The sequence below is a fragment of the Erigeron canadensis genome, chromosome 8 (assembly GCF_010389155.1).
Source record: "Erigeron canadensis isolate Cc75 chromosome 8, C_canadensis_v1, whole genome shotgun sequence".
Taxonomy (NCBI): Eukaryota; Viridiplantae; Streptophyta; class Magnoliopsida; order Asterales; family Asteraceae; genus Erigeron; species Erigeron canadensis.
This window is the reverse complement of record NC_057768.1, coordinates 23059562-23129065: the sequence shown is the minus strand read 5'-3', so window position 1 is coordinate 23129065 and position 69504 is coordinate 23059562. Positions and strand designations below refer to the sequence as shown.

The window sequence follows — 69504 nt, the reverse complement described above, 5'->3', positions numbered from 1 at the left end:
TGTAATATTGTTATGACCGGCACTTACTATATGTGAATGTAGTGAAATGAAACACGTGTTTTATAATATATAAAAGGTAAGATTTTACGTAAAAAAAAGTGTTGATAGAGTATTAAGTTATCTAGGTGTTAGGGTATGTATTTTAACGAGTTGTTTATTTAATATAATTCAATGATGTGATCATAATGTAAAGGTTGGTATATAAATTTTACTAGTGTAATAATTACTTTTTTACTGAAATAAGTAACATGGATAGAGGATGATTTGTTAAGTTGATGCACATAATCATATGGATATTAATATAACGTTAAGATTAAGAGGTATAAACTTAGATTTGTTTTAAAACGACCTGACTTTATATACACAACATTTCTTATAACTTTTTAAGAAACTTATACTATTTTTATAACTATAACTATAAACCTATATGAAAGAAATGGTTTGTATATGGTTGATCTAAAGCTTTTTATATTTACACCAAGGGAATAGGTACGCAATAAACTTTGAAGGATTTTCATTTTACATAATGTATTAATCCTGTTTATATTTCTCAATTTCAATAACTTAGCTTATAATTATTATAAAGGTCAATATACCTTGATTACATGACATGTGTGATTAATTATCAAACTATGAGTTTAATGCGTGCATTTTATAATGAACTAAACTAAATATGTGATAGATATATGTAATTAAAAGCTAAGTTTTTTTATGAAATAAAAATCGTTAAAAAGGTGTTAGTATGGTAAAGAAAGAATACTATAGAGAACAAGAAAAGAGATGGAGAGAAGAGATTCATCTTTCATTAACATTAGGGGAATATATATACACTCATATGTATAGAGTAGGCTACAAGAAAATAGAGATATTAGGAAACTAAATCTCTTAATAAAATATTCACAATATAATTAACTAATATAATTATCTACAAACTTCCCCTTGGATGTTTTGTTGAACAATACACTTGAGTTGTTAACTCATTAAAAACCTTGTCAAGAAAACCCAGTGGGAGAAAACCATGACGAAGGGAAAAAGAGTGCAACACGCATTGTCTTCCCCTGATTACCACAACACTTGAAATCATTGAGTTGTCGTAATCCGATACCATGAATTAGCTTCTTGAACGATGAAGCTGGAAGTATCTTAGTAAACAAATATGCTTTTATTTATTCTCTTTAAGTCACAAGCTTCATTATCTTCATATAGAATTGTTGGAGTGTTGCTCCCTGAAGAAGATAAACAAAGATGTTGTATGACATTCCCATTTGAATGACTAACTATAGATTATGCCTCGTTAAAACCTTATTAGATAAAACCCAATGGGACAAAGATTTAATGAAGGAAAAAGAGTACATAATTTCTTAGATACGCTCAGAGATATTGCTCGTTAAAAACCTTACCAGGAAAAACCCAATGGGACAAAAACCATGACTAAGGGAAAAAGAGTGCAACGCGTATCTTCTCCCCCTCATGATCACATCACTTAAATTCGTTGGTTGGCACAAACCAATATAGCAAACCAATATCTTTGAATTTATCATAGTAAGTGTCTAGATCAATTCGATTATAGCATAAACAAACTTGCTATTTTCTCCACACGTGATCCACATATCATACATCGTATATTCCATTCAAGTACATACACGTACTACATAAGTTACGCTTTACCAATAACTTCAAGTGAAATGATGTATTATTTCATGACCAACATGGACTATCAATGCTTTAATGACACTTTTAAACCAATATTGTGATCATCATCTTTAGAAGTTGATGAGGTCCCTTCAACATCATATGACCTCATAGCCATAAGCGTCATGCATTCATAAAATATATTCGCATCTTATCCCGCTTCAATGTTACACATGCATTTTGTCTATATCCTTTAGACGTTGATTCAAGACAAACTTTGTCTTATATTTCACATTTATTAATTCAATCACCATCGGACACTCCTTTAGAGTTTCATTGATTTTTAAATCATCAAAGTTCATGAAACTTAAATTATACTCACATCCAGATTTTTTTATACAGTTTCATGATCATAATAAATTCTATGGCACTTTTTCAATAGCTATACACTTTAGGAATCATAACAATATGCCATGGTTTGATTAAATAATATTCTCGAGAAATTTTCGCATATGTTATAAGCATTTTAAATCACGAGGCATGCTTCATGCATTTTATGTCCTCATGGAATCTCAATATCAAACGAGCTCTATCATATATTGTTTAGACGCAAATCAAATATCTTGTCTTGCCAGGCTTTCAATAGATCAATAATTGCTTCCACCATATGACATTTCTTGCCCATAATCAATATAAGGTTTGTTCAACAATCTTTATGCCATACTTCAATTCAATATTTGAACATAGACCGATTTACATCATATAATTTATGCATTTTCAAGTGCTTGGACTTCATGTCCAAAATACTAGCGTCTTTTCATCATTGGCCAATCATCCATATTATATCATTTACGTGCATGCATGCTTTCAAGATCCTCACCATTATACATACTCTTAGCGCTATCATATTCAATTAGTCTCGACGTCGAATTAGTTTATTTTTGATTCCACAATTCTCTAGACATGTCACAATTCATTGAGATCTCATTATTTTCGGGTTCCCAGATTTTCTCAAAAACCTTCATGTCACAATTCTCTAGACATGTCACAATTCTTATGGGGTCTTTATACCTCGACTTTGACCATCTTAGTTTTATGCTTCTTTTCTATCGAGGCTTTTTAGCTGGAATTGACTTTTCTACCACTTTAAAATGTGCGTAGACTCATTAACAATTGGAGCATTAGCGGCTGATATATGTGATTCAATCACAATATCTTTCTGGTCAGTTAACATGCTGGCAATTACTAAATGTCCTGAATGAATTATCTCACAAACTTTAAGTTTATATTTATTGGTGTGAGGATCTTTGATAATCCATTATTACTCATTTCAGCTGCTTTCCATCTTTCCCTAATGTTGGAAAATCTCCCCCTAATGTTGGGAAATCTAAATCATATTAATGAGAAACATACGCCATAAACAAATATCTCAATGATGGCTTTATTTACTACGTACTCATCTTTCATGTTTAACTCATAACCAAAATAGGCATACTAGTGTCTAGTTAATCAGACATTTTTGAAGTGAATCAGAACATGAGAATATACACTTCCAAGGTACGACTATTTTCCTAACATTATTTCCAACATTTCTTTAAAGTCTCATCTTTGTGCATTGTGGTGGGGCAACTTAATCATATGTGCACATTCATAACTCTTACGAGACATATGTGTTTTCTGACCATAAACCAATTTCATTGGGGATGAAACACGATAATCTCTTGGCATGATGCGAAGACAAACTATTGCATGTTAAATAATAACATGGCCCCAAAAAACTACAAATCATCCATTTTGCTCTCAAATAATCTTTATAAAATGAATCATTATTGCTAATAATAGTCAAATATGGAACATGCTCCCAATCTTATAAGATGAGCAATTAATCATGCAAACTTCATGTTGCGACTTAAATAACCCATTTAGACGATGCATCGATTTAAAACACTAATCATTTTTGCATTAAACGGTAGATTGATATGAATCGTTTGATCCCATATACCGAATTGGTACCCACATAACCCCCAGCAGGGATAATGTCAAAGTAATTCAACCATTTAAATTCAATTATGTCTTTGACAAGATTCGAAGATAGAACGTACTATTACAACATATATTAACTATTATTTTATTTTATTGGGTATTTATTAACTTATTATATTACAAATGTAAATTGGTGATAAAAAAATAAAAAATGTAAATTAAAACTGAAATTGAAAGCAAAAGTCAATTTATGAAAATTGAGATTGGGATTGGTTAATAAAGATGATATTATTAAATCCTAATTTTATCAAATTGAGCTATGCGATTGGTTAATAAGTTATTTTTACTATAATAATAATAATAATAATAATAATAATAATAATAATAATGAACATAATTTTATCAAAATAAAAATATATATATAACAAATAACAATTATAAAATCCAAAACTTTTATGAAAAATAAATATACAACAAAATCTACAAGAAGTTTCCTTAGTTGTATTATTAAGAAAACTGTTATAACAACAAGACATGACAAGATATTGATAGACGAACAAGTTAAATGCTTTTGTCAATGCGTTATTTATTTTTCAATTAGAGGTTTATTATTTCATAATTATAATTACATTGTTTATATTTGAATTCCCTAATTATTCTTTCACAACTTTTTTTGGATGACATTTATATAATTTATTTTTAATATGTCATAAACAATCCGTGTATTCGATACGGGTCTAAATTTAGTATATGTGTAAATCTAAAAGATAATATTTTTAAAGAAAAACTATATTATGTACAACTGTTTAATGTAACACGTACCTGATTACAAAAAGGAAATAGCAAACAGTATGACTATGAATCAAAATAAATAAAATAAAATACATTACTTTAGTCACAAAATACATATGGTAACAAAAGTTACAAAAATAAATGTTTGTGAGTATTTTTCATTGTAGTTAGAGTACAAAAATGTAAGCATAAAATACAAATTTTGTAGCAAATAAAGTTTTTAAGCGGTAAATAATAATAAGTATAAGAGCACCTCGCCCTAATACGAATGTCCGAATTGGACTCGTCTTTAAAAGGCAATATGGTGCACACCTGTGTACCATATCGAGTTTGTATTGATACCAACCGTGATAGGGGTCCGAATTGGACTCGTCTTTAAAAGGCAATATGGTGGACACCTGTGTACCATATCGAGTCTGTATTGATACCAACCGTGATAGGGGCAAGGGTGCAGAGCCACTTTCGCTCTTTTCTAGCTAATCATATGTCGCCACGTGTTTTTGCCAATTTCTTGCCATTTTTTGCCAAAAAGAAGCCAAACCTAAGGGTGTAATATACCAATCGGCAATTTAGCATATATAAACAAATCATATAATTATAATAAAATAATTCATATATATATATATATATATTTGTGTGTGTGTGTGGTCTCCATCTCCACACCACACAACCTCACCCCAAGTTCGCTACCTATCACACAACTCAACCCCAAGTTCTCTACCTACCACACAACCCCATATCTCCATCTTCACACCCTACAACCTCAACCCAGGTTCTCTACCTACCACACAACCCCATATTCTTTTTTGAATATCAGTCGGAAAGAAGAAAAAGTGGAAGGAAGGAGAGCATACTGACAAAAATCTATATCTCTTGATCTATATAAACATATTCATATTTCCATCTATAAATAAATAGCCATTTTGGACGGAAAGAAGAAAAAGAGAAAGGAAAAAAAAAACTTGCCGGAAAAAATCGGTTTATATATATAAGCACGGTGGGTATATATATACACACGGACATGTATATATATATATACATATCTCACCTGGAAAAACAAGTCAAATGGGTCACCGAAAACAGAATCCTCGTCGAAAAAATGGGTCTCCGCAAAACAGAATTGTATGTGTGAGTAAACCTAAGGGTGTAGTATACCAATCGGCAATTTAGCATATATATAAACAAATCATATAAAAATAATAATAAAAAAATTCTTATAAATATATATATATATATATATATATATATATATATATAAGGGTGAGTTATTTTGAGAATCACTAAAAAAAAAGAACGTGAGAACCAATCTCAGCCCTCCATTCATCAAGATCAGGAAGGGCATGTTTGTCATTATTAAAAAAGTTGTCCAACACTCTCTTTCGCTCTCCTATTATTAAATCAAAAAATATCTAAATCATTAAAAAAAATTTATCTCACAAACCGTAGATCGTTAGACGAAAAAAAAACATGGGTAGTCTTGAAATTTCGTCCTCTTTCATTAGAGATGCAATTCGATATACTTTTGACGACTTTTTTAAAAAAAAATTTTCCATCACGTTCATCCTACACATGTGTAAGTACAACCTACACATGTGTAGGAAAGACCTAGAACTGGTGAGTTGTATAACCTACCCATGGGTAAGTACAACCTACACATGGGTAAGTTACTTATAAAGTTCAAAAATGATGAGGACGCATTGTCAAACCCTAAATACTAAACCCTAAAGCTTAATTTCTAATCCGAGGGGGAGGCTACTTTCTAAAAATCCAGGAAAATCTAAACCCTAAAAATCTAAAACGGATGAGGGTTCCCACTCTAGGGTTTAGGGTTTGAAGCCCGAGTGTTAGCCTATCGGCTAACCCTCGACCTTCAAACCCTAAACCCTAGAGCGGGTACACGTCACGCTTTAGGTTTTAGGGTTTGAAGTTGAGGGTTAGCCGGTTAACCCTACAACTTCAAACCCAAAACCCTAAAGCTTAATTGCTATTATGAGGGGGAAGCTACATTCTAAAAACCCTGGAAAATCTAAACCCTAAAAACCTAAAAAGGATGAGGGTTTGATATGTCATATTTTATACCCATTTCACACGATTTATATATTTAAGTTAGCATGTTTATTGAGTCGTTTTTGTATACAATCATTGCGTTGATGGTATTTGTTAGTGTTTCAGGTGACTGACAGGTATGTAAGCGTAAATTTGGAGAAAATGACTTTCTGGAGCCAAAACGAGTGCTAACGGATAAATTCCGGAGCGTTTGGATGAAGAAATCAGCTGGTCAACAAAAGTCAAAGGCCATTGCGCCCCAACTCCATGTTGCGCCGCAATAGAAATGTCAGAAAATTTAGTTGCGCCGCAATACCTCAAGTCTTCAGCAAGTACGTGTCAACAAAAGTCAAAGTCAACATGGAAGTCAAACCTCATTGCGCTGCAACTAGCTGTTGCGCCGCAATGGGTGTCGAATCCGTAACTTTTTGGAAACATATATATAGCGTGTTTTATCATTCCAAAACCCTAACTTTTACTTCCAGTCGACCTTAGAGCACTTTTTGAGGGTTTTTCTTGAATTCACCCATCTCGAAGGATTTCAAGTACGACCGGATCAATTTCGTTATTCGTTTTCAATTCCTTGTATTCGGTAACGATGAATTCTCTTTATTTGATTGGATATTCGTATTTTAATATGAGTGGCTAATCGCCTTTTCATCCATCTTGATGGAGGAGACAATATGTAAAGATTGCACTATTTTTATAATTCAAGTTGATTTAATTTAACGTTGTATCGTGATCTTAGTTTATTAATTCTTTATCATTTAATTATTGATTGCGGATAATTTTTGCACAATCCTAGTGGCAAATCGGGTTGGGTAGAAGTTATTTTGATCGCTTGGCTAGAAGTGATTGGTTCTATGACGGGTACGGTAGAAGGTAATTAATAATTAATAAGAATTAACGGGTTAATGGTTGGGTACAATCAATAGACATATTTGTTATCTGAAATGACCAAAACCATTGTTGAATTAGTAAAATTATAAAAAGGCGTCTCGAGGTACCGGTCTTAATAATGGAACTAGTTTAAACAAGAGAGTCAAATGAAGTTGTAAACTTGACGGGTACGGGGTTAGCGATCAATTTGAATCTCGGTTATTGAATCAACTAAATGGAATTAGAACTTCATCAAATGTGCAATCTTAACATGTTTTCGAGCGAAATCAAGATGGATGACCTTTAATTTATTGTTTTAAACAACAAAATCTGCTTTCGATTAATCCTGAGGGATTACTGACTTTTCTCACTAACTACTTGCAACGTGGCAATTCGGCCACAAAACCTCCCAATTTTACTTGAATCACTTAATTGTTACAATTACTTATAATAGTCCTTGTGAACGATCTCGGCTTACCAGCTTTTACTATACTGCATGCGATCAGGTACACTGCCTGGGAGTGTGTAATGGTCAGTATTTCGGTAAATCGTGTTTATAAATTTTATTACTAGATTTCACACATCAAGTTTTTGGCGCCACTGCCGGGGACTTAAATTAAGTAGTTGTTCGTTTTGTGATTCGATCCTTCCTTGCATTCATTTGTGAGGAAGTTATTTGTTTTTGATAGATAGATTTTATTTTTGAGTTAGTTTTGTTTTTGTTAGTTTCTGTTGCGGTTAACGGTATTTCTTGTGGTGCGTGTGCAGGTGGTTTGTTAGTTGATGAATACAAGAGCCTCTGGTAGACTTTTGCCTAGTCCTTAGTCTAAACCCGGGAAAGCCAGAAGACGCTTACTAAGATCAATCAACACAGAGCCCTCAAACGCCGACAAAATAGATTCAGGAACCGAAAACTGTGACCAACCGGACGTAGACTTTGATCAACACTACTCAAAGAAGGATTCAACGTCCGAAGTTCACTTAAGTACCAAATTCTCCGAAGGTGGTGGATTGTTCAAAACTGGTGATAGTTAAGAAGAAGAGGATAATCAGGATAAAACTCATAAACCAGATTCAACAGTAATTCCTCAAGCAAATCTTCGAGTAAATTAACCAGTTAGAGCAAGGAGAATGGGTAATCAAGAGCAACCGGTCAACCTCAACAACCGTCTTTACGGTGACCGAAGAAGAAATGTACCGACTAATAGGGGTACTCCAATTCGCCTTCCAACCACCGGGGTTAACTTTTCTCTCAAGGAAAGTCATTTGAAAAGTGTGGAGGAAGAGAAGTTTAACGGGGTGACCAACAATGATCCGTACGACCATCTAGAAAGGTTTGAGAAAATTTGTAGGTTTTATCATTATGGCGCAAATCAGGATGATAATGAGAAGCTCGAGCTTTTTCCACTCACTTTATGTGGAGAAGCTAAGGCATGGCTCAAGGAACAGCCAGACGATTTGTATACCACTTGGGATGAGCTTCGTGTTGGTTTTATTGATGAGTTCTATTCTGTAAGGAGTCAAAGACAGTTGGAAAATAAGATCCAGTCATTCACTCAAGATCCAGGGGAAGATGTAGTAGATGCTTGGAAACGGTATAAGGAAATGATCAGGAACTGTCTAAGAAACAATCTGAACACGGAAGCAGTAGTTGAAATTTTTTATGACGGTTTGCTTAAGAGAACTCGAAGGGAACTTGTCGGGGCATTCGGGGGTAGTTTGAAGAATGTGCCACCTGGTGAGGGGTACAAGATCCTCGATGACATGACTAAAGAGTTTTCTGGTCGTGAAGAACTTTTAAGTAGGAGAACTGCAAGCAAGACGGTTGCAAGGTGGGAAAGTGGTGAAGAATCTAGTGAGTTGCTGAAGTCAAAGCGCTTTCGAAGCAAATGAACGAGAGGTTTGACAGTCAAGATAACAGGTTCAAAAGCATTGAAAGAGATGTAAAGGTTTTAGCTGACGGATGTGATCATTGTGGAGAATTGCACTACACAGAAGACTGTCCAGATAATTCGGCACAGGAAGTTAGCTATGTTCAGAATCAGCAGGGAAATTTCAACCAGAATACCGGTTATCAAAACTGGCAATAAGGTACTTCATATCCCTCGTCTTCATTTAATATTGCTAACAATTCTGGTTTTAGTGGTAACAGGTTTAGCAGGTTCAGCGGTCAGCAGAATGCTAATGCTGAGTTGAGAGAAATCATGAAGTACTTGGTCGGTGCTCAGAAAGCAACCAATGAGAGAGTAGAAGAACAAAACAAGAAGATGGCTACTCAATGGGATGTTATGACTACTCGATTGGACGAGATTGCTAATAAGTTGGAGCAAAGTACAAAGAGCACACAGGCAACCTTCCAGGATATTGAAGCTAAGCTTGAAAGGCTAGGAAATCCTAATAGGCAACCCGGTACTTTACCGAGCAACACCCAGCCTATTCCTAAGCCTCAGCAGAGTAACCAGGGGTCTGGATCAAAGTATACTCCTCCTAATGCTCGAAATGAGCAAGTCAATGCAATCACAACAAGAGCAGGTAATACTTATGATTCTGCAAATCCCTTACCTAATGTTGTTACTCCTCTTGTGCAGGTTGATGATGAGATAGAGATGGAGCCGAACCCAACCATGAAGACACCGGCCGTTCCATCTACTGTTGTTGAGAAACCTACTGTTGAGACACCTTCGGTGAAGCCTTACCAACCAAAGGTGCCATTTCCTTAACGGTTGAAGAAAGCGAAGATCAAGGAAAACTTTAAGAAATTTGTTGATTTGATTCAAACTGTTAATATTACTGTTCCTCTAGTTGATCTTCTTGCAGGTATGCCTAATTATGCGAAGTTTCTCAAAGATCTCATAGTGGATAGAAAGAAGTTGGAAGAAGGGAAGACGACAGTCATAAGTGCTGAGTGTTCCGCCATAGTCAAGAATGAGATTCCCCCTAAGTTGGAAGATCCAGGAAGTTTTCTTATTTCTTGTCCTTTTGGAATTAAAATGTATAAGGCATTGGCCGATGTTGGGGCCAACATTAATTTAATGTCTTATTCGGTTTATAAGAAATTGTCTTTAGGTGAATTGACCCCGACCCGCATGAGCATTAGGCTTGCGGATAGATCATTCCAATATCCCATGGGGATAGCGGAGTATTTACAGATTAAGGTGGGTCATATGATTTTCCTGGTTGATTTTGTTATACTAGAAATGGAGGCGGATGTCAATGTGCCTCTAATCTTAGGCTGACCATTCCTTATGACCGCGGATGCTATCATCCGGGTTAAGGCCAAGGAAATTTCTTTAGGTGTCGGTGATGACCGAGTTGTTTTTAATGTTGATAGAGCTCTTAAACATCCTAACTCGTGTGATGAATCTTGTTTTAGGATAGATGTTATAGAAGAGGAGGATGCCTTGGAAAAGGAGCTTCTTGTAGTGAAGAAGAACAAGAAACGATTGATGAGATGATGCAAGAGATCATGGCGTTAAGCGTTGATGAAACTCCACCGGATGATGAATCATTTGAAGAGATCGAGGTTGATAGAAGCACACGGGTGCTTACTTCGGTTGAGAGCCCTCCCACCAATTTGGAGCTCAAACCGCTTCTGGATCATTGGGAGTATGCATACTTAGAAGGTACATCTTTCCTCCCTGTTGTCATTTCATATTCTTTGATGGAGGATGAAAAATCTTGGCTTTTTATTGTCTTAAAGGCCCATAAAAGGGCCTTTGCATGGAAAATTTCCGATATTTCGGGTATAAGTCCAGAATTTTGTAAGCACACAATAAATTTTGTTGATAATGTTAAACCTATTGTGCAAAGACAACGGAGATTAAACCCGAACATGAAAGATGTTGTGAAAAAGGAAGTTATTAAGTTGTTGGATGCGGGAATCATATTCCCCATCTCGGATAGTTCATGGGTGAGTCCGGTACATTGTGTACCGAAAAAGGGTGGGATGACTGTTGTTCTAAATGATAAAAAGGAATTAATTCTCACTAGAACTGTCACGGGTTGGAGGGTATGTATTGATTATCGGAAGCTAAATGATGCAACCCGCAAGGACCATTTCCTATTGCCCTTTATCGATCAAATGCTCGAACGACTCCCAGGAAATGAGTATTTTTGCTTTTTGGATGGATTTTTTGGGTACTTTCAAATACCCATTGACCTAAAAGATAAAGAGAAGACACCTTTACTTGCCCCTTTGGCACTTATGCCTATAGGAGGATGCCATTCGGTCTTTGTAATGCCCCGGGGACTTTCCAACGTTGTATAATTGCTATTTTTCAGGATACGATTGAAACATCCATGAAAGTTTTATGGATGATTTTTCCGTGTTTGGAAGTTCTTTTGAAAATTGTCTAGTGAGTCTTGATAAGATGTTGGAAAGGTGTGAACGGGCACACTTGCTCTTAAACTGGGAAAAGTGTTTTGGGACACAAAGTTTCTAAGGAAGGGTTAGAGGTTGATAAAGCTAAAATTGATGTAATAAGTAAATTGCCTCCACCCACAAATATGAAAACAATTAGAAGCTTTTTGGGTCATGCCGGTTTTTACCGTAGGTTCATAAAGGATTTTTCCAAAATTACCTGGCCTATGACCAAGTTATTAGAGAAGGATGTCCCATTTGTATTTGATAAAGAGTGTTTTGATGCATTCAACTTGTTAAAAGAAATTTTGACCAATGCACCTATTATGACTCCACCTAATTGGTCATTACCATTCGAGTTGATGTGTGATGTTAGCGACTTTGCTTTAGGGGCCGTTCTAGGCCAAAGGGAGGATAAACATTTCCGCCCCATTTCCTATGCTAGCAAGACCTTGAATCCAGCCCAACAGAACTATACTGTTACTGAAAAAGAGTTGTTGGCTGTTGTTTATGCTTTTGACAAATTTCAACCCTACTTGGTCCTTAACAAAACCATTGTTTATACAGGTCACTCTGCCCTAAGGTACTTGTTCTCAAAACAAGATGCCAAGCCCCGTCTTATTCGTTAGGTCTTGCTTTTGCAAGAATTATACATTGAGATAAAAGACAAAAAGGGGGCCAAAAATGTGGCAGCTGATCATCTAAGTAGGCTCGAAAACCCTCACCGTGAGGAGTTACAAGAGCATGAGATTAATGATGATTTTCCTGATGAGTTTTTGATGAATCTTAAAACAGGACCTTGGTATGCCGATATTGCAAACTATCTTGGTGCAGGTGTGATTCCCGAAGATATGTCAAAGCAAGAAAATAGGAAACTTTTTACCGAGGCTAAGTATTATTTTTGGGAAAATCCATTTTTGTTTAAAATTTGTGCAGATGGAATGATAAGGAGGAGTGTGTTGGAAGACGAATCCCGACAAATTCTAGATGCTTGTCACCACGGGCCATCCGGTTGATATTATGGACCGTCTGTCACCGGTAAGAAAGTGTATGATGCTGGTTTCTATTGGCCAACTATTTTAAGGGAAGCCCAAACTTTGGTAGAAGTTTGTGATGTGTGTCAAAGACAAGGTAACATTTCCAAACGTGATGAAATGCCTCAGAACTTTATTCAAGTATGTGAAGTTTTTGATGTTTGGGGCATAGACTTTATGGGACCTTTTCTGCCGTCACATAGGAACTTGTATATCCTTGTTGCTGTTGATTATGTTTCAAAGTGGGCCGAGGCTAAAGCCTTGCCAAAGAATGATGCACGTGTTGTCATTCACTTCTTAAAACAACTTTTCTGTAGGTTTGGAATGCCTAAGGCCTTAATCAGTGACCACGAAAGTCATTTCGCGAATCACCAACTCGCTAAGGTGCTAAAGAGGTACGGTGTCAATCACCGGTTTTCGACCTCATACTACCCACAAACGAGTGACCAAGTTGAAAATACCAATCGGGCATTGAAAAGAATTCTTGAGAAAACCATAGGAGATAACCCGAAGTCTTGGTCCACCAAGCTTGACGATGCTCTATGGGCATTTAGGACCGCCTACAAGACACCAATTGGGACTACCCCATTCCGGTTGCTTTATGGCAAGACTTGTCATCTTCCTATAGAAATTGAGCATAAGGCCTATTGGACACTCAAGAATTGGAATATGGATATGGTTGAAGCCGGTGAGTTAAGATCTATGCAATTGAATGAATTAGATGAACTTAGGTTGTATGCTTATGATAACTCTTTGCTTTATAAGGAACAAACTAAAGTGTGGCATGATCGTAGGCTTAGAAAGATGGATTTTTAAAGCCGGTGATAAAGTCTTGTTGTTCCTTTCCAAGTACAAGTTTAAGCAACCCATGTTAACATCTAGGTGGGTCAGCCCCTTTGTGATCAAACATGTTTATCCGTCTGGTTATGTTGAATTGTTAAAATCGGATGGAACTTCTTTTATTATTAATGGTCACAGGTTGAAGCTGTATCATCGAGAGGAGGAGAATGTGGGAGTCGTTATAGACGAGCTTCCATTTTTCGAAATGAAGCAATGAAGAAAGGCTACGAGTCTAGCTAAAGACTCGTAAATAAATTAAGCGCTTCGTGGGAAGCAACCCGTGTTTCTTGTTTTGGGTCATTGCGCCGCAACAAGTCATTGCGCCGCAACCCAGTCAAAACCGGGTCAATGTTTTTAAAATCAAAAAGGGGATCAGGTGCCCTTAACTTTTTCCGCAGACAAAAATTGAAAACCCCTTCTCTTTCTTCTTCTTTCTCTCCCGATCGAACCACCCACCAACAACCCAATATCCCTTTTTTCTTTAAGTTCTAATCTTTATCATCATCAAATTCACCATGACTAGACAAGGAAAGGTATGTATCTTCTTGTTAATCTCTCATTATTTCAACTAGGTGGGTTTGTTTCCGTTTAGTTCGAATTTGCTGGAGTTCGTGTTTGAGTTCTTCTTAAAGATTCGAATTCGTGGTTATGTGAGGATGAACAAGGAGGGATGGATTAATTAATGTAGAATCAATTTCTGAGAGGCTTTTATTGTCCGTCGCAATACAATTCTAGAGGCTGGTCGACTTTTATTATCCGTCGCAATACAATTCTAGAGGTTGGTCGTGATAAAGAGAAGGCTTCATCAAGGTCGTGATGACGTCATCACGAAGTCGCTAGTTCGTGAGAAAGAGCTTAAACCCAAGAACGAGATTGAAGTCCAGCCCATTTAGCAGCCTATATATAGAACACCTAGGTCTAGGGTTTCGATTGATGATTTTAGTTGCAACAGATTTCATCCAACGGATCGGTGTAGAGATCTATACACCGTATCCACCATGTAATTCATTATTATTGTCGTCTCCTTGATTGTAATCCGTAATCATTGAGATGTTTTCAATACGGATTTATCATTGTATTGTAATCGAGATGACTGATTAATAAAGGAATTCGTTTTATATCTCTTGTTCTTGGTTCAATTCGTGATTATATGTTAATAATTTTACAGAAACCTCAAAGACAAATCTAAGTGGATTCTGCACACTTAGATGTTGTTAGATCGTGATTTAATCGGTCCAAACCGCACTTTCAATTAATTGGAAGTTTGATTTGATTTGATTCATGAATAAGGGATTTTATTAATTAGGGTTTAATTAAGTATTGGTATATAATCTGTAGTATAAATCCTAAGTTAATAAATTAATATCGTGATTGAGTTTTGTGGGTTTTGCTTATTCGTCCCTGCTGCTGTTCGACTTGCCCAAAACACAGACCTCATTGCGCCACAACACTCTGTTGCGCCGCAATGAATGAAGTAGAGAAACAAGTTGCGCCGCAACAGTGTGGTTGCGCCGCAACAAGACTTGAATCGGAATTGCTTTGTCTTCCTTTTATATATGCATGTTTATATCAGGGGTTGATTGTTTTAATGTTTCCTTGTATGTGTCGGAACCCGCTACTTCCAGCCGTGCGGGATGAGGTAGTTCTCGCGCCTCGCCAGCTACTGCACCTGCTTGAGGAGCTGTTACTGATCCCAATGAAGGTCTCACACCTAAGGCTCTTGCCATGGGCACTCCTTCTCATGCTTGGTTGACTTTTTCTCGAGTTGGAGCTGCTAAGAAAATTGAATATACCAACAGGTTGGCCACTCTTTACCGAAAAGATAATGTTGAACCAAGGTATATGAAGCGTAGTATGTTGGAAATCCTTGAAATTCTTGATGATATTCGTAATTATTTGCGTGTTATGGGTACTTCTAATGATCCTGATGGAAATGTGATTGATAAGGAGTTTACTATTTGGCGTGATGTGTTCAAGAATAGGGAATTTATTTGTAAGGAGTGGTGCTTGGAATTTCACTCCACTATTGCGATGGCGAATATTGAGAATGTTAAGAATTTGTTTGCCGAGAGGTGCATTACCTTTCGTTGTGGAGGGGTTTATAGGAACGTCACTATTCCCGAGTTTGGTTTGGCTACTGGTATGTATACTCAGGAGATATTAGAGGATCCGGCTTTTGAACAGCTATTGTCTAATTCTGTTAGGAATAGCTCTGGATTTCATATAGACACCGGGAATGAGAGGGCTTATTATTCTCGTATTTCAGGGAAAGTGTGGAAAGGAGCTTGTGCGGCTAGTACCATTCAGTCGCCTATCCTTCGGATATTCCATAAGATGTTAGTTCACTTTTTTGTTCAGCGGACTAACCATTCAGACAAATTATACATGGATGACTTATGGTTGTTGAGATTATTTGATGAGGGAAATGTTTATAGAAAAGCTTGTGCTCCTTATGTGTTAGCGAGGCATATGGGTTTGAAAGATGCTCGTGATAGTGGGTTGGTATGTGGACATTTCATTACTAGGATTGTGAAATATTTTGGAGTTGGTGAAGAAGGAGTTAGCTTGAATTGTAAGGCTATGAAACCTTTTGTTTGGAATAATTTGAAGCGGTGGAAGTTGATTAAGCCCATGAAGAAGGATGGTATTCCACAATTGCTTGATTTTGGTGCAGACGATTTTGATGATGAAGAGGAGGACGCTGCTGGTGACGATGATGAGGAGATGGCCGATGCACCTGAACAGCAGCCCGAGCCTGTACGACGCCCTAAGTGTCGTGCCACTTCTGATGCGGGGGCATCTTCTTCTTCTACAGCCCCCGCAGGCTCATTTGATCTATCTCCTCTGACTACTTTAGTTAATCAGATGTTATCCTCCCAGCAGCAGTTTCAGGAGAACGTGGCTGGTTTTCAGACTCGCATGGACGATTTCAGACATCAGGTGGGTAGTGACTTGACTATGGTAGGCTCTGGTTTGGGGAGAGCGGTATATGATTCGCGGCGTTATCAGCCGATGTAGGAGGCACAGTTGACGGGACATGATTTCCGCCCACCCATCGATCTTCTAGCATATCGTCCACCCTCTATGTTCATCCCTCACTAGAGAGTTGGCGGAGGTTTCTATTTTCCTCCTGAGCATCAGTTTGAGGCGCCCCTTCATCATGATCCAGGTGCATTAGGACCGGATATAGCGGTCCATTTTGGTATTTATACAGGTACTTATGCAGGTATCGATGTCAACGAGGCGGGTGCTACAGAGCCTACATATGCTGAGCAGGTTGTTGGATCGTTCTTTGATTATGGTAACATTCCTGGTTACCAACCTTATCCACCTCATCCTCCACCACAGTGATCCGATTGCAGGTTGAAGATTGGAAGCCGTCTGTTAGCTTTATTTGATGGCTTGTATTATTGTTTGAACATTTCATTTTCCGTACTTTCTAATTTTCTTAGTTGGTTTGTATCCACCCTTCGGGTAATGTGACATCGTATTTTATTTCCATTTCCATTGCATAATTAGGGTAGGATGATGGCATGCTTAACGATATTATGATTATTATGTTGGCTTTGTTGTGTGTTCATGTGTGATAGCAAGGTTGTCATATGCATATGCTGGCAGTAAGTTCAGCGCTCATACTCTTGTTGGCATCATTCACGCATGGAACACTGCTTATACTTGGCAGGTTTTTCTTGTTCTTGATTTTCTTTTTGTTTACTTTCCCCTATTTCCCTTAGTTTGCCTTAGTTTCTTGGACATTGTCCAACTTAAGTGTGTGTGTGTGGGGGGGGGGGGGGGGGTAAATAGGGAAAAGTCGGGTATTTTTGAAGATTTTGCATGCTTGTCCTTGTAGTTAATTGCTTTTGTCACTTAATTATAGATACTAATGAGCAATGTAACTACACCCTTGGTACAAAATTTTAATTTATGGAATGTGTTTTGACTGATTAACGTGGCAATCCCTTCTGGATTATTAACATTGCTAGCATGCTTAAAGCACCAAAACACCAAATTGTGAGATTATTAATTCATTGCTAGATATAATAGGTGTACGGTTTTGGGAACTATTAGCCTTGTAAATTTGTCCCTCTCTTAGGCTTTTGGATTTATCCGGAAGTAAGGGTGAGTTATTTTGAGAACCATTAAAAAAGAACGCGAGAGCCAATCTCAGCCCTCCGTTCATCAAGATCAAGAAGGGTATGATTGTCATTATGAAAAAGTCAACATCTCTCTTTTTCTCTCTCTTCTTATTAAATTAATAAAAAAATCTAATTCATTAAAAACCTTTTATTTCATAAACCGTACATCGTTATACGAAAAAAAAGCATGGGTAGTTTTGAAATTTCGTCCTCTTTCATTAGAGATGCAATTCGATATACTTTTGAAGACTTTTTAAATTTTGTTTTTTTTCCCCATCTCGTTCGTCCTACACATGTGTAGGTTCATCCTACACATGTGTAGGGATAAATAAAAACCACTAAAAGGTTCATCTACACATGTGTAGATTCATCCTACACATACACATGTTAGGTTGAACAAAAATTATGATTCGGAACGGGCTTCGCCCTTAAGGATATTCATAAACCAAAGCTAGTAGGTCATAGGGTGATAGGTCATAGAGGGTGATCCCTTAGCCGCTATGGTTCCGCCATGGATTGACGGGCACTGCCCTTGGCTACCATGGCTCCGCCATGGATTGAGGGGCTCCACCCTTAACCTTCATTGTTTTGTACATATGTTCATTCATCTTACACATGTGTAGGACAAATGGAAAACACTTAAAGGTTCATCTTACACATATGTAAACATCAAAGAATAATAATTTACACATGTGTAAACATCAAAGAATAATAATTTACACATGTGTAAGATGAACGTGATGAAAAAAAAAACAAAACATAAAAAGTCGTCAAAAGTATGTCGAATTGCATCTCTAACGAAAGAGGACGAAATTCTAAGACTACCCATGCTCTTCTTTTCGTTTAACGATTTACGGTTTATGAGATAAAAGTTTTTTAGTGAATTAGATAAAATTATATTAATTTAATAAAGTAAGAGAGAGAAAAAATAAAGAGAGTGACACAAATACCTCTCTAGTGTTGGGAGGGGTTTTTTGTTTTTAATCTAGTCCATCCATTTTTTTTTATCCAATGATGGATAGGGGTTCTTGAGTTCTTTTTTTTAAGGGTTCTTAAATAATTCATCCTCTGGTTCGAATATATTTAGCTTTGAGTCTGAAAGGCATGGTTTACTCATATTAATTTTCATGATTTTGGATTAATACGGGTTTTCCTCCCATTCGATTGAGGATTGGTGTAGGGATGCTCTAGCGTGACCCCGTTAAAACAACATAGTCTAAACTTTCAGATTAAAGTTGAAATTCGTTGTTCTAAAAAAATCATTTTTAAATAATCAAGATCATTCATGCAACTCATTAAACTTTTACTTTTTATTCTTTTTTCTTTTTTTTCATAATTTTTATCTTTCTTCTTTTTTGCTAATCATTCTACCTAAATTATACTATAAAATGTAAAATTAATCTACGTGGTTTGTTTTCTTCATAATTTCCACAAATACCATTAAAGTTGACAAAAATCATCTATGTGGTTTGATATTGATATTTCTCAGCCCGTTATAATCTTGTCGTTAACCCCTTCACGTACAAAAGCAATTTTATCTCTTCATTCATCTTATTCCTTGAGTCTTTCATGTTTCTCTTTCTCCAACCCAAAATCTTTCCATCTTAATTAAGCACAAATTTAAATATTTGTATATTAAACTTTCAAAAAATTCATACAAACACACACATCCTTAATCTAACAAATTTAAGGTATTCATTTTGTCATATATCTATAAACCACTATAAAGTATATTAGTTTTTTATTTTTAAAAATTAAACACTTTTTCAGTATTCCCATAATACCTTTTAAGTATATTTTTTTCTTCCTAAAATATCTCTATTTAACATAAAAGAGATATGCTTACACTTTCTGGATACAAATGTTCAAAGACTCTTAGATATTACCTCCTTCTTGGCATATCGAAGGCAATTGGAAAATATCTGTTCTCAGGTCGGACCATCTATTTCAACACCTTCCATTTTGGTCATTTTTATTGATAATTAAATATTCCCACTCTTAATGTGGTCTAATACCTTGTAGCTCACATGAGGTCGAGCTCTTGGATTGGCATTCAAAAGCCGAAAAGTGTTACGATGGAGCTTAAAACCACTACATATAAATCTGCATATAATTTTGTAAACAAAGTGTCTATATTAGTGAATTATAATTCGTCTTTCACAACAATCTCCTTTTTGGCCCATTTATGTCATCATAAAAGATGGTAACCTTATTAACAAAATAATGAGTGAATTTCTCTATTCAGATCCAACCCGAACTTTCATTATTTAAAACTGACAACAAAGATAACAACTAGCCGAAAACACATACCACGTTGTAAATTATTGCCACGTTGTAAATTATTGCCTTATCATGGTGAATCTTCAGATGATGATGTTGATGTGAATTCAAGGGCGAATTTTGTATACCCAGGAGGGAATGATGCAGGCCTAAGCCCAAACATTGATAATCAGATCATTTGTACTTAGAAAGTCAAGACAAAAGAGACCCTCACTAAAATGGTCATAACTTGAGCTACAGGGCTCCATTTTGGGCGTATGACCAGTCAAAACGACCGCAGAAATGAGACGCATCAGGCTGCAAACTAGTCGACCTTCGAGCCCCGAAACGGCCTTTTTCTATGAGTTTTGGACCATTTTATATGTTTTTTCGGTTTTTTCAGATTTTCTTTTTGTTATAACTTTTGGCCCACTTATGTTTTGAGGCCCATTCGAAATTTGCAGCTCTCTTTATATATATCAGAACATGGGAAAATAATCAGTTCATCATAAATCAAAAATTCATTTTCCCTGCACATGTATGTGTTTGTGTGAAAATCCCTAATTTTCGGTATTCTTTTAGAATCAACGAATTTTAGAAGAATTGTTTCTGGGCATTCTTCGAATCAATAGAATCAATTACCTATCCATAATTTCCGTCTGCATCAATAGTCATTTCAAAACACACATCCAAACACCTCTTTAAGATACTCCTAGATAGAAAATGTATAATGGGTGGATCTTGGTAAACTTGACACTATATCCGCAAGATAAGATCAGCCAACTTTGTAAAGGAGTGTAGATACATCTTGACTACATATTTTAGTTTATTCAACCTTGAAAGTATTGAAATACACATCTATCTGGTAAGAATGTAAGTTAATAAGAACTAAAATTGAAAGAAAAAGAAGAAAAGCCAATCAAAAGGCAAACCGGAGTTGGAGATGATATAATACTCTTCTTTACATTTGGTCTCTTTATTGAAACCCTTCACAATTCACACTACCACTTCCATGTAGTATTAAGGAAGAAATCCTATCAAGAGAAATAATTTATATGCATTATAGGGATGTAGATTAGTCTAAATAACAACCATATACTCTTAAATTTGTAAAGGCGATTATAAATCACTTTCTGCAAACAACCTCTGTCTCGTCTAAATAACAACCATATACTCTTAAATTTGTTAATTAGGTGGCCGGTAGTGGGGCAATTCCCACTAGGCGAAACTGGACACACAATTGACTGTAGACCTGCGACCAATCGATAAAGCGTTAACTAAAAGATGGTACAAAGGTGGCATCAGGACGGTAAATGGGTTCCAGCTGAAGTGGCCAGTTCTTAGCATAGAGCAAACCAAAAACACCTTTTTTTTACTTCTTTATTCAAAAGATTTGCAAGTGTTACGCATTTCGAATGGTCTTGGAGCAACTTTCAAACCTATTCAGCGCTTTCTTTATTCTTATTCTATTAATTTTCTTAATTTGACCCATTAGAGAGAGTTTGACCAAATCCATTTATTTGTGAGTAAACGGGCAGGAACCTCACCTCTATATTTTATGATTAAAGACTAGCATGTTCATTTCTAAATGGTCAAATTCACTTTCTTAAGAAACAGTTGTACACTAATATTATACTTTCATGCTGAAGAAAGAATAATAATACAAATTTCTGTATATAAACCGTCATGGGAGCAGATGTGTATGGCATGACGGTGTCATAGTCTATATGCAATAGACCTTTGTGCATTGCCCTCCTTCGTTTATATGATTGTATGCAAGTATATTCACTAAGCATTCGCTTACGTTTAAGATGTTTACCCTTTTTATAGGCGGTTCTGGAAGAAGGAACTAAGATTGTGGATTGAAGCTTGACCTAAGAGGTTACTTTTGGAGATTGAAGGTATTGCCATTATTGGATGAAGGTATTTTGTAGACACCTAGTTAACCCACCTCTTTATGGCTCTTGACATTCTTGATATTTTGGTAATCTTGTTTCTTGGTAAATTCTATAATTATTGTCATGGTTGGTCCTTATGATCTTAAAAGTAAACATGGTCGTTTTTGTTTAGATTGTTAACTTGGGTAAACGACCCATTTGGGTGTGTTTAAGTTTGGGAATTTTGCAAGTCAAGAAAAGTGTCAAAATGATGATTTTGCTGTCAGGTGAAAAGTTGCACCTCAACTATTCATAGGTTCAGCGCAACTTTGGTCTTGTCCAGTTTTTTGGCCTCTTAGGTTCGCCGCAACTTTGAAGGGATTCACCGCAACTTTTTCCAGTTCAGCACAAAAACCCGAATTTTCAAACGACCGTAACTTTTAAACCGTAACTCCGTTTTTAACATTCAAGTTATCCACGGAAATGTGTTAGAGTCTACTTTCTAATGGTAAGGTTCTTTAAAGATGAAATAAAACTAAGTTATCCAGAAGTTGGTTCAAAGTGAAGTGGTCAAGTCCCGAAAAAAAATAGTCTTATTTTTCTTAAATCGAGTCGTGTCGTTTCAGCTAATATAAAGTAAAGAAAGATACATGCGATTAGTTTAGGTGAAAGTGTAGCCTAAGCTAATATAATAAAGAAGTCTCGAGCATATGTAAAGTCTTGTGTTAAGCTTAACCCATGCTAGTTCTTCGGAGCTAGTGTGCATGTGGTCACGTGGTGTGGGAATCTAGATACCTCCCCATGGCATAGTTATGTTTGAGTGTATCCGGGTGGAGTAACTAACCACTACACGCGCAAAGGTTAAACAGTATACTCAGTTGAATTAACTTTGTTTTTCGTTAACGACAACGATGGACCACCATAAGGTTTACCCATCGAGTCGGGTATGAGGACTCCATGTAAGGTCTTATGGCCGCCTACGCACAACCCCACATCCCTAAGCATGTGTGGCTTATGTCACATAGTCTACGTCTAGGCAAAAGAAAAGTAAAGAAATAAGAAAGTAAAGAAAAGAAAAGAAAAGAAAGGCGAAAAGTAAAGCTTTATGAGGTTAGGCACAATTAGGACTACGATGGATCCTAATGTGATAATTTATGCATGTTACTATAATGATGATGATATGCTATTGCTAATGTATGTTGTGAAAGACACCATAGTAATGTGGTGATCTTAAAGTGTTGTTAATATAATGTGATATTAACAACTATGAAATGTTTTTGTTAATATAAAATGAATTGACAATGTTTTCATAAACTAATGTTATCTTACTTAGCTTTTCAAGCTAACACTTGCTCTTTTGAAAAACGTTGTTCCCTCAGGTTAAGCAGGTTGAGCTAGTAAAAGACTTAGCTTGGTGAGACGGGTAGTTGCTATGAAGAAGACATCATTGGTCTCACATAACAATTACAAGTGGTATCAGAGACATATTTTAAGTGCGCCAAGAGGGATCATGGATATAAGTGACATCATTGGTTCACTTAAACTATCTCTGTGGGTTTTTTCTTTTATCTGTTTTTCATATATAGTGTATATAACTATATATGTGTGTGTGTTTGTGTGTATGTGTGTGTGTGGGTGGGTGGGGGGGGGGAGTAGGGGGTAATTACAAGGAAGAAGACATCATTTTTAGAAGTTAACACTTTTAATCCCTATCATTCATTGTTTTACATAATTTCAGTTTAGTAACTAATTTATCATTTAAATTTAAAGTTTACAAAAGCTTTATTTAAAATAAAAATAAGTTTAATTAATTATTTGGATAAATACAAAATATAATAAATAAAAGTTGTAGAAGAGGTGGATGAGATTAAAGAAAAACTGATATGCTAGTATGAATGAGGTATGAATGAGTTGTCTATTACGATACGCCTAAGTTTCCATATGCATTATTTTCTTATTAGTGACAACTGAGGAGACTTTTTTTTTTTTTAAATAAACTTTATAATTAAGAACTTAATTATTCAGTCAAATTTTATGTTTTTTTATTTAAAAAATAAAAATGACTGTCGGACATTTTTATGCATTCAAAAACTTAATATACTCGACATTTAATTTTAATGATTAATAATGGCATTTTTTGCTATTCAAAACTTTCTAAGTAAACAACTATAAAGGGTCCATAAATCCATAAATGGTCAATTAGATACTCCTTTATCCAAATAACCTAAGCAAGAAAAATATTATTCCTTTTACCATATTTATGCACTTTTCATACTTGGAATTAATGTCTTCGTGACATATATGTGAGGGAATTGTAGAAAAAATTTGAGAAGAACAAAGCACTGCTTTAATATCATTTGGTGATCCCGAATCACCTGTCTAACTCAACGAATTAAGCAATGTCGATTTATAAACATTTGGAAGTTTTAAAAATTCAATTCTTATTATTGGATCAATGTATCTTCTTTTGGTAGCTATGCAACATCTATTTATGTGAGCATGAAGAACATGTATTCCTTTACCATTTATGACGATAAGGGTAAATAGTGTCTATGTTAGTTTGTCAAAAATTTGCATGGCCACACGCCCACACCACCAATCAATAATACCATGCGTTTTTGCCAAAACATACCAATTTAGATCTATTTGTAGAGGTGATTAGGTGATGTATTTTCACATATCAAAAATTGACATTGCATCCATGTTTCAAAACTTGTATCATACAAGTCTGTTAATGCATGTCACTCCATACCAATTCTCTCTCCATTGGTTAATATACCAAATTTTGGTACCAAAAGCAAGAGGTTGACATTGAGGCATCACAGGTTTTACCTAAGGTCAATATCTCGTTGTCTAGGATACATACAAGGCTTCATCATTATACGATGAGGTTTCCCTAAGTCGAATACCGATTGAATGTTCGGAAAAAAAAAAGGTTGACATGCATACCAAATTTCGATATCACCCTCACGGCCTCACCGATGCAACCCCTTACCATGATGAATATTGAGGATTATAGTTTTTAATCAATATTGTGCTGTCAAGCAGTCATAATAATTTTTTTTAGAAAAACGCATTTCAAACAGCACTCCAATTAGTATACTATACTCAACGAGTCAACGTCTTACACTTTTAAGTGTTGTCAATCATACAATCTGATATTGTAGAATTCTAGTATATTTGAATTCTGTAATAGGCAAAAGAAGTGCACGAGTTAAGATATCTTGTCAACACGCATTATAATACCTAGGTACCCAGAGTCTTCTCTTCGAGTTGACAATACCGATAGAAAATGTTCAACAAAACTATCATCAAATGCAATTTTCAAAAGTAACACAATAATCAAACCAAAGCGTAATCCCTAATAATACAACAAATACATTAAAGGTTTCTTTTATACACGAAATAGAAACAATAACAATGTTCAAGAATCAAATTAAAGACCCACGACATCCAAAAATGGCCAACATATATAGTTTGAATAATTAACATTCATAATTTATAATTATAAACATGTGCAAGAACGTTTCACGAGGACAACAACTGAACAACTTCACACAAGATATACCAAGCAAAACAATCCCACACGAGCGACAAGTAATCGCCCATATTCGCAATCGGAAATGGAATTGAAGCAGATTTATTTCAAGCAACTGCTCAGATTTTGATCTACTTTCAGCTCCAAATCAAGAATTTGAGTTATCAAATGTAACCCAAGCCACCTTTGTTATTCCAGTCCACGCCTTATATACAACTAGGAAGTGTAACCCCATGGCAAACAAATGCCAATACAACGTATATAATCACCAGGATAAGCAAGATGAGAGCAACCCTGCAATATGGAGCCGGAACTGTAAGTTGGTAACCAGAAATGAACCATCTTCCATGTCACAAAAAAAAAAAAAAAAAACTTCAAAGCAACTTGATGTTTTAAAGCAAAACATCCAAGCAAAAGGATTAAAGTTAAAATTTATATACCCTATCTATCTACAACGCTTTTAAAACCTGGCACCCGTAGCTTATGGGTCAATTTCGAATACATATTGCCTGCATATACTCTTAAGGTGGCAAATTTCAACTTAAATTAGGGGTTTATCTTATCTCCAACATGTCAAATAGACAAAAGTTAGAAGTTAATATGGTCAATAGTCATACTAAGTGTATTCAAAAGCTTCCAAACTCTTTAATCAAGTTATATAAAGAACATTAACTAATTACCACATCAATGATATAATAGTCATTGTAAAAATAATAAATAGTTCACAAATTTATTGAATAAAATCCAAAAAGGGACATAAACAGTTGAGTGGCCAATCGAACCTGACCAGGTCCTTTTACCTTGGCGGTCCCAACAAGCAGCAACACTTGTAACATTTCTATAGCCAGTTGTATAAATCAGAAGCATTATTCACTCCTATCAATGGCTGTAATCCTAGATATAAGAAAACTATAGTCTGATACTATGAAAAAAAGGTCACTATTATGTGCCTTAAAAGCCTACCTATTAAAGAAGTATGAAGATTAGAGCAGGCTACTATCCAATAGAAATTAAGGTACAGGCAATCCTGCCCTGGAAAGTGATGGACATGGTGTGATGGAGTCATCACAATGAAGTCCATCACTCTGACCTCAATGAGACGTTCAGTAAGATGTAAAGGTTCACCAGGTAATCAGGCATGGAGCAAAGCACACTGAATATGTGTGTTTTGTTTTTTTTTCTTTTTCTTTAAACTATTAAATATCAATAGGATCCATTATGGGTAAAAACAGATTCAGTGTGATGACAATGTGATGTTAATGTAGCGACCATGTGTCCAGCGTGATGGAGACACCACTTTGCTCTAAGAGTCTACGGGTCTCATTTGGTATGAAATACAAGACTTTAGCGGTATAATGTGAAATTAAGATGTAACTGCAGAATTACAAGGACGGGACATTAGGTTTAAAAATCAAACTTATAGAAATAGAAAGGCATTGTTTAGAAGATATTACGTGAGCTTGACATTTCTCCACCAAACTGTACTTCTGTATCGGCGAGTTTGCTTTCTGAAGCGCAGCGTATTTGTTTGCATATTGGCAGTTTTATCTACAAGCAACTCCAACCGATCACCTCTCTCTAATACCTTGTCAATATTCTCAATCATCACAGTGCGTACCTGTTTGTCATGCCAAAACCGCTCATTATGATCCAAGATACACATCAGTAATGAATGTGCAGATTAACAAACAAGATTTAAAGCTAAAAAATATATCATAAATTTTAAAAATGCAGCACTGACAGCACTGTAGAGATGAACATCGATTCATTATTCAAAAAGGGGCATTTTGTACGGGTCAAAATGGATTGGGCCAGTTCAGGTTGACCACAAAGGCACAAACAACTGTTGACTTCCAGTCCTTTTATGTATTATAACTGATGTGTTGATTATGATCACAAAAACAAATTAATTGCAATACTTATCTAAGTATTTGCACAAAACAATGTAAGAGGTTGCATTCTAGCTCATTTGACCCATACATCCTGTCATCCTCGGCTAAGTAACTTTCACTTAGCCTGTTTAAAATATAACACAAACTGACCCATTCATAGCAAACTGAGTCCAAATTACCAACTACGCCTCACTAAAAAACTAGCATAGCCATACCAAATAATCTTAAGTTATTAAAAAAATGCCATGTACCAAAGTGTGAAACTCACCTGACCCATTTCACCTTTTAATCGGTTAATCCTATCAGCATTAGGATCGTTAGAGTAATACTCCATTTGTTGGCTAAGAACCCTGGAAAACTCATCATTCATACCATAAGCTTGGGCAGATAAAACCGCTCGCCCGTAAGTCCTCACAAATCTCTGATGAATATCTTCAAGAAAAGCAAACGGAATTCGCCCTACACACATAAAAAGCTCCAAACTTTATCAACAAAATTACCATAATTTAACAAAATAATCATACCCCACATCCCAAAAACCACTAAATCAGATACTAATATACAGTAATACATACAAATAATCAATAAAAAAAAAAAAAAACACTCCAAGAATTGAACAGGGATCACTCTCCATTTACAGCTATATAGAAATGGATATATAAAAGATATAATTATATAATATGGTATTGTGAAATATATAAAGAGAAGCTTACTTCCGGCAACATCATCAGCCATACAAAGAACAGTGAGACCATCAGTACGTTTAACATGAAAAATATAACGATCTTGAGAATAAGAAACATTCATGTCATTATTTCCTGGGATTTTGTCAAGAATTTGTCTGGAAATTGTGGTGGCGTTGGTTTGGGTGCTGCTGAATTCCGCCAAGACAACAGATCCCCTGGCAACAAGCGTGTAAAGGATTGTCATTTTATTATGAGAGGACAAGATTCGAAATTGGTCAGATGGATGTTTTGTAAGGTGAGTATGTACAGATCAAATATCAACAGGAATGAAATGAGGGAGAGATCCAAGGCCAGCAAGAACAGGCCTAGGGTTTCATAATTTTATATGTCAACTCTCTTTTAAAATGGGGATAATCAACTAACTATCACACAATGGCTATGTTACATTTACATAGAATTAATGGATAAAAAAAATTAGTATTTTAGATAATTTAATTCTTTGATTAAGATTTTAAAACAAAGTTATTTTTTAATTATATATATTATAGATATAAATAAAATAAATATATAATTTGTATTTAGTTGTATGTATATGAATTTCTTTTGTGTATATTTCCCTTTGCCTAGGATATGTAGTCTTCTCCCATACCTCCAATACAAAATCAATATATAACATAGACATTTTATCATAGTTCACTATATTCATAGAACGTTATCTCTTTTAAATAGAAAAAAAAAAGATTATAATTTATTATTTCTAAAGATTTAAGAGAAGAAAAATTCAAACTATATAAATTTATAGTATTAATTTTTAACACTATGTTTGAATACGATATCAAAAAAACTTTACCGTATAACAATGAAGTCTTTCACATATCCAATACAACGAGATGTTGATCATGGGGCATTACAAGTATTCATATACAAAAATCCCAAGATTTTTTATCCATTAGGATCAAACTCAAGACCTTAGTAAAAATTGTGGGCATCTTTGACCATCTAGGCTAACCATAATTAAAGAACCAAAAATATAATTTACTTTATATTAATGTTGAAAAGACGATAACGGTCTCAAGTGTTTGTGACGTAGGGGCCGGGAAGGGGAGGTGTCAACTTGAGAGACGAATCTCTTTTTTTTTTACTTAAATCTTGTTATTATCTATACTAGTTAATCCGGGATTTTGTCAAGAATTTGTCTGGAAATTGTGATCGCATTAGTTTGGGTATTGCTGAATTCCGTCAATACAACAGATCCCCTGACAACAAGTGTGTAAAGAATTGCCATGTTTAAGAATTGACAAAATTCAAATTTGGTGAGATGGATGGATGTTTTGTAAGGTGAGTGTATACAGATCAAATATCGAGATGAAATGGAATGAGGGAGAGATCTAAAGCCAACAGGAAAGAGGTCGGTTTCATAATAATTTTATGTTAACTCTCTTTTTTTTTTAAAAGAAAAGATTAATAACAAAAAAAAAAGAAAGAAAGAGAGAAAAAACAAGTTAATAAAATGTATAATTTTTTATTTCTAAAGATTTTTTTCAAAGATGTAGGGGTGTTTAGTACGAGAGAATCAAAAGGAATAGAAATGTAACCGAGAATGAAAATAGTGGAAACGAGAATGAGTTTTTGAAAATAGAATTGATTTCGTCGTTTGGTACAAATAGAGAATGAATATAAAAGAAACACAAAATTTTAATTAACAATCAATATTAACACATATAATATCATAAAAAAAAAAGAGTTAAATGAATAACATTTTACAAACATTTTTTATACTAACTCGTATGGCATATGATATGGACTTCCATGTCATAAAACAAACATACATTAATTAACCTTAGTTAAATGATTTATCTCTTGACCTAATATTATACTGATTAACTTCCTTACTTAATATTAGAATTGTTCCTCCTCATCCTAGGTACAATGGAATGGAAAGGGTGGAAATAGAATGAGAAACACTTCTCGTGTTTGGTTGTAATGGAGAATGAGAAAAAAGAATCGAGAATAGGGAATCGATTCCATTCCCTCAATTCTCTATGAAATGTAGAGAATTGATGGGAATGGAAATTTATTTTTTTTTGTTTTAGTGATGTTATATGTATTAAATTTGATTATTATTTAAAATTTAGTATTTTTTATATATTCATTCTCTGCTTGTACCAAATGACGGAATCGATTCTCTTTCCAAATACTCATTATCTTTCCCACTATATTCATTCTCCATTACATTTCCATTCTCTTTGATTCACTCCTACCAAACACCCCCTTAAGTTCTTAATCCACCTCCATTCAATCGTCACCCCCATATATAGCTCTAGCTTAACAAAGTGAAATTCTTATTTTCAATAATGATGATTGGACAAATTAATTTTCTTTTTCAAATCTGTGTTGTTCATTTTCATCTCAAACTACCTCTCTTCAATCGTCTTCCTTTCTTTCTTTTTCATTATATGAGCAAAAAATTCCATTCACAATCTTTACAAATTGTAGAGAATGGAAACCATTCTCACTTTTCCATTCTTGATTTCATTTTCCGCTGTAACCAAATAAGGGAAGTGTTTTCAATAATGAATTCTTAATCCACCTCCATTCAATCGGCATCCCTATTTATAGCTCTAACTTAACAAAGTGAAATTCTTATTTTCAATAATGATGGTTGGAGAGATTAATTTTCTTTTTCAAATATATGTTGTTCCTTTTCATCTCAGTCTACCTCCCTTCAATCGTCTTCCTTTCTTTCTTTTTCATTATATGAGCAAAAAATTCCATTCACAATCTTTACAAATTGTAGAAAATGGAAACCATTCTCACTTTTCCATTCTTGATTTCATTTTCCGGTGTAACCAAACAAGGGAATGAGAAACACTTCCCTTTCTTCCTTTTCCATTTTATCGTACCATACACCCCTTAAGGAAGAAGAATTAAAACTACATAATTTTATAGTTATTATTTTCAAACATTTAATCGGGATATGAAATTAAAAAACCTTTACTGTATAATGGTGAAATTTTATATGACAACTAGATGCTGACGGAGTGTTACCCTAAAAAAACTTCACCGTATAATACATTTTTAAATCTAGAATTCATCATTATACCGTTCTCTAACTTATCAGTTTAACTAAAAAGTTCATACTATCTTCAACTTATTAGTTTATCAATGATTTTTGACAAGTTACTATTATAATAATAACAATGGTTGCGGCTATGAATAATGAAGCATGCTGGTAGGTACTGTGCGGTTACCTCTTAGTCTACTTATTTTCCTTTTAATTAAAGCAAGCTTTGCGCAACTGTCTGCCAACTTGTTTATTTTTTTAATTAGATAAAATATATGTATTGTGCATGGGTTGGATCAGTAGTTGAAACTCATGCCTCTAGAAACAGAGGTCATGGGTTCGATCCTCATGCCCAGCAAGGCTGGAGGTCCTTTTCTACCTATGGTAGAACCTGGAAGCAGCCTCTTTACCTTTGGTAGGGGTAAGGCTGTCTACATATCAACCTCCCCCATACACCGTCGAAAACGGTATTGGGACCCAAAACCCGTGGAAGACGGCATTGGGAGTTATTTTACTTTACTTTATATGTATTGTGCAGCTATTTGCCACTTTACTTATTTTTTTTAATTAAATAAAACATATGGATTTAATATTAGACGGGTGTCCGCACGATGCAGAGGTGATTGTGGTAGGGACAAAAGTTTGGCGAAGGCGACAGTTGTGGCGGCAATGTGCGGCGGTGACGGTAGTGGTGAATATAAATTAATTGATGGAAAAAAGCTTAATATGGTTCTTTAAGGGTTGTAGGATCTATGTTATAATTTATTTCATTAAGGTTATTATAGGTAGATAGGTGAAAATGTTAAAATTAATGAATAAAGAATAAGGGTAATATGGTCATTTTAAAATCTTAATTATTTAAATAGGGAGGGGTGGTTTGCTTTATAAAGTATTATAGATAACAAACTTTTATACGGTTTTTAGGGACGTTTTGGATTTTGTCTATCTTTATTTTTGATTTGACTCATCCAAATTTATCATAATGTTTTGTTTTTTTAAATTCTTTTAAACTAAACAACTAGCTTATCATCCCGAGTAGTACCCGGACATATCATGGGTATTTAGGTGACGAACATAAAAAATATGTATCCAAAAATACAATTACTTATACATCTTTATAAATGTTGACGATAAAAATAAAGAACCATAGAACCGTTGTCATGCTAAAACTGGAAATTCTAAAGTAGGTAATTAACACTCAAGCTAAAATGTTTTTACGTAGGACAAAAACGTAAAAGTGTTGATCAAATAGATAGTAATTATACATCTTACTCGTACTTCTTTTACTATATGATAATACGAATGTCTAACTATCATTATTGAACTTTTACTAATAAGTAATAATAGCAAAACATAATTAAGAAAAAAACTAACTTAAGTAACGTAACACGTGTTTTTCGAAATCAAATTTAAATTGCAATAAATGATAATGATCAAGTTAAAAAGAGAATGAAAATAAAAATAATGAGATATTATTCTGTAAAATTGATATATGATTAGATCTTCGAAAATATGTTATCTCTACTCCTTAATAAAGCAAATCCCCTCCCCTCTATTAAATATTTCTGTCTTTAAAATACCTTATTTGCGCTTGGACTTTTTTGTTTTTTTTCTTTACGCAACTACCCAAAATCCCTAATAAGGCAGACCGACTTCCCCACTATTGCTGCCGCATTGCGCGGGTACCATGCTCGTTTTACATTAAGTTTGTTTATTTTTGAAAAACTTTTTAATTATGGATTAAAAATCAAAATTTCATATGATGTTATAAATACATTCATATAAAAGAGTTAATTGATAAGAAAAAAAGCCAAGATATGTCAAGTAAAGTTTTTATTAAAAATAATGATGTAATCAAAATCTTGCTTTATTTATATAATAAATAAATGTATTTAATATGACAATGTAAGCAAGGATATTATATTGTTTTTTTATGATTATTTTACATTTCATTTTTTACGTCACAACCCGATTCATTTTTTTTACATATAATACCCTTAATAAAACTATTGAAAACATATATTTTCCAAATCCTAATATATTACAATACCTCGTTTTATATCAATTACTTTTATATTAATAGCCACGACACTATCGTCAGCACCGCTGTCATCACCGTCGCATCGCACAAACATGTGACTAGTTTAGATAGATGCATACACACGTATAGCTTTCTTTGTTAACATATATATGGGTCGTTAATATTTAATATCATCTAATTGTGTGGATTGTATTAAATCTATCTCCAAAATGCGTATTGAATTAGGAAACCATTGGGGTGTGTTTTGGTTGTAGGAAAGAGAATGAGGGCTTGTTTGGTTGACATATTTTGAAGGAATTTGATGGAATTGAAATGTAAGTTCCATTCCATTTCATGTTTGGTTGTAAAAAAATGAAAGAATTTAATTCCTATGGAATGTAAGGGGTGTTTGGTCCATGGATTTCCCATGAATTTCTAGGAATTGGAATTTAAATTTCATTCCTTTCCTATGTTTGGTTGGAAAGAAGAATGGAATTTGATCTAAAAAAATTTCCCCAAATTCTTTAAAACACGGAATGTTAAATTCCTTCAATATTTAGATGGAATCTATAAACTTTCCATCGGAATTCATATCTATGACAAAAAATACCCAACAAAAAAAAAAACCCTACCCTTTTATTTTCTTATCAGACTTTTTCTCCATGGCTGTTGTTGCTACTGCTCTAGATCTTCATCTAAAAGATCATTCTTCCTCATAATTGTTCTTCAAGATCTTCAACAAAAATACACATCTACTATTTTTCGGTTTCTCTCAAAAAGGTATCTCCTTTTTTTTTCTTTTTATCTTTAAAAATCGTCATTAAAAATACTTCTTTATTCTATCTTCTTTCTTCTCTTGCAAAACAGTTATCTATGTTCTTGAAATTGACTTTTTTAACCATTTAATTATAATACAATTTCTAAATTAGGGTTTATTAGTGATTATGTGTTATGCTAGTACCATCAACTATGTATATATATAACTGATAAAGTGGTATGTGAAATAAGTTCTTGGTTTTCAAGTGTAATATATGAAATTTTTTTAGACAGGATATGGCTCGGCTTAGTTTAACAGTCCGAAAACGTAAACAAAGAAGACAAACATTGATTTTAGCTTGGTGGAACAAAGTGAATATAATTATTTGTTGGTTTATTGTATGCCTTTACATGTTGCTTAACTCATACCAAAGTGATAAACCACGTATTTGATACACTTTGTCAAAAATAAGTCGACGTTCAATTTTGAATAGATATGTTTATGAGAGCGATACTTTAGCAATAACAAATACTAGGATGACCCGGAGGTGTTTTGACAAGTTGTGTGTCATGCTTGTAACTTTCGGTGGTTTGAAAGAGAGTAGAAATATGGATATAGAAGAGCAGGTTACTATTTTTCTTCATATGATAGCTCATAATATTAAGAATCGTACCATGATAACCAACTTTCATCGTTCGGGAGAAACAATTAATAGAACTTTTTCTCGAGTTTGCAATGCGGTTATCACATTGCAGTCACGTTTGCTCAAGAAACCCGAACCTGTTCCCGAGAACTCTACCGACAATAGATGGAAATGGTTCAAGGTATATGTGTTCACCATATTAACTGTTTTTATGTTAGTAACTTCACATGTATAATAAGTTGTTTATTTTTTTGCTTTTAGAATTGTTTAGGGGCTTTAGATGGAACATACATACAATGTCTAGTATCACTTGGGGAGAGGCCTAGATATAAAACAAGAAACGGAGATATCGCCACAAACGTGTTAGGCGTGTGTTCACAAGATATGCAATTTATCTTTGTATTACCGGGTTTGGAAGGTTCTGCAACTGATAGTAGAATGTTACGAGATGCTCTTGATCGACCTCATGGATTAAAAGTTGCAAGACCCGGTTACTATTTGGTCGATGTTGGATATACAAATGGAGAGGTTTTTTGGCCCCTTATAGAGGACAAAGATATCATTTAAATGATTGGCGTGATGGACGCCAGCCGACTACACCAAAAGAATTCTATAACATGAAACATTCCTCCGCAAGAAATGTAATAGAAAGATGTTTTGGTCTTTTGAAGGGAAGGTGAAAATTTCAAAGGACAACTCATTTTATCCTATTGATACAAAGATTAGGATCATGATGACATGTTGTCTCCTCCACAATTATATAAGACAAGAAATAGAAGATGATTTGCAAGAAATGGAAGATGATGTTGATGAGAGAAACGGAGATGGAGATGGAGTTGGATATGAGAAGAGGATAACATAGGTTCTGTTGAAACTTCAAATGAGTGGACAACGTTAGAAATAATCTAGCAAATACTATTTTTGAGTCTTGGAATGCTAGTCATATTTGAACCTTTTAGTGTTGCTCTTGTCATTAGTTTTATCTGAACCTTGTGTCCTTGCTATTATTATGTATTCTAAACACATTTTATGATGTTTTACTGTTGTTGTTATTGTCTATTTGTTGTTATATTATTGTTGTCGGTGTCGGGGTTGCTGCTTTAACTGACAATCCTTTAGCATAGTTTATAGGTTTGTTTATAGTGTAGTTTAAGGTCTGTATTTAGTACAGTCTTAGCTGAATTTGTTGTAGTTTATCCATCTCTTTTTAGTGCAGATTTAGGAATGTTTCGACCTGATTCTGTTGCAGTTTTCAGGGTTGTTTTTTTAGTGCAGTAAAAAGGTTGTTTTTGTTGCTGTTTCTAGTGCAGTTTTTGCTGATTTTACTGCAGTTTATCCAACTGTTTTTAGTGCATTTTGTTACAGTTTTTATGGTTGTTTTTAGTGCAGTTTCTGTTTTTTGTTGTTTTTAGTGCAATTTTTGCTTATTTTTCTGCAATTTATCCTGCTGTTTTTAGTGCATTTTGATGACTGTTTGGACCTGATTCTGTTGCAGATTTAGGGTTGTTTTTAGTGCAACTTAAGGGCTGCTTTTTTTGCTGTTTTTAGTGCAGTTTTTGCTGATATTTTTGCAATTTATCTAGCTGTTTTTAGTGCACTTTAAGGTATGTTTTTTGCTGTTTTTAGTTCAGTTTTGTGTGACCTGGTTTTGCTTTTTGGTGGGATTGTTTTTGCCATTTAATACAAGAATGACGAGTCAAAATAGAAACTATCGGAGATGGACAATAGAAAAAGATGCAAAGCTGGTGGAAGCTTTACTAACCATGGTAAACACACGAGGATATAAAGTTGATAATGGATTTAGATCCGGGTATTTAACTCATCTTGAAGCAGCCTTGAAAGTATCACTTCCTGAATCGGGTCTTTTTCACATTGAATCAAGAATAAAAACAATGAAAAAAGATTGGCAAGCCGTCTTTGATATGTTGAATAGTACAAGTAGATTTGGTTATGATAAGGAAAACAATTGTGTGACCACAACATCTCCAGGAGTATGAGATGCTTACCTTGAGGTAGTACTACTTTTTTTTTTTTTACAAATGATTTCCTTTTTTGATGTATATAATTTATTGTTACACTGTGATAAAGTCATAAATCAGTAGCAAAATGGAAAAATAAAAAGCTTCCACACTATGAATATTTGTGTGTAGTTTTTGGAAAAGATCGAGCTCAAGGAAATAGAGCATAGGTTGCCACCGAGATGGAAGAGCAAATGAATATTGAAGAACAACAGGAAGACTCACATGATAGTTTTGATGAAGCAATGGAAGGCAGCCACACGACACATACCACTACAAGTGTTCAAGTTGAAGAAGTTTCAAGTGTTCGTAGTAAGAAAAGGAAGAGCACAAGTCAAACAAGTTCTTTGGTTGAAAGTTTCAATGATGCGGTAATGTATTTTGGTGAACGTCTTAAAGAATCCTCGGCTGAATTGAGTGAAGCTATAAAACTTGAAGTTGATCTAAATAAGAAAACCATTATGCTACCTTCGGCACTTGAAAAAATGACTTCTCTTTCTCAACTTGAAAGGTTTAAGGCAATTTGGAAAATGAGAAGTGATCCTGATAGCGTGCTTACTTTTTGGGATTTGAAAGAAAAAGAAAGGGAAAATTGAGTGTTGTTTATGATGTCGGAAAATTAAGGGAAGGATTAAGGTAGTTGTATGTAGCTTATGTTGAAGTCATGTGTATGTATTTTGAATCTTTTGTTGTACGTTAAATCGTTACTTTTGGGGACTTGTAATATGTCATTTTTTAGAAACAAGTTCTATGTATGGTTTGAAAAAACTTACTATGTTATGTGGTTTAATTATATATTACGTGTAAAAAAAGCTAGTTAATGTATATAGTTAATAGATACTAGAGATTTTATAATTTATTTATAAAATAACTATATAAAACTTACGGCCTATGCTAAGAAAAGAAATATAAAAAATTGATCTAAAGGATAAATTTGTCATTAAACATAAATTACATTTAAATTTCTTTAACAAATTTGCAAACCAAACATTGGAAAGGAATTTGAATTCCATTGAATTCTGCCAACTAAACACAATACAAATTTTAAAATTTTCAGATTCCAATTCCTTTAAATTCCAATTTCATTGACAGATTCTAATTCCATCAAAAACATTCTGTGAACCAAACTGCCCCTAAAGATTCCTTCATTCATATGAATCAAATTCTTTTGGTGGGTGTGATGGAATTTAATTCCATTGAGAGTTGAATCTACAAAATACCATAATATCCATACAATTATCATCTTCTTCAAACCTTCTCCATATAACCACTCCAGCTTCTGGTACCACTACCACCCACTCCAGCCGGAAACAACCACCTTCTACCATCGGCAGGAAACAACCAACGCCTACCACCAGCCGGAAACAACCACCGTAATTCACCCGCCGGAAACAACCCACCAGTCACAATCGGGAAAAAGCCCAACCACCCACAACCAGAAACAAACCGTGACCATCCATAGCCAGATACAACCACCACCCATGCCTACCGGAAACGAACCATCACAACCACCCACAACAGAATACTTCCCTTTTTGTATTATATATATATATATATATATATATATATATATTTGTGTGTCTATATATTTATATGATTTGATGGATAGATTGTAATTATAACAAAATTAATAGTAATAATAATAAGGTGTAGTTGAAAAAATGTTGATGACGGCGGTGGGTTTGAAGTAATGGGAGATGTGGGAGGTTGGTGAACAAATGAATAATGTGGGAGATGTGGCCTATGGGTGGTTTAAAAGAATTGACCGACTTTTTTTCTTTTTAAAGGGTTATATAGTTAATTTAGTAACATAAAGGTTATTTGTGTCATTGACTAGCATATGTGATGATTTATTCCTTTTGCATTTTACCAACCAAACATATTATTTGAATTAAATTCCATTCCATTCCATCAAATTCCATTCTTTCCAAAAATACTCCGCGAACCAAACGCGACATGAAGGTAGGACTTTTAACTCACTAGAGCCGTATGATAATCATATTTGACTGTCAAAATTGATATCAAAGTTAAAAAAAGTGACAATATTCCAAACTTGTTCAAATGGTTTCCTGCAATTCAATTACCGAAATAAATCAACTACCTGTCTAAGTGCACTAGCGGAGACCGGAGGTAGTTTACTAACTCTTTTAGATAGAAACACCTATTAGCGTACACCTTTGTTTCAGGGTGGGGCTGTTCTTCCTCCTGTTAATCTGGCCATTTCCAAACTTGGGTTTACAAAATAATTCAATTCTCATTTCGTATTTACTATTTAGCATACTGATATTTAAAATGGTTCATATCAATAAACCAAACACCCCTCTAATGTATGGTTTAGTGAAAACAAAGTATTTATTTAGACTTTGGATTGTTTCAAAATATATATTTTAAGTTTTTAGCTAACATTCAAACTTTATGTTTACTCACGGGAATGTTTACATGTGGCCATGTGGGTGATGGGTATCATATAGTTTCATAAACATCAATGGATACTTGCAATTTTGTAAAGAAAGACCGATGCATGTGCTTGGCGGGTTATACGTATGAGCGTATACTCATCACTCGCATATGCTATTTTTGATGATTTTTTGGTTAATCTCCATGAAAATGTAAGGCCATCATATAGGTTTCATAAATTGATCATGATCACTATATCCAATCAACTTTGTCTTCAAACTCTTGTTTATAAAATACGCACATGTTATATGTATTTAATTTCAAATGATGGTAGAGGTGGTGGAGCTAAAACTTTTAATTGCTTTGGGTCCGACAACAATAAATATTTGACCATGTTTCAATTATGAGAAACTATGTCTATATCAGTGTGAATCGTGAATTTTTGTTCTTCTATCTTATATAGTTAAGTTATATATTATTACATATTTTAATTTTAGTGAGCTTGTGTTTTCTTAACATAAACTCATTATGATATAACACGGTTCAACAACTTGAATTGATTAGAAACTTTTTAAAATAACTAAACAAGAAAGATACTAATTTTAATAATTAACCAAATATGTTGCTTAGTTGTGACTATTATTATCATAAAGACGTTATGTTTTTACAATTTAATCTAAACATTATAAAATATGCCATTTAGAAAACCAAAATAAATGAATTATAAATACTGTAGTATTTAATGCATAACTTTGTAATATGCTACTTCTTTTAATTTTGATTTTGAAGTATCTTACTTTTTAAATTATGATCCTAATCCCCATATATTTATGCTATATATTTTATTAATAAATAAATTCAATTGAATAAGAATATACAAAAAACATGATCATAGTTTTAGGTGATTCAATCGGTACTTGAAAGTCTCCCTTCGTATTTATTTTCTTTGTATAAGGCTCTGATAAGTGTTCTTTCAAAGATTGAACTCATTCGTAGATTTTTTTTGGGGAGGCTCTTTAAAAGATAGAAAAATACATTGGGTTGCATTGGATAGAATTATATCCCCTATAGATGCGGTAGGCCTTGGGTTAGATTGTTTACGAAGTAAAATTCTTGCTCTTTTGTCCAAGTGGTGGTGGCGATTTTGTATAGAACAAAACAGTTTGTGGTGTCGCGTAGTCATGGCTATTAACTTATCCTCTCGAAATTGTTCCCCTATTCATGTCTGAAAGTCTTTGGAGGAAGCTTGGAAATCTATTTTCGAATGAAGCTCCCACATGTCCCGTTTTGATTGTGCACTTGAGTGTATGTTGACAGGTACAGGTGATGAAAAAAAAATTCCGATTCTAGATTAATAAATGGATTGATGACATGCCACTATATTTATCTTACCTGGATCTATTCTAATTAGAGAACAAAAAAGTTGTTTAGTAAAAGATTGATACACCGGCGAAGGCGCATTCTCACAATGGGTTTGGCATTGGACCCGTCCCCCCTCTTCCACAACCGAGTTATATCAACTTTAGGATTTGTTATTCAGGATTCGAACTATCAAGCTTTCAAATGTTAATGATCCATTGAATGGGCTTTAAACTCATTGCTAGGCTTCTCTATCAAATCAATGGCCTTTCGACTTCATCAAGCACCATATGGACCGAAGTGTTGGATATTTCCCTAAAGCAAATAGGCACCTTTAAAAGCCAACTTTCAAGTAGAAACATCTTCGTTTCTTCCCCTTAAGTTTCCTTTGTAGCCTCCAAAATAAAACCACCGAACACCTCTTTATCTACTCCACTTTATGCCGTTATGGAGTAACATCCATATATGATGTCACATTGCTTCTTTGAAACCACAAACTCTCAAAGATCTCCTAGATTTTCACAATTTCTGCTTTATAAACCGATCCTATCAAAAAATTGACCAGCTCATCATTCTCGCATACATATGAGGTGAGTTGGAAAAATAGGAATGAATGTATCCAACAAACAACCTTTTACCCGGTTTGCTTTTTAAAGAGGCAAAAGAAATAGTTTTCTTTCGTTATCCTACAGACCGTTTTCCTGAAAAATCACATGGTCCTAACTCCTAAGGGAGTAGTTTCAATTTCTAATTTTCTTTATGTAACTCTTGAACATTGTATGTTTCTTTAGCTTCTTTCTAGAGCTCTTATCAATAAAAATACAATTTTAATGTCAAAAAAGAAAAAAGTCATGAAATTATCAAAATGGGGTGAGCAAAAACCGAACCGAACCAAAAATATATATTTTTACTTTATTTTATATTTATATCATTTTATTATTAATTTTTGATAAATATGTTATTATATTTGCATTTTAGGTGTATATAATAATATCATTTATATGTTTTAAGTGAAAATACAAAACAAAATTAATTTGTTTTAATAATTGTATAATTAAACAACGCGTAAAAGATGTAAATAATTATATATAAAATTTGTTTGAAGTTTGTACAACTCACTTTTATGGATTTGTTGTCATTACTGTTGTGTTATTGTTACTTATTGTTTTAAAAACTTGTTGAAATTAATTAAGGTGTAATTATAGGGTATAAACTTATAATCTTTTGAAACTCAATTTGACCCAAACCACAAGCAGTTAAAAACCGACTAAAACCGAAAAAACGAACCGAAATAAACCAAAACCGAAAAACCGAAACCGAAAAAACCGAAACTCAATGGTTTTAGTTTTCAAAAACCGAATTATAACGGTTCGGTTTCGGTTTTAGTCAAAAACCGAACCAAACCGAACCGTACTCACCCCTATAAGATATAGATAAATTAACAAAGAATGATTGTTGTTGAAAAAAAAAACACAATAGATGATAGGATATTAAACCTGATGTTGTCATTTATTTAATTTTATTTTTTTTAATTGAGATTGAAATAAGATCAAGTAGTCAAAATAAGAACACAGGGAAAACACTTAAGAAGTTCATTTTAATACATTATAAGTCCATAAAAAACTAAGAAAGTGTTAAGTAATTATCATTATGTAAGTGTTTAACAACACATTGACACGTATATGAATGGGAAGTAAACTGAAAAGTACGTTGGGCAGAATGGTCTGATGACGGTGGTCACAGTCAATTTACCCACATATTGAATGCCACATACAAGTTAATACACATAAAGGGATTAACAAAATCACTTTGAACAGGAAGTGAACTGAAAAGTACGATGGGCGGAACGGTCCGATGACGTTTGTTACAGTAAAGTTACCCACATATTGAATGCCAAATACAAATAACACATAGAGGGATTAACAAAAGCACAATATACAAATTAATACACATAGAGGGATTAACAAAATCACTTTGAACAGGAAGTGAACTGAAAAGTACGATGAGCGGAACGGTTCGATGACGTTGCTACAGTATAGTTACCCATATATCGGATGACATATACAAATTAATACACATAGAGGGATTAACAAAAGCACCACATACAAATTAATTCACATAGAAGGATTAACAAAATCACTTTGACATGGTTTAATTAGATATTAGTTAGTGATAAAAAAAAAACTTGATCATTATAGTAAATTATTTGATAGGTGTTTATATATTTGAATATAAATCTTTAAATTTGAGCCTTTAAAAATAACCTATCAATTATATCAATTAATTTTACATCACTTAACTATAAGGGGGGTGGGAGTGGATACCCCAACCCCAATCTTCCCCAAATTTTCACATCACCATTTTCCAATAAAAACCTTCCACCTCAAACTTCCCCAATTCACCCCAAATCATCCCAAAATGGTGGCGCCACTCACCCCAACCCCAATTTCCACATCATCTTTTTTATTTCCATTTATTTTTACTTAACAAAATCACAAATTATATTAAAATTAAAAAACATACCCTTTTATTATATTAAAAAAAGAAACATTACATAATACTTAAAAAAAAAATAAACATTACATAATACTTAAAAAAAAAAAAACATACCATAATACTTAAAAAAAAAGAAACATTACATAATACTAAAAAAAAAACTAATCATCGAGATACGCCAAATCTTGAGCCCATACGTGCTCCGTAAGATCATATCGAAGGCGATGGTGAACTTCTTCGTCTATCAACTCCGCATACACACTTTCATCGAACACCGGTTGCACTGGCGGGTCCATTATATGGACCAGTGAGATTGCCCTCTCGTCCCTCTTAATGATCATGTTGTGTAAGATAATGCATGTATGAACATACTTTCCAATTTTGTCTTTCGTTTGAGGTCGAAGAGGTCGTTGAAGAATTTTCCATTTACCTTTGAGGACACCAAAAGCTCACTCGACATCTTTTCTCGCCGCCTCTTGCAATTTCTTGAATCTTTTTTCCTTAGGGTCGGTTGGATACGGGTATGCTTTAACAAGTGTTGACCACTTGTTGTAGATCCCATCACTAAGATAGTAGCCACGTTTATAATCTCGGCCATTCACGCCGAATGAAGAATCCGGAGCCGTTCCATTACGCGTTGTGACATACAAATCGGATTGGTTCAACACGTTGATGTCGTTGTTCGACCCCGGGACACCGAAAAAAGCATGCCAAATCCACAAATCTTGTGACGCGGTGATTTCAAGCATAATAGTTGGACCGTTGTGGTCACCCCTCGTGTATTGCCCTCTCAAACGTCTAGGACATGCCGACCACTCGACATATGTGCAATCGATGCTACCAAGCATCCCAGGCATATGATGTCGAAGCTCGTGGGCTTCGAAGATGCGTGCAACGTCGTGTGACGCTCTCAGCTATACAACCGAATGATGGCGTCACAAAAATAATCAAGGGTCTCACGTGCGGTTCTGGCTGCCATGCACAAGTACTCGTCATACTCGTCTCGTGCGTTACCCGTCGCGAGTTGCCTAACGGCGGATGTGCATTTCTGTATCGCCGTAAAACTTTTTCTTTTTCTTGCATCGTAACGTTCTTGGAAATACGGGAAGTTTGCTTCAATGTCGCGCACGATATCTAAAAACATGGTCTTGTCCATTCGAAACTTCTTTCGAAAGTAATCGTCTTCGTATTTTGGTTGTTGAATGAACCAATCGTTCAAAAGAGTGGCAAGACCAATTTCCTGACGCCGATCCGTATACCGTCGAGTTTGAGGAGCACTAGAACTTGCCGTATCTTCAAGAAAGTGTAACGCGTTAAGAAAGAATTCCATAAAGCTATCGTTTGATTCGTCGGGAGAGTCGCTCGAATTATCCAAAAGACCGAAAGCCATATTTTTTGGTGTTGGGTGTAAGAAATTAGTGATGAAAAGGTTGGGGTGTTTGAATTTTATAAAAATGTAGTGAAAATGAGAGTAGTTGTGTGTTGTTTTGGGAAGAAAAGAGTATATATATATAGAGAAAGAGGTAAAAGACAAAAAAAAAAAAAACCAACGGCTCTCTACCCCGCTCCCCTCGCCACGTGTCCAGCCACCATTCGTCCGTTTCCTGCGCGCGGGCCCCACAACCGTTTCTCTCTCCTCGGTCTCACTACCCCGTTTTCGACCCTTTCTTCCCCACCCCGACCCCCTGGCGGCGGTGTTCCCACGCGAGGCCGGGCTTCACCGTTCACCACCCACTTCCACTCCCACCCCTCTAACACACTTGACTATAACACTTAACATCACCACTATTCTCTCACCACTACTGATCTTTCTAGTCATCTTGTCTTGAATAATACGACATTTTCATTTACATGATTTTTCGTGCACTTAAAATTGGAAAAAGAAACGTGTTTTGTATGAAAACTCAAATTAAAAAATATATAAAATATATGTATGGATACATTGTGGCAGAAATAATAAAACATAGTCCTTTGTTTGTATTAATTAATGTAGTGGGACTGCCATTCAATCAAGACTTTCTTTTCATCCCCAACTAACCCTTTAAATCAAAAAATCCAATACAAGTAAAAGAAGAACATTGATCTCGTTTGTTTCTTTCTTTCCTTCACAATTAAGCAAAATCATATATATACATATTTCCCCTCAACTCAAATTCCCAATCAATGAAATGAATTGAAAGAAAGAATTGAATCCCAATTGGCCGAGAATTGAAATCGTTGAATACAGACAAATATATCTATATCTATATCTATATACACACACACTTGTAACAAGAAGTCATTCCACCTGTCAACTCATAGTAGCAGTATCACTTTGCTTTGATCTCATCAAAATTCCAAAACCCTAATAAATATACTTCACTTATTTTTATAATAATAATAATAATAATAATCTTCGATACATACAATTTTTATAATAAAATTTGATCTGATCGGAGGAACTCGAAAGCGAAATGGAAGGACGACGGAGAAGTCCACCGAAACATCGACACGATGGGACTTCCCCGTTACCTTTAGGGATGGATTGGAGCCCTTCCCCTAAAAAATGGGTAAATTTTTTTTTTTTTTTTTGTAAGTAGAGTTTAATTGAATGCAAATTAGGAAAATTGTATGGTTAAATACTTTAATGGGGTATTGTAAGTGGCAGAGAGCCACGATCCACTGAAATTCAGTTCTGTGTCGCTCAGATTTGTAAAAATGAAAAAAAGGGGTCATTCAGGGTAGTTATGGTAGAAAATGCGGCCTGCGGATTGTTTTGTTTTGATGAAATTTTTGTGATGACTGAATATAGATTATATTGTGCTTTCTTTATGGTAGAGCTAGGTGAATGTATATATATTGTAATGAGTATTGTTTGTGATTTATTACAGAGCATGCTACTAATTTTTTATGCATTTATTGTGCTACTTAGATACGAATTAAAGATACGATCTTTTTTCCATTATGACTAATGACAATGCTATTCATTTAGACCATGATATGCTCTCGTTAAATGTAACCGTGAAATTAGAAAACTGACCGAAAATAAATCTATTCAATCATCTACGGCATTGATTTGTGCGAATTTTCTGATGCTTTATAAGAATCCAGCTTCTTTTTATAATTTGTTGCGAATATCGTTTCTATCCAGCTTCATTTTATATTTTTGGCAAATATCGTTTCTATAACTCTTTTTGAGAGTATAGAAGGATAAGATTTGCTATTGTTAGTTCTAGTAGATAGACGGCCTTCATCCTTTATATACATTATCCTTCATATGTAGTCTGTATATTGTGAACCCCCCCCCCCCCCCCCCCCCCCCACACACACACTCATTGCTGGATTCTCTAGTTTTTTCTTCCGAAACATATGCCAACCGACTCTGAAGTCTTAATTTCAAAGCACAATGTTCTTAACATTACTCGTTAACAAATCTTCCTTCGAGTCTTTTATGCAGTTTACTAGGTACTACGCTTTGTTAAAGTTGATCTTAGAATCTTAGATAGGGATTATTTCTAAGTTTTAATTACCGTTTAATATATAAAAGTGATCTATATAATTTGAGTTGACATTATACACATTTTAATGTTAATATGTTACCGCAGCTCTTTCTAAAGCTATATGTTGTCAACTCATCTGTTTAAAGTGGTAGTCTTTCATAACATATAAATATACTTTGTTTTCACTTTTTCTATGTTACAGATAATTGAAGTTCTTATATCAATTTCTGTCATGTGCAGAATGGGCGGGACACAGTTTGGCCACATGATCCTCGCACAGGATGGAGTTACTGCATCACAATTCCAGCCTGGGTTGTCCTTCCGAAATCAAGAGACTCAGACCCTGTTGTGGTACACGATAATATCTCTCAATTGTTTATTTTCAAACAAGTATTTTATGTATGCTTCTGTACATGAACTGTCGATAGTTGCCTTTTACTCTGAAGCTCTAAAATCGTGTGACTTGGTCAATAGGGAATAGAGACGATTCTAGGGAATCACGTTAACTTGGTGATTGTCAAGGTTGTGTAAAGATTGTTTTTAGTCTCTGTTTCAATCAAGAAAAAGTTGAGGAAAATAGCTTTTGCTGAATAGGTCAACTATAGGGCTGAATGAGAGTAAATTTGAGCATAGGTTTAACCGGGATGTGAGATTAGTGACTAGAATGAACGTACATGCTATTTTAAAGGGGTTAATTACCCATTGCAAAGGGTCGAGATTTTTGGAATTACAAATTTTGTACGACTGGTTTGCCTTTCAATGATGTTCCTAAACCATCTTCTCTTGACATACTAAAATAAATTGATATCACATCAATTTTAATGGTGATGACAAAATGGGCTGTTTGGGAGGTTGTGTAGCGGGTTAAAATGGGTGTTGGTCAAAACAAATTGACACAGCCTGGGTATCTGCCAACGCTGCATTGATCATAGCGAACCCCACCCACGGTTAATCAGAAATAAAATAAGAACTCTTCATGGGTCAGGTTGTTTTTGAGTTTCATGAATTAATATGTGAACATGAACTCTGTTAAAAAATTGTCTGGGAACGGAAGCACTTCGTTTAATTCATTAAAGACTACCTATATATATATATATATATATATTGATATCTGGTACTACTTTATCAGCAAAATGAATGGATGTATCTAATTTCACTATGCCATCTATGGCCAAAAAAATTGGTGGATGATGAGAATGCCCTGTAATTATAAAGCAAAACACCTCTAATCTGTGACATGTTGATACCTCATTGAAGATATATTTGTCATTCAAAACTGTAATACGTATCTAACACGTTGCCATCCAAAATAGGTAGAACAGAAACTATGTAGATACTTGAGTTACCTATAAAGCAGTTTCAAATTCTAATATATGAGTGGCCTTAATAAAAGATATTTGCAAAGAGTAAGGATATTCCTGCAGTCCCGTTAGCAGCAAACTTGAGGAAACAGTCACATTTTACATCAAGGATACCTGTCTTTGGAATTTGGATCAAATGGAAAATGGGGATCTTGCTATAAAACGTGAATTAATCTCATTTAAAAAATTTGAATCATTTTGTTTTTCCTCTAAATATCAAGAAACTTTGAAGATGTAACAAATGGGTTATCAAAATTTAAAATCTGACTGTCATTTTCTTGACATGTGACTTGCTTTTGTTTATGCTTTCATGTTTTTCTTTCTGTTGGAACATGAACAATCAATCTACAGAATGCAGATTTACACTTTTTTGCTGTATGATTTTGGTTTTATTAACATTTTATGACAGTTTTATAGGGTTGTTGTTGGTATACAATCACCGGAAGGAATCACAACAACACGAGCTGTTTTAAGAAGATTTAATGATTTCTTAAGGTTACTAGCTGCTGTAAGTAAATTGACTGTGATGTATCATCTATCCTGGGCTTAATAAACCACATTGCTGTTCTTATTCTGGTTTGTTTTACCGTTAAACTTAATCTTTACAGCTTAGGAAAGCATTTTCGAAAAAGAATCTTCCACCGGCACCTCCGAAGGGACTCATGCGGTTAAAAAGTCGAACATTGTTGGAAGAGGTAATTACCTTATCTTATCTATATATGTCACACATAATCCTTTTCGTAATGTACTAATGTTTCAAGTTGGCATGGGTTATTTGCCAGTTAGCAACCATCTTAAGATTATTGTGGTGGGAACCAAAGGTTTTTTTTTTTCTTCTTGAAAACTAGGAGAAACATAAGTGGCGTGCTCTTAATCTGTCCAACCGATGTCTACTCTAGTTCAGAATCAATTATTAAATCAAGCATGATAATATAATGCTAATAATCTAAATATAGAACAAACTAATTAGAGGGGGACTGGATACAACTAAAGAAAGAAAGAAAGAAACTGCTTAGTGTCGCCTTCCACCGGTTTTGAGCCCCAATACCTCAACGGTGTATGGGGGAGGTTAAGATGTAGGCAGACCTTACCCCTATCAAGTTAGAGAGGCGACTTCCAGTTTCTACCTAAATGATACATAAGGACCTCCGGCCTTTGCATGGGATGAGGATCGAACCCTTGACCTCTGTCTCCAGAGGTTAGGGTGTTTACCACTGATTTAAACCACACTGCTTAGGGATACTGGATACAACTATTCTCTTTTAAAATTAATTAATTCGTTAGCTATGAAGTCGCATTGGCGAGGTCTAATTTTTGGCTTTATATTACTGATAATGTTAGTTTGGGTGAATTTTCTACTTTGTTATTATTGATGGTTATCTTAATATTTGGTTGGAAAAAGAACTTCCATTAAACTATAAAAAAAAACTTCTAATGAACCATATGGCCAGTAAGAAATTGTATTAAATCTGAGCAGAAACATAACTGAGTAATATTGACCAAGCTTGAGTATGTGTAGGAATATAATGGAAGCTACTAAGTAGGTTTTTGGATGTGCGTTAAAATGATTCATATTGCAGTGTTGGTGAAAACTGATTGTTGTTCCAACTAATCACATTTGGAGTATCAGATAAGGAAGTATAATGACAAAACTGATCCCCGAAATAAATGTAAATTTTTGTAACTCATTTTATCACATTTGGAGTGTCAAAGAGGAGTGCATTAATTGATCAGATTAGGTAAATGGTGTATACAATAGGAATATAGTCAAGATACGCAAATGCTCATCTAGACACATATCTAATTGGAGAATTTGTATATGGATATAAGCTTCATATGTTTCCCATAATGCAGCGCCGTTGTTCTTTGGAGGAGTGGATGACGAAATTGCTATCTGACATTGATATATCAAGAAGCATTGTTGTTGCATCATTTCTTGAGTTAGAATCCGCTGCTCGCTCTTGTATGTAATCGCCTGCTTCACCTTGCATAACTCAAGCTTGAGGTGGCAATTTTGACCATTTTCTTGTTGAATGACTCAAATTGGGTTGTATATTATCCAATTTTGTCTGAAGAAAATTTTTAGCTACAAGGAGAACTAGTTAAATGAGTCATACGTGTCAAATGGACAGTTCATTTTCATTATACAAATTCATAAATGTGTCAAAAAACAAGTTAAATGGTATGGTTTAGTTTACCATGAATCTTTAACATTAATTGAACACTACAATCTCCATATTAATTATCACTTTTGATATTAAGACTTATAAATTGTAGAAATCAGGTGTTTATTAAATTGTTCAGTTGTTATTTATGGTAAACTTAATTATAGTCTTAAAGAGCTATGATTGGCAATTTCCTTGATAATATTGTTTTGCCAATCAAATTTCTGTGGATCAGTTTGACTAGTGCTAAAAATTACCGTTGTAGCACCAAGTGCGAACAACCCACCCTTCCATCTTGCCACCTCTAACATAAACTCTTATTGTTCGCTAAAAACTTTTGCCTTGCTTCTTCTGGTTCTGTATCTACCATGGCAGAACTTTAATTTCTGATTGCGTACTATAACTCTTTTGTAGCATTCCAAGATGAAAATCCACAAATTGGACAAGGAAACCATTCCTTGAGTAATGCAGAATCCATGGCTTCTAGTAGTACACCACTCACGCCAGACTATGGTAGTGACACTGCTTACGAGACTTCAGAAATTGGAACTTCAAGTTTAGGAAGAGATAATATATCTGAAGCCGGTACAGAAGATTTATCTTTGGACGAAGATTTGACCGGTCCACTAGAGAAACTTGTCAAGCATGGTATTTCGAATATTGACGAGGGCTTATTAATGGGAAATGCTATATTAGAGCAAGTAGAAGGGTATCCCAGGCATACAATTCATTCCAGAGAGATTAACAAAGTTTCGAAGAGTGATGACAAAAATGGGAATGGAGGGGATTATGTTTCAGAAAAAGAACGTGGTAAGTCAATCAGAAATTCCGAGAAGCTCTCGAATGGGAATCTCGGGAGGGATACAAGCTCATTGAGAAAGAGTGCAACAGTGGATGTCGAGTATTCTGATTCGTTCACAGATGACCATGTGATTCCTTCGAGTGATGAAAACATAATTCTTCCATTAGAGCAGCAGCAAAAGGTGAATAGGGTTCTTATCAGTATGCAGAGGAGACTGGGAACTGCAAAAACAGACATGGAGGATCTAATATCGAGACTGAACCAAGAAATAGCAGTCAAAGATTACCTCATGACCAAGGTATCATAAAAGTACTGGTAGTTTCTAATGATATTTACCACTCGTTTGGATTTTAGTGCTCCCTCCTTAGATACTTTAATATGCAGTCTTGCCATTGCCAACTAAGAGTCTTGTGATTCAAACCTATGACACGTCTCTAAGATATACAATCTACATTTTCTATGATATGGTCTGTTGGTCAATATATGTGCTTTTTAGGGAGGCTGACTACAAAAGTGGATAAAAAGACAATTCCGGTTTTGGGTCAAAACAGTCTAATTGTTTAGAACATGTTCAGTTGGGTTGACCACCTATGCTATTTTGTCCAGTTTTAATCAATAAAATATTTAATGACATAATTGATAGTTTTCATTATCACAATGATACAATTTTTCTTAATAATCCAATTTATGAGATTGTAAACATGTCACCCTGGCTTAAAGGTGTGGTCTTTAACGATTGGACCTGTTCAATTTTTTGGCTATATTTTAAATTATGTATGTAATATATATATATACACTAGGTATTTTATCCCGCGCGATGCGCGGCTAGTTAAGAAGTTTATTTTATACATTAGTAAATACTTATTCTATAGGTTTATTATGTAGAAATTGATTATGTTATAGTTCATGGTTAATTTTTGGATCACTTTGGTCACCTTTTATCTTTTTCGACATGTCGATATCATAGTCTCTTAAACGACTATAGTGATTACACAACACTCACTTATGAGAACATTTAAGCTAAGATATTTTGATATCATCGACAACACCATTGTGTAGCCATAAATTGCATAAATATGTATTCACCTAGATTAATACTAAAACAAATCAAACATAAATATAGTTAATAACCGTACAAAATATTATCAATGATGACTTTCTCGTGATTTTGTTTGCGAAAACTAAGCGATATTATAGCTTAGTTTTGTTAAAAAGAGAGCCAAAATCAACATGACTAAATAAATTATGTTTATGAACCATGTAAAAAAGTAATAAAAAGTCAAGGAGAATAGCCCTGATCAAGTCAAATTTCTTAGGATATGTATAAGATTGTTTTATATGACATAAAATAATTAATGATTTATTGGTTAAGAAAAAAGGATATTATTTATTTAGTTAAAAGATTTGAATGTGATTATTATAAATAAACTTTTTATTGGATTTTTGTTGCCAAACTTAGCATATAATAATATAATTATTTTAATAAAAAATATGGAGATGACACGTAGGATATATCTTATGTGTCAATATTTAGAGATAGCTTTGATTTGAAGTGGATGGCCTCAAAAAGCTAGGATAACTAATGTTTTCTTAGATAAATATATATATATCTATATCTATATATATATATATAGAAAATTCTTGTTAACCTGTTTTCTATAAAAGGGTTGAACTGTTGAAGATAACCCCCTCCTGGGGCTACTGAATTCTTATCTGGTCCACAAGCCACTAGGGAGATCCAAGACAAAATTGCCCGTTTTATCATTCATGTTTCTACATGATGCCTATTCTGAGTTTGCCTAGTAGTATTAGCATTGAAAATCTCTAGGCTTAAGTAATAATGTGAAATGGTAAAATTTGAATATGTTTTATGCAGAAACGAGATGGTTGTTCATAAATATGGATATATAGTAATTCATGTGCAAGTTTATGTCTATTTGTAGGTCAAGGATTTGGAGGAGGAACTTGAAACTACCAAACTAAGAAGTAAAGAAAACCTTCATCAAGCTATTTTGATGGAAAGGGAAAGAGTTACTCAAATGCAGTGGGATATGGAAGAACTTAGACGGAAATCACTAGAAATGGAGTTCAAATTGAAGTCTCAACAGGTTTTACGACACCGTCTCTTCTTTACTACATTATAAAATTTCTTCTGCCATGTTGAAAAGTTAGAAAAAAAGAGTTTGAAAATGACCCAATTGCCCTTAATGAAGCATCCTTCTTTACACGTTCTATAAAATTACCCAGTTGCCCTTAATAAATTAATTTTACTCCCTAAACCTTAACTATCACATTTACATCTATACTTACATCAACTTACACCACTCGACGTCGTCAGTCGTCACCACTACCAGTTCGTCATCGCCGCTACCGCAGCCGCATTGCTGCTTTTAAGTATAAGTTTTTTTATTGCACCCAGTTGACCTTTTAGAAATGAAAGACAAGCTGAATCACTCATTCATCATTCATCAGTAAATGGGTCTAGTTTGCAACCTCTAGGGTAACTTCTGTAATGTATAATATTACTAATTGCCAAGTGAAACATTTCCAGGATGATAAGCATGAAACAGAACCACCAAAAACATCTGTGATTGAAGAAAAAGATCAATTACTGCAGGAGTTAGATGATACAAAAAAGCAGTTTGAGCAACTATTGAAAAAACATCAAGAATTAGAAGTTAAATCAAAAGCTGATGTCAAAGTTCTTGTTAAAGAGGTTAAATCCCTTAGAAGTTCACATGCAGAATTGAAACATCAGCTCAACCAATCACTTTCTGGAAAGTCAGATGCAGAGGTATTTCATCTCTTTATATTTTAAGCAGGATAGGTTGTAATAAGTGGCAGCATACTTTCGCTTCATTTCAAGTTTGGTTACTGGACATTATAGATCATCACTGAAACTTATCTTGCTTTCCAAAACTTGTTATCAGGGCTAGCATATCTATATATTTTTCTTGTAGTAACAGCTTTAATGACACAAAACAAACTTACACTCACTTCCTTCCCAAAAGTCCAAAACGAATGCAATGCTTGACTGGAGACAAGTTTTGTAGAAGTGTTTGGCTATTAGTTATTTTCTAGAAATCCCCCTATGATGAATAAGGGAATCTTGTGGAGAGAACTACTACCGACGATACTTCGTGATGATCACGCTGAGCAAAGGAATTACACTGGATATCTTTTAATTGTGTGGGCCATGAGACATCTCTAGTGTAAAAAGATCGATATGTACATAAGATGAGAGAAGAGAGTAAAAATTATATGAACCAGTTAATATCTGAATTACAATAGATAATATGTTGCCTCTGTGTGCGATTTGTGAAAGATTGTAATTATTTACATTTGCAAATATGTGGTGTATAGAAACTACTCCAACAAGAAAAACAGAAATTTAAGGAGGATGATGTTGCTAGGCTGGAGCTACTTCATGAATGTGGGATTCTTCAACACCGGCTACGCGAATGTAGCATGAATTTGCTAAATGAAAGTGAAGATAAACTAGTCATTGATTCTCCATCAGTGCAAGATGCTTTAGAAATTGTAAAAATATGTGATGGTCGGATAGAAGCCCTCTTTGCGCAGGTACATTTTCAGTCTACATGTTATAATAATTTGGGTGATGACTAGAGGTCACAAAATGGGTGGAAGGGTTGGGTGATAGGTGGATATTGCTTCAGTTTGTAACAAATCATTTTGAAGATGGTCGTAACTGTACAGATTGGATTGAGTTGACCAGCAAGGACTTATGTATATATTACAAAAATTTATAATATTTAAGGTGTTAATTGTGGTTTTTAAAAATTTACAAAAGTAATCTAAATATTTCGATAATTATATTTTAGGAGGTTGTATGCATTAAATATAGCCTTTGGGCAACTATCCAGTTATTCAACCAATTCACCTTGTAGCAAAATATGTTTTGACACGTCTTAGATAAACCCATTCGTAAAGCCGAAATCTGCACCTCTATTGTGGACGTTTTAGAAACTATGTAATAAAATTTTCCCAACCATCACGTGCAGCCAGATCCATGGTGCATATGGGTCGCTTCATATTTTTCTTCTTTCAATTACCCATGTGCTAGGTGGCTGAATGAGTGGGTTAGAAAACCAGTCGAAACAGGTAAAATTATCAGAGTGGGTCAAAACGGACTAGGTTTGGTTTGCAGCTAACTAACACATCTATAGTCGTCTTTGAAGATAATCATGAATTATTAATTTATTTAATAATTCATGTTGTTACATTAAGCAATTTAGAGGAGTGTAAGGTGCTATCCATATATATCGTTCAACCCATTTGACATGTTTCTTCATTGTTGAATTTTTTTTATCTTGTTCATTTTAATGTAACCCAATTTACACATTTTCGCATAAATGGGTTGAAATTTCTTCATTAAGTATTGTCTGCTAAAAATCACGTAGTGACTTCCAAATATCTTTTAATTTTTTTTTTTGGTGTATTTTTTAGCAGAGAGAATAATAATCTAATTTTCATATACATGTGATTGGAATTTTTGTAGGCGCAAATCTTAGCTCAAGATGATACCTATGATGCTTCTACTGCTATAGATATGCACGACAACGATGATGATGATGACACCCCAACAAATAATAAACTTAGGAAAGTCCTTTCAGGGATTCTTGTAGATAATATCACTCTAAGAAGACAAGTGAGTCTTCTTGTTCATCGAGCTCTTAAAACAGGCATCTTAACAGCAAAAGACATGGAAATCCCGTCGGAAAAATCTTTAGAAAATAAGTCATTAGATACTAGATGAATGTACGGATAAGAATTGTACATACCATATATACATAAATATAGCTTTACTAACACTGCGTTACCTTTGTGGGTAATTTGACTACTTATTTTCCTTATAGTTTGTTTCGGTTAAGTTTCTGTGCGCATATATGAGATTTAAAGAGAGTATGAGACTTGGTTACTTTACACCCTTGATTCTTCAACATTCTGATTCGGAATAACTGCAAATGGGATATATCAGGTGTATTGTAGTTGTAGATGGAGTTTTAAAGTCTTCATTTTTGTTGAATAATGACAATGGCTTAATGCAATTAAAGATATTGATGTTTATGTCTCAGGCTCAGACTTTATATTCCACTTGTCAAATCATATTTAAAGAGGCTTGGATGTTTGTAGCTCACAATAACCATCACCTCCATCTTAAGATATTGCGTTGAGACCGCCATTGTTGATGTGAATTTCATTTCGGTTAGATTGCAAGTATCAGTGTGGTATGTCGACAGCAACAAGACAAGGGTCGACAGTGGTTCAAAGCTTCAAATAACGTCCATATCATAGAATTGAGTGGTAATATGGACACCACATCACATGAAAAGGGTCGACAGTAATTCAAATGTTCATATCCATATCATTAATTCGAGATGTCATTGTTCTTTGTCTTAGAAGTAGTATGGAGAGTGATGGGGAGGGCTTGGGTATCTTTTTTTTTAAAGATGAATTTCGCTTGAAAACTTCATGTCGTGATTCGACAGCGGGAGGAGAACATACGTTGTCTTAACCGGGTCCGCGTTAGAGAGCTCCCTCGAAGTAGAAATGCCTACTTCAAATTCCGATGGGGGAAAACCCCCTACTAATCCGCCCGAAGGCACGACGATCAATAGGGGTAAACCATGTCCTTTCAGACTTGAACCTGGGTATACCCAAGTCAAGCCTTAATAGAAAGACTACCTATGTACTTCCCAAGTCTTGAACCCAAGACCTCCTGCTTATATGGCAGGTACTCAACCACTTAAGCTAACTAGGAAGTACGGGAGGCCTTGGGTATCTAATATTAGATTGAAATGATATAACTTTTTTAAATGTTGGTTATCTAACTAATTTTTTTTGAACCAAAAAATATAACTTTTTTTAAACATATAATCTCGTTTCCTGTTAAGTTTCTTATCCGTGGCTTTAGACATGATCAAATATGTGTATAATATATAGTCAACATTCATACACAGATATCTAACATTTTGACTTTCCAACAAATAGTGAGTTATGTAAATTTTTTTTAAGAAAATCGTTAAATTCCGGTAAAGCTTATTATCACTTTTTAAATCGGTTGAAATTTGTTCCATGATGATTTATCTAGTGGTGTCATATAATGGTTGGAAAAGAGAGGGACGGTTCCTCCATATATGTAAAACTACCGGGAACCGAGGTTAAAATTATTGGATGTAGATTTTTTGGTTAGAGAGATCCGTTGAATTAAAATTAAGAGTCAAAACTCTATGCTCATTTTTGAATTTTATCCCTTGATTATAATTCAAGGGTTACGATTTTTCTAACTTAAACTCTCAAGTTGTTTTCAACCTGAGGATATCTCCATCCAAAATTATTACATTATAAAAATCAATTTTGATAACTTTTTTGAAAGGCATATTAGCTTGTGCATGTTAATACTTAACATAAGCTTTTGCATGTTAATAGTGTTGGGTTATACAACTATTATCAAATCAAATCACAAAGCACGCAACAGAAGACAAGATCTATGTAGTTTAATTAATTAACCAAGATAGAAAAAGTGTACCTTAAATTGGAGAGAATAAAGTAAGAAACCTTTATGATAAGGTTTGAATTAAACCTTTCTACGATTGCACACACAACGTTGGAATGTATGTATGCTAGTACTTGATCATGAACCGAACAACCCTTTGCTTAAACCCGAAAACCTAGCTAAACCGAAAACCCTTTTTCCTAGCAGAGAACCGAAAATCAAAACCCTTTGGGGTTTGAGACTCGGCCGAGAGAGAGAGCAAGAGAGGAGAGAAAAACCCTTTTCTATTTAATTGTATATCAAACAACTAAGAATAGGTTTATATTTATAGGATTAGGAAACTTAATGACCAAGCAAAGGGTTTGTGAAACCCTTCACACGACCGGCCCCTCTAGGAACATTCTAGAGGGCCTCCTAATTGTTTCCTAATTCCAACTCTCCTTCATTAAGTCCGTTATTTAAGTACCGTTAACTATTAACTCTTTTAACGGACCATCGTTAGTTTTTCGTAATCAATTTAATCAATAAATTACATTAATATATTAATTAATTATAGTTACATTCACGTTGAGGTGTGACCCTGTAGGCTTAAATACTTTCCGGACATACGTTCATTTTACGTGATCATATTCTAACAAATAGTAGCTTGTGCTTTTGGGCTCTTATCTTTAAATGGTAGAGGTGTGTTAAATTTGACATTTTCCATACAAATAATAAAATAAATCTTTTGTTCGAAGACTCGTGCATAAACTCTAAAACATCTGTTTACACATATACTCAAACTAGCTTAAGCACCCGGGTGATACCCGGGTAGTATTATGATAATTTATTATAACTATAACAACAATTATGATCTATGATACACTGAAACTCCAAACAGGTAGGTGTATCCGTTTCAGAAACTTTGTGGGAACCGAAACTCGTATGAAACACGTACGATACTAATACTTGAAGTTTCCATATATATCGAAACGTTTCTGTGAAGCTTCCATACCGTATCTAATTAATATCAGGGTTTCAATGAGCTTTTTCTATTTCAAACATGACTGTCATCTTTTGACTATGCATACTTCAAACACAAACCAACTACATTATACAATTGAGATTACCTTTAGGTTTTTTACCAATGTGACAAATAGCCCAATAGTACCCGTCACCCATGATCCATATCCACAATATTTTAGTTTTGTCGTTCCCCATTCCCATATCGTTCATGTGCCCCTTTGCCGTATCCGTTTCAGTGCTACATAGATTATGATGATAACATTTCAGTTTTGATAACACATCTCACAATAGAAGTTACGCCTTCATACAGGGATAAATTCAGAAATAGCAAAGAGAACACTATCCTAATACATGTATATTTGAAATTAAGATTCTAATCGGAAATTGTGATCTTATACACGAACAACACGTGAGTCATCAATTATTTTTACATTCACCATCATTATCACCCCCACCACCCGTCGCTTCCACCGTTGCCGACACCACCGTAACTACCTATCGTCACCACCTTCGCCATCTGCCACCGTAAAGTGCCACATTACGCAAATATATAACTCGTATATTTTTATATTGGACTATGATTATATAAAACTTAACATTTTAACAAACATTTAGTGGGCTTTAAAAAATAACTCAAAAGAAACAATGTGTGAAGAATAATTATATAAGCTTGCATTTGATAAAAAAAATATAATCTCCATAACATAATGACATTATAAAAGAATCATACGTGATGAACAAATCAACAATTTAATCATAAGAAATTAGATTTCAAGATGTTGATATAGAGCATATATATATACACCATATTTCATGTTTCATTGTTCCGATAATTGGCTTTAAATAATTTATACGAAATTGGATATATATGGATCAAGTGAGAAGTTTGTTGTGTGTATAAGTTAATGTAGTGAGAAGGATAAGGATTTTGTTCATTTTCATTTTAATTAATAGAGTACAAAATATGCTGATAAAATTAGTTTAATATTTCATTATTTGATATATTTATTAATAAGTTATTAGTATTGCTTACGTAATAAATGATTTTTTCTAAATAAATTTAATGAATGAAAGGGGTTTGGTTGTGTCAAGTAAGCTACTTTTTAGCAAAAATTTAGGGATAAACTCTAGTTTTATATATAAAAAAATATGACCTCATTCAATAGAAAGGCCAAAAGGTAGGTCCACAAAGCAAAGTCCAATTATCTAGTATCTCCTTTTGAGTGTCTTGAAATTGATGGGTAACTATACTTCTATCCACTAACATTAGTCGATACAACATAATTATTTCTCCTTTGTTGACATGTCAATATCGTTGAATATGATTATATTTTGATTTTTTCTAGTCATCGACATCTTAAATTTACACATCTAAGTAGCTCACAAGTAGTAGATGGTATGTATAATAATAAAGATTGAAATCCTTAGTTATTATACACACCAAATGATTCAGTTTAGTTTCCATACTAACTAGACTTTGATTTTAAGAATTATTTCACCCTTAATATTTAATACGTCTCGTTGTTAATCATAGAACTTTTACATAAGTTGAACCAAAGACCGATTCATTTACGAGAGGGTAAAGTTGAACTCACTAAACAATTTTTTATTCTTCATAATTCTAGTGTAAATCTGGCGTAAATTTTATGTAAATTTGTATTTAAATTTTTGATTGTATCATAATCTTAAATAACTTTGATCGACAATGTATCCACTCAAAAATAATTCTAGCTCCGTCTTGTTCATTTACCATCTATAAATATATCCCTTGAATCATTTTGAAATTAAAATACTGTTATAAATGTCATTGGGGTGTTAGCCCAGTGATCAGGGGATTTTTCACAAAGTGGTTTTTTCCTAAAGATTTCAGGTTTGAATTTTGCCACATGCAAATGTGGTGAGAGGGCTTTAGCAATGCTAATATGTTATATCCATCTAACACATGAACAACAAACCCTTTAGGGCATTGCCAGGATTTTAACCGACATGAGCGCATCCGCGTGTAGGATGTTAGCCGTCTTAAAAAAAAAATACTGTTATAAATGGTATAAAATCGTGATCCATGAAACATTAAAACAAACTAAAGATTCCAAAATTAGCTTTCCAACAAACAAAATTTGACGCAACATTTCAAACCCATTAAAACTTAAACAAGTAAGATACAGTCCCTAAGCTTTTATGGTACAAAAGACAGCCATGTTTTACACATCGAAAGGGCCAAAACAACTCACTAACTACCAAAAAGTGCTTGAAAAATTTCATTATTGGATCCAATTAATTATTAATGGTATATAGCTAACAAGTATTTGTACTTGTGATATAGGATGGGCCAAATGTTTCAATTGAATCAAATTTACTTAGGTAGTGCATAATATGTATTATGTACTATTGGTAATTTCTCTAGGATAGGTCATAGATCTTTTCAATGTCTTTCGGTTGAAACACACAATAATAGATTTTTTTTTTTTCATTTAGACTATCTTAAGGATTTTGCTTGTTTGTATATTTAATTAATTCAAACTTTTCTAAATATCAATACATACAATATTAGATTAAACTAACAAGTATTAAATGTGATTATTGATTATCTGGAAATAATATTTTATAGTTTGTATAGACAGTAGGTGATAAAAATTCTTGTTTAAATTAGTAGTTAGTCTCAAAACAAGGGTTAGAGTTTTAAAACCTTTGTTTCAACTTTCAAGGTATGAAGTTTTCACGAAAATGATTCTTTTTACTGATGTAAATGATTTCTAAAAGTCATATCTGTCTTTAAAAAGAAAATTATAATTGTACGAAATATATGGAGACGACATCTTGTATAAACTTTATGGACTAGTGATTGACCGATGCCATAGTTTATATAAAAATGAAATCTGATTTGTTAATATTTTTATAAATGTTATATCACGTTTTTTATATGGTTTTTTAAAATGTTTGAAAAAAATGAAACGATCATGGTATTCGACCCTTATGTCCCAAGAAACAACAGAGAAATGGGTTTCTTTTCGTGGTATGATTGACGACTTCAGAATCTCTAATGCAACAGATTCATAGAGTTGGCTTGGGGATAGTGGCTTTAATTTTTCGGTGAAAAGTGTCAAATGGTTCATTAACATTGGAAGAGATTTCAATGTTTGGTTTGTCTTCAGGTGGGCGAAGGGTGTTACAAAGAAATGTAATATATTCATGTGGCGAGCGGCACTTGATCGATTACTTACTTACATGGCTCTTAGCTTTCGTGGTTGCAATTTTGGTACCACTCTTTGTGGTCTGTGTGAGGCTTGGAATGAGACAATCGACCATATCCTTTGTTATTGTCAATTCTCGTCAATTGTGTGGGGGTGTGTTAGCAACTGGTGCAAGGTTGGTCTTTTATCATTCTCGACGGTTAAAGAGTGGATTGTGTTGGCAGATAACATGGGGTTGGGGAAGAAGACGGCTAAGGTGTTCAAAGGGATTATTTTCGTGACTAGTTGGTGCTTTTGGAAAGCTAGAAACGAGAAGATCTTTAATCAAACTTCAATCAGTGATGACAATGTGTTCATTGAGATTAAAAGGATAGGTTTTTTGTGGTACAAATGTCGATTAAAAGAATGTTTTATTAGTTGAGAGGAGTGGAACAATTTTAATGTAACGCAATCTTTGTAATCCTTTGCTATTCTGCAATTGCAAAATAGTGTGAATATATACAATGAACTTCACTTTTTTTAAAAAAAAAAAAAGAAAAGTAAACGACCTCTTAAGAATCAATTGGAGAATCAAGAGGTTAGTTAAAAAAAAAGCCCCAAAAGTAGAAATATAAAAAGTACAAGGTGTTAAACGTTGTCTGATAGATAGATCCACGCAGGACAAAACCTTATATTATACACTTTTTTATTTTATTTTTTATTTTATTTCCCCAACCTTCAAAACACATACTCATTACACACTGATAATATTTTCCGAATGTGCACAGAAAGTTGAAAAATGACGACGTCATCACATTCCTTACAGGCTAATCTTTTCGCCTCATCTTCATCATCCTCTTCTTCTTCTAAGGTAATTTCAATTCCTTTATATATATATATATATATATATATATATATATATATATATATTGATTGCATATGTTTATCATATTTATTATGTGTTTATAATAAAAGGAAATTTCAATTGTAACTGCTACTTCTTGAAATATTGAAATGTAATGAATAACATAATCATTATTTGTTTAGTTATTCTATTTTTTTTTTAATTTTAATTTTTAAATTTTTTTTTGTAATATGTTTTCTGTAATAAATAGTTAGGGTTAATGCTTATTATGCTAATATAGGTATTAATATAAGATAATGTTATTTAATTTTTTGTGTTATGCCTAAACATGAAAAAAGTAATTAGAAACCTTTTTCGAATGGTGGTGTGCTATTTTTTTTGTAATCGTGATTAGACTGCAAAGACCATGTGTGACTTCTGTCTGATGCTCGTATGCTTCGTGTGCAAGCGATTCCAAACGGTTCACGTTACGTCAAACTCGTGGTTCTTTTCAAGATTCTGAGAAAAAGGCAGAGTATTGATTTAATTGAAATATGTCAATATAAACTCAAGTTATATGTCAAGTTAGTATCTAGCATTTAAAAAGTAACGGGGATGTCCTCGATTTCATGGTGAACAGATTATCGAATTTTTGATAGTCAAAATGTGGATGTTTAGGAACCTCGATAAAGATATTAAGGCATTAATTATCTTTTTTTTAAATTGGTGTTGCTTGTAGTGGTTTGTAAGTATTCAAGTGATACGTATGCAGTACAATTCTTCCTTACAAATATTTGTAACTTAATGCAAAACGAGTATGCAATAGTGTTGTCTTAGAGGTATTTGAGAAGTGCTTAAAATAAACATACCTTTTGAATACCAGTCTCGTTATTACTAAAGATAAATAAGAAACCATCACTGCATCACATGTCTTGTTTAGATACAAGAATTTAATCCACCTCATACTTTCGGCCCATAAAGTATCATGTATGCAAAGGGAAAACCACTCTCTTAGTACTAACTTAATATGCATGATAGTCTCTTAATTTCATCTATCCTTAATTGAAAAAACTGCTAGATACGCATATTCCTAAAGATAAACAAGTCTCATTAGTCCTAAAGATAAACTAGAAACCATCACTGCATCACATCATGATAACCAGAAACCATCACTGTACTTGTAGCAGTTTGTAAGCATTCAAGCTATATGTAGGCAGTAGTATTACAAAGTCATCTTACAAGTCTTTGTAGCTTAATGCAAAATTTCATAAGTATGGAAGTGTTGTCTTAGAGGTAATTGAGAAGTTCTTAGAAAGAACGTACCTTATGAGTTGTGAGTACTTTCTAAATGATGTTCTTGTTACCATACATTATGATGGTTTGACTTGTAACTTGCAGTCATATGAGTATACGACTAACTCATCAGTGGGTGTATAATAGTGGATGGATTGAATTCATGTATCTGTACACGACATGTGATGTAGTGATGGTTTCTTGTTTTATCTTTAGGAATAATGTGACTTGTCTGTTATCATGATGAGTTTTGATGTTTCCGTTCATCATATTTCCATGCAGTTAGAATGAGGTAGGCTTTCAAAGGTACCACCTATTAATGAACCCACACATTATTGAATACTAGCATAGTACCCACGCATTCATGCAATTAGGTGGCAGGGAAGAGAGAGTGATATGACGACATGTCACATGTTTACTGGGTGCAGGAAGAGAGGGTGATGAGTCAGGGGTCTAGGTAATTGCGTGATATCATTGCATTGTTAAGTTTCATGAAAATAGGTCCAGCTCCCTTACCATTGCATTGTTGTGTTAAGTGCCGACATATCCTACTAAAACCGGTGTGTTAGAATTAAATAGATTAAACAGTCCGTTCATGTTCAGCTGCAGATATTTTGTTTATAATATGCTTGGTATTTTTCCAGCTTGTTAAATATTCATCTAAAATTTGGTGAACCGTCTTCTTGCAGTTTTGCTTTGTGAGATCCGATAAGATAAACCAAAGGTCTTTCAGCTGCAAAAAGAAGGGTCATTCTTATTCTGCATGGATCATCAAGTCAGTCATGAACAACAAAGAATCAAGCATCAATGGCGATGAGGCAATAGAGCCAGCAAGAATTCTTCTCGAGAGACTCTTTGCCCAAACGCAAAAACTCGAAGAAAAGATCGGTAAAGATTTAAATCTACCTCAAGATATTGAATTAGAATTGAACCTTGGAAGATTGGAATCAGATCTTCAAACAGCCCTAACTGTTTTAAGGAGAAAAGAAGAAGATTTAGAAGATGCAGAAAATAAAATGCTATCAGAGTATCGTGAATTAAACCAAGCCAAAGAGGAATTGGGTAAACGGGAAGATGTTATTAAGTCCACTTTTTTGAAGCAGGAGAAACTCGAAAACGAGCTAAAACAAGCCAATCTTGACTTAGCTTCTCAAGCAACCGAAATAAGAAATCTAAAACTTCAACTTGAAAAGCAAAATAAAGAGATAGCTGCTGCTCACACAGCACTTACATTGAAAGAAAATGAACTGAACATCATGATCAACGAATTAAAGATGAAATCAGAGGAAGCTGAGAATACTGAATCCGAGCTTAGGTCAAAGTCAAAGCTTTTGGTCGAAACAAGAGAAATTTTGAATAAACAAACGGCCGAGATTCAAGAATTGAGAAAAAACCTTCAGGAGAAGGATGAAGAACTGCAAATTTCTACGACACTTCTTGAATTTGAAGAAAAGAAAGTTAAAGAAGTTGAAGCGAATTTGGAGAAGCAGACTATGGATTGGCTTTTGGCAACCGAAGAAATGAAGAAGTTAAAACAGGAAGCAACTAAACGTGGGATTGAAGCAGATGATTCCTTTGAAGAATTTACAAAAGTGAGAATGCTACTTGCTGATGTAAAGTCAGAGTTAGTAGCATCACAGAAATCGCTGGCTTTATCTAGGAAAAGAATGGAAGATCAACAAGAGATTCTAGAAAAAGATCTTTCAGAAATTAAAGAACATCAGGAAAGCTTAAGTTTGTACACAAAAAGTCTAGTTAACGCAGAAGTAGAAGTCGAAAGTGAAAGAGTTAAGCTCAGACTTGCAGAGGCTCGGAATCAAGAGCTTGAGCGGGATTTATCCATGGACAAGGAACTAATTAAGGAGTTAAAGAACCGCTTAAAAGAGGAAAAACTTTCTTTGCAGCAAGCTACTGAACAAATGTCGGTTCTCAGAGACGAACTAGACCGGAGAAAGTCAGAATACGGATCATTGCAAAATGTTCTCGAGTCCAAAGAGTCTGAACTCGTGGAAGCAAAATTACAGATTCAACATTTGAAATCTGAGCACACATTTCTTGATCATATGCTGAAGGAGAAAGAATCTGAACTATATGATGCAAGGAAGATGTTAGGCGAAGTGAATCAAGAAATCGTGAACCTGAAAACACTTTTGAGTAGTAGGGAAAACGAGCTTACTGAAACAACATCTATGCTAAAAGAGAAAGAGGAACAGGTCGAAATGATCCAACACAATCTAAATGAGACAAATTTGAAGTATTCTGAAGCCACAAGTGCTGTAGAGCGGATTGTTGAGCTTATAAACAAAATAGTTAATTCTATTGAAGAAGGAAGCGACATTTCATCCAAAGATAAACAACTTGTAACCGAACTAGATGTGATCAGGGAAACATTAAGGTCACGGGAAATGGAAGTTTTCCAAACCCAACGAGCTCTTAGAATTAAAGAAAAGGAGCTTGAAATGGTGCTAGAGCAGCTGAATGAACAAGAAAAGGTGATGATGGCAATGAAGCAAGAATTGACACAAGATGCTGATAATTTAAGGAAGCTTTATGCTATGGCGCAGGAGAGCATTGGAGAGAAAAGTATTGGTGAAATGGCCGTTGAGAAACTGCAATTAGAAGCTGCTCAACTTGAAGTTAAAGCTGCAACCAGTGCTCTTGAGAAAATAACGGAGATGAGTAAAGAGCTTTTGCGAACGACTAGTTTAGTTGTAGAGGCTGATTATGACCTGGATATTTCAACACAACACATGCTTAAAAGTGAGGTACATGTTATTGAAGATCAGTGTTTTACTGAGTTGAAAAATGAAGTTTCACGGCTTTCAGATTTCACAGAAAGGCTCATTCAAGAGGCTGGAATTTCTGGGGATTCTGGTGTCACTTGCTAGTAAGCTTAGATTTTTGTTGTAGATAAATATGTGCTCTGTAACAAACGGTGCCTTGCTCTTGATGCGCCAAGTGATTTTGGTCGTTGGATACATGTACATGGCGTGTAACTGGGGGTCGCAATTTTGACCCGTCACTTATAAGTGGGTCTATTCAAGTTATGTTTTAACTTTTAAGTTATGTTCTCGGTTCTCTTAACACTTCAGATTGGAAAGCGAAGGGGGGAACCCCAAGTGTAATTTTAACCTATAGTACCTCAATCATTTAGAAAGGTTATACAGTTAATTTATGTAATTTTTGTAATGACACTCTCCTTTGCAACTAATTTTGTAGGATATAAATTGTCCCAGGAAATTTTACCTTCAACCGGACCAAAAATTGTTCCTGTAGCAGGTACCAAATCTGTTACAAGTATTTTTGATCCGTAATCTAACCTGTCGAGTTTGTCACCTCTAATCATGATCATGGACATATCTAATGATAGGTTACTCAACTCTTTAAAATGTTTGGTTCGTGTAATATGCTTCTTTAAATTTACGGGAATTTGACTTCATTTTTCTTAATTTTTCAGTTGATTTGTTTGTGAGGATGTTGTAGTTGAAAACTAGAACTGTTTACTAAAAATGTTTTACAGAAACGGGAACATTGAAAATAAAGAAAGGGGAACTCTGAAAACAAAAAGCATATTTTAATATTATATTTCCAAAGAAATTTTCATTGAAAACAGACTTATAAATATTGGAAAATCTATTTTTAGTTCTAAATATTTTTTATTTTGGAATGAAAAAACTCCTTGTATTTTTCAAACTTGTAATCAAAATTGCCAAAAGTTTTATAGGGATAAAACCTTTTCATGAAAGATGAAAATGAAAATTTTGGAAAAAAATTTCTAACTAAACACCTAAATTTGCTTTTTTTTTGATTTCTTTGATCAATATCAAAATAGAAAACGTCAAATCCAAATTCGAGCATGATTGTCATATGCCCATTAGGGTGGGGGAGTGCTTCACCACCCCTCCTTGCACATCTCCGCTTTTTTTCCTCCTTCGTGTCCATCCCCACCTTTTTATATTTAATTTACTTTCTATTTATTTTTAACCAACTAAATAAATTAAAACTTTAATTTAAAAGTAATTTAAAACAAATATTACTAAAACATAAAATATTACATAATATTACTAAAATCATTACATTACATTATATTACTAAAATCATTAAAAAACATTACATTACAAAATATTACTAAACTTATTAAAAACATTACATAAACCTAACACTCGGAATAGTCCGAGTCCATAGTACTGTCGCCGTCGTTACCATGAATGTATCGATAGGATTCAGGAGACCCGATAGCGTCGCCGAGTTGAGGAGATACGTACTCCTCAGGTCAGTATGATAATCTACATGCTGACCACCACCAAAATTGTCTTGCGAGAATAACGCGTGGTCAAGCGTGGATGTGAAAGTGGAAGATGCAGTGGTAAGTTGAAAAATAATTTGGTCCAGCTAGTCGATCTTCTGTAGAAGATATACAACATACTCATTTTCGGCAGTATTCTGAACCCGGTCGGGAGCTTCAATTCGGTTGATTTCGGCTAGGTAAGCCGCCTTCCGTCGGATACACTCTGAATGATGGTGTTCACTTGAGATCGGTGTTTGTCGTCGTTGACCATGTGGGATTGCATCGCCATCTTAACATCCCTTAGGTTCATGTTTGCTATATGTGTGAAGAAGAAAGAATAAAGCAGCAAAAAATGAAGGACAAAAAAGAAGCAAAAGGCACAAATGGTAAAGAATAAAGAAAAAAGATGGAAAGAAAAAGGCACTATGGGCCCCCCAATTTTTTTTTAAAAGTCTAACAGTCAAATTTGCAAAACGCACCCGGTGACCAAAACTCTTGATTTCGCCCACCGCCCAACCGGTACCCGTACCACGGGGCAGTGTTCCCTTAGGTACCAGACCGGTACCGGTTGGGTGCCTATCTCCTCCGTCCACCCTTATCACCTTGACACCTTGTGCAGTGGCGGATCCAGAAATTTTAGAAGATGGGGGCTAGATTTATAAGAGTACCTTACTAAAAAATTTTTAGTGGGTTTGTATTGATTGTTGAGTTTTTGTTTGGGGTTAGATAATAATAATCACTAGTATTTAGACTCTAACTCTCAATACTTTTATTACTTGGCAAAGTCGCATAAAAAAACACAAAAAACAGATGTGAATAGCCTGTGTAATATTGTACAAGATCGGAGCATTACAAAAAGAAATGGAACTACTTAAAAATGGGGTAACTACCATAGATAATTTTGGCCGACTAAATCAATCCTTCACAATAATAAACATAATTAACATATTAATACGTGGACACAAAAGAGCTATATATGTAGTGACATAAACGTGAACCAATTGAATTTTCTAACAAGTTAGGGTCTACTATCAAAATAAATAAACTTACTCCGTAACAATTGTGAGTTTAGGGTGGGGGTGGTGAACCCCCTAACTCATCATTGGATCCGTCAGTGACCTTGTGTGAATTGAACTCCTCATATAATTGGACAATTCTAAATAAATTTTCACTATAAAATAAAAAATTCTTTATCTTTTCTAAACTTGCAACCAAACTTGATTTTAAATTTTTCAATAATTTTCATAGATAAAAACTCTTCTCATTTTCTTCAAAGATGAAATGAATAACCAATGAGACAACAACTCACTGATACTTGTACCCTCTTATGGGTGAGGCCTCATGGGGAATCTCATTCCCGAATGAAAGGTACAGGTTCAAATCTCGTTTCGTTCCTAATAATATATAATTTTATAATTATATATAAGTTTTATTGTAAAAATATAGTATTGTATTTGATATATTAAGCTAAAAAAAGCAAATATTATTAAAATAAAATCAAATTTAAAAGCATATAAAAGAGTTATATTTAAAAAAATTAAAAAGTAGAAATTTTTTTTTATTTTGTGACTCGTGACTCGGAACATGACTCGGACTGACGTGCACAACAAAACTCGAGTCATGCTACGAGTCTAGAGCAAAGTCGGGTCATCTAACGAGTTGTCTTGTTTTCACTTAATTTCGACTCGACTCATTACTCGTACGAGTTTGAAAACTATGCCCATAATTACCTTGTGTGAATTGCCACTTCATGTAGGGGTGAGCAAAACCCAAACCGGAAAAAACGTCAAAACTGAAAGCCGAACGAAATCGGTTGGTTTGGTTTTCATTTTCAAAAAACTGAACGAGTCAATTCGAATTTTGGTTTCATAT

At 34.3% G+C, this 69504-nt stretch overlaps 4 protein-coding genes and 1 pseudogene across 4 annotated transcripts; 3 read left to right on the top strand and 2 right to left on the bottom strand.

Annotated features, from left to right (window-relative positions):
- Positions 1–25215: 25215 nt before the first annotated feature.
- Positions 25216–28385, bottom strand: LOC122578209 (vesicle-associated membrane protein 711). Its single transcript, XM_043750118.1, has 4 exons — positions 27982–28385; positions 27537–27727; positions 26831–26994; positions 25216–25670 (listed from the first exon to the last, which is right to left on the bottom strand). Exons 1-4 carry the CDS (start codon positions 28196–28198, stop codon positions 25583–25585), a joined length of 660 nt encoding a protein of 219 aa, XP_043606053.1. The 5' UTR covers positions 28199–28385; the 3' UTR covers positions 25216–25582.
- A 7816-nt stretch (positions 28386–36201) lies between these two features.
- LOC122610443 lies at positions 36202–37079 on the top strand (annotated as a pseudogene).
- Positions 37080–43618: 6539 nt separating this feature from the next.
- LOC122610442 lies at positions 43619–44098 on the bottom strand. Its single transcript, XM_043783434.1, has one exon. It carries the CDS (start codon positions 44096–44098, stop codon positions 43619–43621), a length of 480 nt encoding a protein of 159 aa, XP_043639369.1.
- A 666-nt stretch (positions 44099–44764) lies between these two features.
- On the top strand, positions 44765–55459 carry LOC122578520 (PX domain-containing protein EREL1). The gene is made up of 10 exons (XM_043750495.1): positions 44765–45257; positions 46428–46538; positions 47958–48056; positions 48157–48243; positions 49403–49511; positions 50128–50813; positions 52459–52623; positions 53067–53309; positions 53879–54097; positions 55035–55459. Exons 1-10 carry the CDS (start codon positions 45162–45164, stop codon positions 55290–55292), a joined length of 2073 nt encoding a protein of 690 aa, XP_043606430.1. The 5' UTR covers positions 44765–45161; the 3' UTR covers positions 55293–55459.
- A 6498-nt stretch (positions 55460–61957) lies between these two features.
- On the top strand, positions 61958–66533 carry LOC122578758 (putative leucine-rich repeat-containing protein DDB_G0290503). The gene is made up of 2 exons (XM_043750789.1): positions 61958–62078; positions 64034–66533. The coding sequence occupies exons 1-2, from the start codon at positions 62007–62009 to the stop codon at positions 66230–66232; spliced, it is 2271 nt and encodes a 756-aa protein (XP_043606724.1). The 5' UTR covers positions 61958–62006; the 3' UTR covers positions 66233–66533.
- The last annotated feature ends 2971 nt before the right edge of the window (positions 66534–69504 follow it).

What these genes read in the sequence shown, in the direction of transcription:
- LOC122578209 (XM_043750118.1), bottom strand. Translation starts at nt 28,198, where the DNA reads ATGACAATCCTTTACACGCTTGTTGCCAGGGGATCTGTTGTCTTGGCG. An exon ending in GGCTGATGATGTTGCCGGAA is followed by an intron (nt 27,728 to 27,981) that starts GTAAGCTTCTCT and finishes TTATGTGTGTAG; the next exon opens with GGCGAATTCCGTTTGCTTTT. An exon ending in TAAAAGGTGAAATGGGTCAG is followed by an intron (nt 26,995 to 27,536) that starts GTGAGTTTCACA and finishes CATGACAAACAG; the next exon opens with GTACGCACTGTGATGATTGA.
- LOC122610442 (XM_043783434.1), bottom strand. Translation starts at nt 44,098, where the DNA reads ATGGCTTTCGGTCTTTTGGATAATTCGAGCGACTCTCCCGACGAATCA.
- LOC122578520 (XM_043750495.1), top strand. Translation starts at nt 45,162, where the DNA reads ATGGAAGGACGACGGAGAAGTCCACCGAAACATCGACACGATGGGACT. An exon ending in GCCCTTCCCCTAAAAAATGG is followed by an intron (nt 45,258 to 46,427) that starts GTAAATTTTTTT and finishes TGTCATGTGCAG; the next exon opens with AATGGGCGGGACACAGTTTG. An exon ending in TAGAAGCCCTCTTTGCGCAG is followed by an intron (nt 54,098 to 55,034) that starts GTACATTTTCAG and finishes GAATTTTTGTAG; the next exon opens with GCGCAAATCTTAGCTCAAGA.
- LOC122578758 (XM_043750789.1), top strand. Translation starts at nt 62,007, where the DNA reads ATGACGACGTCATCACATTCCTTACAGGCTAATCTTTTCGCCTCATCT. An exon ending in CATCCTCTTCTTCTTCTAAG is followed by an intron (nt 62,079 to 64,033) that starts GTAATTTCAATT and finishes GTCTTCTTGCAG; the next exon opens with TTTTGCTTTGTGAGATCCGA.